We start from the raw sequence: 72,089 nt of genomic DNA, 5'->3' as shown, positions 1-72,089 counted from the left end.
ACCCATACGTTTCTGATAATGCACACTCTGACTGAGGATATCTTAAGAGAAAAGGTGCCCATCTTTGTTCAAAACTAAAAATGAGTTATCTAGCTGGTTGGGTGAGCTAATGGAGCTAGTTCTCCTCACTGTTATCCCATCCCTGTAAAAGAAAAGTTCACTGCAAATACTGGCAAAAGAGTCAAGTCAGCTCCATTCCTGAGGTCTGATGGCTTGGCACTGAAAGCAGTAGGTTCAATGCTCCCTGGCAAACTGCAAGAGGAGCTATTTGTGGTAGGAAACAGGACAAAAATTAAAGGACTTTGAGACTTGACCCATTTTAAAGGTTAATTGCAAATTTACAGAATCTGAGTCAGACTTTCATTCACTCATCTTCTGAGTTGTTTTTTTGGTTTTTTCCCCAACTGCTAGAATGTATCACTGGTGTCTTCTTCAGCCAGCATCTAACAACAAACCACCTACTATAACAGTTATTGTAGGAAAACATTTAAATATTTCCCCCTGTAACTGGAGGAAATGGGTGCTTTTACCACAACATTTCCAATAGTGAGAATTTTAAAACAGCCTCACAGCAGTACTCCAGGATGTTTTCTTTAGAGGAAACAAAATACAAAATAAAATATAGCTGTTATAAACTGTTAATTATGGTTTATAATAGTAATAATCCCAGAGAATTTGATCATTACTGTAGTTAATGACCAGCTTGTTAGGGTTTAACTGCCTTTAGTTCCATCTAGGGATGCCCAATTAGCAAACCAGTCATTAAATACTAGCAATGACTAATTATTCAAGTATTAAAAACTTAAATATAATTAAAAGTGAGATTGACACTCTTAAAATTAATGTTTTAATGTATCCCTTCCTCAGCATGAGTTACAGACTACATTCTGTCCTTATGACTAACACACATTATATAGGGGATTCATTTCCCTCAAAATGAGTTTATTTTTTTATATTGTCTCCAGATGTTTAATTCACATACATATTGGTCATTGTTTCAAAAGCCCAGATCTTTCTGTTCAATAGAGTGCCTTCAATAGAGTGCCTGGAATGAGTTACTCAGAGTAGTAGTAAGTTTCTTACAATAACAAATAAAAATTAATCAAGACTAGATTTTTGTTTGTTTGTTTTTTCCCTTTTTAATAAAGAAGTATTTTAGTACAGGCAGGAATTAGTGCAAGGAAATCCCATGGTCTGTGCTACACAGGCAGTCAGATTACATTAACACACTGGTCCCTTCTGACTCAACAGTCCATTAACTTAAGTATGAAGTTTGAGGAGAAGGGCTGTGGAAGTAATTGATTTTTTCAGGTCAGAAATGAAATCAAATCAGAACAGTAAACATCACTTAGGATAAGCATTTTTATTTATTTATTTATAATGATCAGCAAATCGAAATAATTTGGTTCAGGCTGAGTATTTACATTAACTTGAGATAAACTGATTAAATTACTTGTAGAACATGTTTCATATAAGCACAGGTGGAATTCATAAAACCTAGGGAGAGATGTGAAAGGTGTCCTGGGAAAGGGGTAGTTTACGGGCTTTCTAGTCCCTTTGAGGAAATTTCTATCAGGTTGATCTTCTGATGTCTTCCCTATCTATACATGTTCATATGGATTACTTTTTATTTTCCAGATATATAAAAATAAAAGCATAACACTTTGTTTCATTCTTCCCAGAACATTTGAGTATTAGATTTGGGAAGGCAAGCTCAAAGAACATAATGATCTTTGTTTCAAGATTTACTTTATACTATTAATGACAATATGGAGCAGCTAAACAAAAATCAGAATAGGAAATATTTTAATTGTGCATAAAAACATTATGAGAATTTTCATAATGTGACATTTTGTTCTATTTGGAATGACAAGAAAAAAATCAGATGTCTGAATTTCTCTGCGATACTGAGATTCTGAGCTACAAGTATTAGTTATGTCTATGTTTTATCTAGGTACTCAGTCTGACAATTCTCTGATATCTCTCTCTTTTGGGGCTTTTAGAGTAACTGTCATTTTCAAGGGGTTTGAATCTTTTCTTGTCCTCAGAATTCAGTCTATTTCCCCCAATGCCAGGTGTATTTGAAATGAAGATGCCATACTAAAAATGATTAAATAAGTAAGTAAGGATTAAATACAAAGAGCACGTTGGGATCTTCCTTTTCCCCGTGGCTAATTTTTTCCCCACAGGTCATAAAAGCTGCTGGAGCAATTATCATCCTGTTAAATTCTGGAAGAGCAATTTTAAATACTTTAAGAAGTGATCTGGTTTTTAACATAATTACTATCATTATATTTTTACGTGGGAGTGAACTAAGAGAAAAGTACCCTCTAATTCAATAAATATCTTGGCCTGAAGCCCTGGAACTTTATTTATCTGTGAAATGTTTATCTTACTGAATCCTCCCTAGAAAAACAAAATAATTATTGCTTAATGATAGTAGATGTGAGTTTTCTCTTTCAATTACAAAGTAGGATGCTTAAAGTTTTTCCAGTGTTAGAGAAACATCTCTTGAATCTGGTTGGAAAAGGAGGAGCATAAAGTGAAACCCAGGACATAAACCCACAGGCACTTCTTTTTTCCTATTGCCCACAACACAAGTAGCAACACAGGAGTTAGGCTCCCTCCCTGTGAACCTTGCAGGAATTGCTCCATTGCTGTTAGTCAATCAAGCTCCTGGGGAAGGAAAGATCCCATATACTAATAAGATTTCAAGGGTCACCAAGGGAAGACTTTTCATTATAATGGTCTTGTTTTCTGAGGAATGGTAAAAGACTTTCCAAGGTGAAATACTGAGAGATATAATCTCTTTCTAATCTCTAGGAACTGCCTTTTTCTGTTATTAATATTGCTTCCCCACCATAGGCAGAAAATATGTAACTCCAGAACTCCAAATATGTAACTCCAGAAAATATGTAACACATGTCTAACATTAGACACATTTTCAAATCCCATTGACACTCAAGCATGTGTTTAAAGTAAAATTATAGTTCCTTCTCCCCCTTGGGAAAAGAAATTGTCCCAATTTAAAAAACATCATGCCTACATATTGGTAAAAAAATTATTTTAAGTTCAAGACCCACAAAAAGCTATAGTAAATAATCACCTCATTCCCTGTGCATCTTTCAAATCTTCATTTTCAGGGCTGTTGCTATTAACACCTACTAATCATGGATTCATAGAATAACTAAAGTCAGAATAGACCTCTGGATGTTATCTAATCTAGCCTGATGTTAAATGCAGGCTTAATTAAATCAGGTTGCACAGGACCTTGTCCAGTTGGGTTCTGAATATCTCCAAGGATAAAAGTTCTATTATTACTTTTATTTTTGCTATTGTTGTTCCTATTAAAATTATATATTGCAAAAAATTAAGCAAATGTTGAGACTCTAAAAACTGCCAGTTCTGTCATCACTGCCCCTGTATGAACTTATGAACTTTTAATCCATCCTTAAGTAGGATGTTCTCCCCAAAGATGCAGTGAAAATTTATTATTTAAGTCAATATAACTGAAGCAAAAAAAGCATTGTGCCATCTAGAACTCTTCAGAGTGTGATAGACAGTAAACTGTTTGTTCATCAAATTCCATTGAAGATACTGGGAGCTCGTGACATGTTATTCCATAAACTATGTTGGCCTAAGCTTAATCTTAACTATTACACTGTGTAACGACTAACTGACTGTAAGTGCTTATCTAAGTTGAAATGCTGAAGCAAGGACTCCTACTAGGCAAAAGACTGAAAAGAGGGAGAAAGGGAAGAAGGACAAAGGGGAGAAAGACAAAGGGGAGAAGAAAAAAAAAAAAAAAAAAAAAAAAAAAAAAGGGGGTAGTGTCTATATTCTGTAAAATATAAACAAAGACTTTGTGAGCCACTCTCAGGAAAGTAGGAAATACGAGAAGCTGGTAACGTGAGGAAGACCCGGATGGAGCGACCCCCTAGCTGCAAAGTGCGCAGACGCAGGATACACCTCTCAGAGAGACCCGATACCGGAAGGCGGAGGATATAAAAAAGACGGACCCTCGGGAAGTGGGCGCGCGCCGTTGGTGGAGCAGGGACTCCCCGGCCGCCCAGCGCTGTTTTGCTTATTGCCGCTTGCTAAAATAAATAATTGAAATTTAATTTGTCCTAACTTGCATCATTTTGGCAAGATAGTCTATAACAAAATTGGTGCCGTGACTCGGATAGAGGCAATCTGGTGGGAAGCCCCATACGGGGAGGCGCGCCCCGCTGAGTTCAGCGGCCCCGGCTGAGTGCTATCACATCACGCCCTCTACCGACGAACTCCAAAACTCGGCAACAAGCAAAAAAAATACCGGTAACCCCGTAATCTTTGTGCACGAAGCCCCGGACGAAGACGCAGGGTTGCGTGAGTATAGGCCGGTTACCGTTCGGTTGGGGTTGGGTTTCCCGGAGCGTGGTGTGTGAGACGCCCAGCAGGGCGAAGCGAGTGCGGACCCCTCGGTAGTGCAGTTCCCATATCCCGCGAGGGACTGGGTCACGAAAAGGGGGAAGCGAATTGTGTGAGTGTGTGAAGACGCTCCGGAAGATGGGACAGAAGAAAAGCAAGCCTTCTGATCCCATGGGTGATTTGGGACCCGAGGTGAGGTACCCCCAAATACCACCAGATAGCCCTTTAGGCTTGATGTTAAACCATTGGGAAGATTACCCCTCTAGGCGGGGTAAGGACAAAGCAAAAATGATTTATTATTGTATGGAAGTTTGGGGAGGGAAACAAATCAGAGGCGATCATCTCTATTGGCCTGTTTTTGGGTCCTTTGAAGAATGGGTCTGCCAAGCCCTAAACATTTATGTCAACTCAAGGGAACCCTTTAATTTAGAGGAGAGTGAATATGCACAGGTATGGATAGCATCAGATACCCGAATAAATCTATATCCTCTAAAAGAAAAAGTTAAGAAAAAGAAGGTACGTGATGAGGACGAACCTCCCACCTCTCCTCCTCCTTACATACCTCCACCCCCACCTCCGGCGCCTTCACCTCCTCCGACTGCGCCGGAAGACCCAGAGAATTCAGACTCCCCACCTGAATCCCCGAAAGAACCGAGACGAATAACCCGTAGTCAAACTAGAATGGGGTGGGGTGATAGTGGCTTGTACCCCCTAAGGGAGGTTGCGATGGGGGGACCCCAGCCTGGCATGGGATATGTGACTGTCCCTCTTAATTCAGGGGACGTCAGAGAATTTAAAAAAGAGATGGGGAATCTATTGGAGGATCCCTTAGGTGTGGCGGAGCGGGTGGATCAGTTTTTAGGACCAAACATCTATACCTGGAATGAAATACAAGCCATAATGGCTATACTATTCACTGTTGAAGAAAGGGATATGATCAGGAGAGCAGGAATGAGAATTTGGGATCAACAGCATCAGCAAGGTCCGGCAGCAGATATAAAATGACCTCTAAATCGACCTAATTGGAATAATCAAAATGAAATCGATAGAGGTCATATGCAAGACCTGAGGACGATTGTAATCCAGGGTATAAGGGAATCAGTCCCTAGAGGACAAAATATAAACAAAGCCTTTAGTGAACATCAGAAAAAGGATGAAACTCCTACTGAGTGGTTAGAGAGACTGAGGAAAAATCTTCAGCTTTACTCAGGACTAGACCCTAATACCCCAGTGGGACAGACATTGTTAAAGACACAATTTGTGGCAAAAGCATGGATAGATATTAGAAAGAAGCTAGAAAAAATAGAAGATTGGCAGGATCGGGGGTTGGATGAATTACTGAGAGAAGCACAGAAAGTCTATGTCCGAAGGGAGGACGAGACTCAAAAGAAACATACCAGAATGATGGTAGCTGCGATAAGGGAAGGACAGAGAGTGAACAGTGCTGGGAGAAAACAAGAAGGTCAAAGAACAGGCTATAGATCAAAGGAACCGGAGAGAGAGAGAGAAAAAGGGAGTATTGTCTGCTTTTATTGCAGAAGAAAAGGTCACACAAAGAAGAGCTGCAGAAGGAGAATGATGGATGAGAGAATGTTTAAAGAAGATTAGGGGTGTCAGGGACTCTATTTGCTGGGGACCCAAGAACGAACTGAGCCCTTGATAAAGTTAAAAGTAGGTCCTCAGCAACAGGAGGTAGAATTTTTAGTAGATTCAGGAGCGGAGAGATCTACTGTTCAATCATTACCCCAAGGATGTAAGATTTCATCAGAAAAAGTACAAGTAGTTGGGGCGAAAGGAGAACCATTCGGAGTACCGGTAATTAAAGATGTACTCCTTGAAACAGATTCTAAAGTGGGGATGGGATCCTTATTGTTAGTACCTGAGGCAGATTATAACCTACTGGGGAGAGATCTAATGATTGAATTAGGAATTAGTTTGGAAGTAACAGAACACAAACTTGAAATCAAACTATGCCCCCTACGGGTTAAAGATGAGACTAAAATCAACCCTGAAGTGTGGTACACTCCGGATACGGTGGGAAAACTGAATGTTGAACCTTTTATGGTAACCATCCGGAATCCTGAAGTACCGGTGAGGATTAAGCAATATCCCATACCTCTGGAGGGAAGGCAAGGATTAAAACCAGAAATTCAGAGATTAATAAAGCAGGGATTATTGGAACCCTGCATGTCCCCTTTTAATACTCCCATTTTACCTGTCAAGAAGGCGGATGGGGGGTACAGATTAGTCCATGATCTAAGGGAAATTAACAAAAGGACTGTAACTAGATTCCCTGTAGTAGCTAACCCACACACTCTCTTAAGTCAATTAGGCCCGAACGACCGGTGGTACAGTGTAATAAACTTGAAGGACGCTTTCTGGGCATGTCCCTTAAAAGAGGAGTGTAGAAACTATTTTACTTTTAAGTGGGAGGACCCAGACACCCACAAGAAAACTCAACTCCGGTGGACAGTCCTACCCCAAGGTTTCACTGAATCCCCAAACCTGTTTGGGCAAGCTTTAGAACAAATTTTACAGAATTACCAGATAGGAGATACCCTTACCCTAGTCCAGTATGTAGATGATCTTTTAATAACAGGGGAGGATGAGGAAAAGGTTCGGGAAGAAAGCATCAAGTTGTTAAATTTCCTGAGCTTAAAAGGACTGAAAGTGTCAAAATCCAAATTACAATTTGTTGAAAAGGAAGTTAAATACCTAGGGCATCGATTAAGTCAAGGAACTAAGAAATTGGATCCAGAAAGAGTGAAAGGGATACTTTCCCTACCAAGTCCAAAAACTAAAAAACAAGTCCGGCAGCTATTAGGGCTATTTGGATATTGTAAACAGTGAATCGAAGGGTATAGTGGAAAAGTAAAGTTTTTATACACCAAAATAACTAAAAATGGATTATTAAAATGGACTCAGGAAGATGATCAACGGTTAAAAGAACTAAAAACTAAATTAGTAAATGCTCCTGTTCTGAGCTTGCCCGACCTGAAAAGACCATTTTTCTTATTTGTCAACACAGAGGAAGGAACTGCATTTGGAGTATTAGCCCAGGAATGGACAGGAAAAAAGAAACCAGTAGCATATATCTCAAAATTACTGGACCCCGTAAGTCGGGGATGGCCTACGTACCTACAAGTTGTGGTGGCAGCTGCTTTGTTAGTTGAAGAAGCGCATAAAATAACTTTTGGTAGTGAATTAAGGGTACTATCACCCCATAATATTAGAGGTGTATTACAACAAAAAGCAGAAAAATGGATAACCGATGCTAGACTAGTAAAATATGAGGCAATCCTCATTACGTCCCCCCACCTGACCCTTGAAACAACATCGTTACAAAATCCAGCCCAATTTTTGTATGGAGAACCTAGTCAAGATCTTTTTCATGATTGCCTCCGTAACATCGAGGAACAGACTAAGATAAGACCAGATTTGAAAGAGGAGGAATTAAGGAAAGGAGAAAAATTATTTGTAGATAGATCCTCTCGAGTGGTAAAAGGGAAAAGAAAATCAGGGTATGCCATAATTAATGGAAAAACTTTTAAGGTGATAGAATCAGGACCCTTGAGTCCCAGCTGGTCAACACAGGCATGTGAATTATATGCAGTATTAAAGGCTTTACAATTACTAAATGGAAAAGTGGAAACTATATACACTGATTCTAGATATGCCTTCGGAATAATACATACCTTTAGAAAAATATGGGAAGAAAGAGGTTTAATCAATTCTCGGGGAAAGAACCTAATACATCAGGAGTTAATATCACAAATTTTACAAGCTATACGAAGGCCCAGCGAAATTACGGTAGTACACGTAAAAGGACACCAGAGGGGACTAAATCCTTTAATACGGGGGAATAACCTTGCTGATCAAGAGACAAAGAGAGCAACGCTATCAGCACTGAACTTGGATGATCCGATAGAGGACAGAAAGCAGTATGTTAATTGTGGAGATAATTACCTCCCCTGTTATGGTTACTGGAAAGAATACGAAGTAGACGGTATAAAATGTGTATATGAAAAACCAGAGTTTAAGTGGTGCTTTTTCCATGGAAAATCCTATGAACTTTTAAGTTTTACTGTTCAAGAACAAGCAAAATTAAATCAAATGGGGATTAAACAGAAAGCTAATGGAAAATGGGAACTCCCGGATGGCCGAGAAGTTCTCCCAAAACCCATAACTACCAAGATAATGCAGCAATTCCATAAAAACACTCATTGGGGAACTCAGGCATTAGTGGATCAATTTGCAACTAAATACATGTACATTGGGATATATGATATAGCCAAACGAGTGATAGGAGAATGTCTCGTTTGTCAAAAAGTAAATAAACATCAAATAAGAAAACGAGTATATGGGGGACGAGAATTGGCTCATAAACCTTTTACAAGAATACAAATAGACTTTACTGAATTACCAAAGGTGGGGAGGTATAAATACCTATTAGTAATTATAGATCATTTAACTCAATTCGTAGAAGCCTTTCCCACAACCCGAGCCACAGCTCACACAGTAACAAGGATATTACTTGAAGAAATCATACCTCGGTATGGAGCAATAAAAACAATAGACTCAGATAGAAGTCCACACTTTGTATCCAGAGTAGCCAAAGAGACTTTGGCTGCCCTGGGTACACAGTGGCAATACCATACTCCGTGGCACCCACAGAGCTCAGGGAAAGTTGAACGTATGAACGAAGAAATAAAAAAACAACTTACCAAACTAATGTTAGAAACTAAAATGTCATGGGTAAAGTGTCTCCCTTTAACCTTGTTAAATATCAGAACTCAACCCCGAACTGATGTAGGCATTTCTCCCTTTGAAATGCTATATAGGATACCCTATGATTTAGAAATACCACCGGATCACCCCCAACTTGAAGAATTAAAGATAAAGTCCTACCTGATACAGCTAATGACAAGGAGAAAACAACTACAGACTCGGGAGATGGTAGTACAAAGACCTCCATTGGATGTGGCCATGCATCAAATCCAACCAAGAGATAAAGTACTAATCAAATCATGGAAAGAATCTTCTTTGACCCCCCGTTGGGAAAGACCCTATGTTACTCTTATCGCTACAGAAACTGCTGTTCGAACTACTGAAAAAGGGTGGACACACACAAGCCGAGTAAAGGGACCTATACAGGATCCGACCTGGAAAGTGACCAACCCTCCTGGGGATCTACGAGTCACCCTTCGGAAAACCTGAAAGAACTCTCTACACATTGTGAGATAAGAACCTACGAAGGACTCGATGAGTGAGACCCTGATATTTTTGTCCAATTGAAACTTATATTTGTTTTCCTTTTATATGCATAAAGTGTAAAGTGTAATGTATGTAAAGAAGGCTGGGGGATTCATAATACACATGGAATAAATCTTCAGTCTAGTTGTAATCAGTGTTATTAACGAGAATAGCGATTAACTAATCAGGCCCTAAAACTGGAAATTCTAAAACTTGGTAGAAAATATTTACTAAAGAGAGTGCACTCACTCTAATTGACCTACTCAATAACACTCTCAGATCCTAAGAGTGATCTGTAGAAAACACATCCTCTGAGTCCCCTGTCGTGAACCCGAGGTCAAAGATAAAAACTGGGAGACCTATGTGTCCCGGAGTAGAGGCAAACGTACCCCTGAAGAATACGGCTGCTGCCGAGAAGATGAAACACTATGCTGCTCTAAGCAACAGAGTAGACAGAAGAGGCAGAGACGTATCAAAGTGGGGAAAACTTTACTGCCCTACTCTGAAGAAAAAAGGACCTCTGAGGGAGAAGGGCCAGACGAGAGTGTCAGACACCCCGATACAAAAGAAACTAAGAAAAAATATGCAAATCTATAGAATCCCGTCAACCTTCTATTAGAGCTATTGGATAGTCTGGCTAGGTGTATTAACTACAATGAATACACTACCAAGATGGACTAGAACGACTAACCAATCCCACCAACCTTTTAAACATACCCTAACTAACAAATTATATGACCTTGGACAGATACTTATTATGGACATACAGGAAATATGGATGCAGATTTGTATGGGACAGAGTTAGCAACTGCCATACTAAACAATAACCTAACACTCCAAACATATAAATAGGAAAATTCATCCCATACCTGGACAGCTAAAAAAGGAGATGAGATACAAATAGGCTACAAAGTATTCAATGTAAATGTGATAATAAGTCGGCACCCTTTAATTCAAACCGTCCGTCAACCCCCTTTTACTCAAATCGTTATCAAAAACAAAACGGAATCTAAAATAACTCAAACCCGTTGTGAGTCGGAAACCTGTTGGTATGCATTTACTGCAACCCAACCGGTGTCCATAGTTTATTTGGGAGAAACCAGGTCAGGAGATCAAACTATATCTTTCCGATTTCCATTGAATATACAGGAGGAAACTACAACAATCACAACCCACGCTCCCAAAAAGACTACTCAGACTACTCATACTGTTCCAACACAACCAACAGTCGTGCTTAGCCCAAGAATTTTTAAAATTGGACCATATGCAATTAGAAATACAGGTAAACAACAAATGCTGTTTAACCCGGCGTGGTCTCTCAAGCAAGTTGAATTGTTAATGCAAAATAATGTTTCAAATATTCAACCAGCATGTTCACCTTTCCTAAAGACTTCTTACGAGGGATGGACAACCTAGCTGCAAAAACAAACTCCTCACACAAAAAGAACGCAGAGAGACTTAACCGGTACTTTGGAAACAGGATTGGGAGTTTTAAATAATATTGATTCGGAAGTGATAATGAACAAATTGGCTACCTCAATTAGTGATTTAACTAATATACAAAGACCTTTGCGATCTTCCTTATTGACTTTGAGGACTAACCAGTGACTGTTGTCGAATATATTACCAAAAGGAGAAAAGGTAAATATAAAAGATCATAAATTGATTACAGACGCACTCAGTGTGCTCCAAAATAACCTCTCTTTAGCTCTCAGCTGCATCCAGACTCAAATATGGATGCAGTCGATAGCTACCTCAATTATAAGAGAAGATGAAGAAGGTATTCTTCCTACTGAAATTCAAAGAATAATTTAAGACAATACTACTAATTTTGAAAAGAAACTCCAATCCTGGTGGAACCTGATAAACTTTACCTATGACCCCATCACAAACACAGCTACTACCTTTATACTCACTATTTACAATACCACCATATACCAAATTTATCCTATCATTGCATTAGGACTGAATCACAACGGAACCATACTCTATCCTTCTGAGCATAGAATATGAGCCCGAAAAGTAAACGAAAAATGACAAACTGTCAATCTAGAGTCCTGCATTGTACGGGAACAACAAGAATTCATTTATAAAGGCAATACAATTGAGACACAAGATATTTATTTAGATACCGAACAAAATATTTGTCACTTTGAGGTCCATCCCAATGAAAATCCTAAAACAGTACTTATATATATTGACAAAAGTTATGTATGTTTGAGGACGGTTTGTGAATTCTTAACTGTAGACAAGATCATAATAGAGACAAAAAATTATTCAAATCTCTGTGTTTGCAACTTCACAAAAGTAATCGAATGTGACTTTTCCTATTTAGCCCCGGTCACGTCTTACCAACTCCTGCAATCCAATTATACATTAATACATAATCTACAACCTACACCCATTGGAATGAACCTCACTTTGGTTAAACAGTTACTTCAACACAAAGACTTAGTTAGAATTTTAAAGAAAGTTAGAAAAAACGGACAGAAAACTCTAATAACTGTTCATCACAATGTGGAAGAAATACACCGAGTCTTAAAAAGAGCAAAAAAGAATGCAGAACATAACTGGTGGGACACCCTTTTTAGATGGTCACCTACTGCTACAGGCATCTTGAACAAGTTGTGTCACCCCATTATGGTTCTCTTAATATTAATCTTAATCAGTTTGACTTTGTCAATAATATTATATGTCATAACTTGGAGAATGATGCAACGGGTAACATATCTGATGTCTGTCGCCCGTCCAATACTCATTAAAACCAAAAACAATCAATTAGATGATGACTTTAAATTGAAAAAAACTCTCCTGTTAAGTCAACAAGAATTACAACGATTTGATGAACAAAATGATAAAAAGAAAAAGGGGGGATTGTGATAGACAGTAAACTGTTTGTTCATCAAATTCCATTGAAGATACTGGGAGCTCGTGACATGTTATTCCATAAACTATGTTGGCCTAAGCTTAATCTTAACTATTACACTGTGTAACGACTAACTGACTATAAGTGCTTATCTAAGTTGAAATGCTGAAGCAAGGACTCCTACTAGGCAAAAGACTGAAAAGAGGGAGAAAGGGAAGAAGGACAAAGGGGAGAAAGACAAAGGGGAGAAGAAAAAAAAAAAAAAAAAAAAAAAAAAAAGGGGGTAGTGTCTATATTCTGTAAAATATAAACAAAGACTTTGTGAGCCACTCTCAGGAAAGTAGGAAATACGAGAAGCTGGTAACGTGAGGAAGACCCGGATGGAGCGACCCCCTAGCTGCAAAGTGCGCAGACGCAGGATACACCTCTCAGAGAGACCCGATAACGGAAGGCGGAGGATATAAAAAAGACGGACCCTCGGGAAGTGGGCGCGCGCCGTTGGTGGAGCAGGGACTCCCCGGCCGCCCAGCGCTGTTTTGCTTATTGCCGCTTGCTAAAATAAATAATTGAAATTTAATTTGTCCTAACTTGCATCATTTTGGCAAGATAGTCTATAACACAGAGGATGCCAATTCTAACATAATTGTGCATTTATATGTCTTTGCCCTCCTTGCTCCCTTCCAGGTAACTGGGAGTTTATAATATTCTCAAACTCATGGCAAACCTTCCCACTACAAGGGACAGAGGTGAGGTGGGTGATGGTTGTATGGGGAAAGAAAGAGCAGGCTGCAAGGGATCTTAGGAAGAATATAAACAAGGGGAGGGAACTCACACAAACGCTTGCCTGGAATGGCAAGGCATTAAAACTAAAACACATCTGTGAGTTAAAACCTTGAAGACAGATATTTGTGGCAGTTTTGCTATTGTATCAATTTTCTGAGGGGTGAGAGGTGGAGAAAGGGGGTGAACCATCACCAGAAAGAGGCTGGTACACGTGAGACTCCAGTACAAGGGGAAGAAGGGAGCAAAGGAGTGAGAGGGCAAGACCTGTAAAATCTGTAAGGATTATTATAGACACTATTAAATTGGAAGTGCCATTTTTCTCTCTCTTAAAATAAACCATGTGAGAAGTGAACTAAAAATCACCCATTGATCCAGAAGCTACATCATCAAGCAGAGTTTTCATGCTCTCCTGGGCTTATAACTATTTCCATTTCCTTAACTCCTACTGCTATATCATTTTATAATCACATTGTGTTGTTCTGCTTTTCTCTCTTCCTTTTGCTCTGTAAATAGCAAACGGGATATATTTACAGAACTCATTGTTCCTAAACTAGCACAGGGTGTAAATTATACCTGAGCATCTGGTATCAGATTCTGATGGATGTCCTTAGCTGCTTGATACAATCTCTGCAAAGTCAATATTGAATATGCTTTCTCACCCTGTACTGGCCCAGCACTAGCACCAATCTTCTCTCTTATATTTTTATCTCCTTTCAGCTGTTTTCCCCTCACTGACTCCCAAATCTACCCAGATCCCTTTCTTTTTTTTTTTTTTTTCCCCCAGTTCCAAACCCAATATTCCCACACTCTAGTTCTCAAAACACGTTATCTTCCAGAAAACTTCTTACCTTTCTTCCCTCCATCCTAAAACAAAGCCTCATTACTCAGTCCTCATAACAGCCAGTTTCTTTGCATACATCTTGGACCAGTTAGACTAAAAGAACAGAATAAATTAATTAGCAGTTACAATTCCAGATTTGGATCAAATGCCTGACTTCATTAAAATCCATGAGATGCAGGGAAGGTACCTTGTGCAATGATGCACAACACTGACAAGGGGTCCTCTTGCTTCAAAAATTGAACTGACTCTTTAATATGGAAAAAAGAAGAAAAAGCTAAATCCATCCCTACTGTAACTCCAGTTTGCAATTTTAGCTGTATTCACAACACTAAGTACACAGTAAAAGACAGGACTACTTCCTCCCACAACACATGCTCTGACATTCAAAGTCCAGAGTGATTGCACCAAGTCAGACCAGCTTTGTGTCTTGTGGCCTGACTGGAGCATGTTTCGTACAAGTTGGCTCTTCGCTGGATTTATATAGAAAGTTACTGTGCAGTGCTGTTAGCTTTGCTTATGACTGGCTGTATGCATTTATTGTTTCAGATTTGAATTTCTGCTTCTTCTGTGATATCCATAGATTCAAAGGGCCACCTAATATCAGAGTGCTAAGCAGTATGTCAAACACTCACCACTTGAGCTCATAACAACATAATACCATCTCCAGAGGTGATATGGCTTCTGAAGTTTCAGTTTATATTTTGTGCAAAATGAGAAATAAAACCACCACTTATATGTCATGTGGATGATGTTAGTTTCACTTTGAAGGCCATTTCAGAATAATGCCTTCCTAAAATTTAATGTTTCCTGATATTGGGATGCAGTATTTTAATTTTTGTGATCTTAGATACTACAGCTCTGCATATGCTGGTTAACTAAACAGAAACAGTAAGACTAAGTGTATACTAGTAAATTCAGCTCTACACTGGAAGTCAACCATCCGTTTTGTTAAAACTGTTGGAATCGTCCTGGGCATGGTTTTGGTCACTGCCATTTAGGGCTCTCCTAAACAGCCCTTGAATAGTTAGTAATAGGCATACACCCTTTCTTGGAGAATCGGGGAGTCCAATAGCATGGATGCAAGCCATTCCACACCAGCAGGTCTGAGTGCAAAAGAACAGTCCCTAGTCACATTTAAATCACTTGAATAAAGCCACTGAAATCAAACTACACATTCATCCAATATTTTAAGGAATTCACAAATCTGTGGATGAAGATGTCATCACACGCCACCCTGTGACTATAGTCAATTCACTTTATCAACTCATAGAGTGGTAGTATGGTTACCTCTTGACTCTATGTCATAAATATGTGGTGTATTGCAGATCAGTGGTAAGAGTCCAATTATTTGATAAGATATTTATTTTAAGTTCTAAAATTAATGTTATTTATCTACTATGTTGGCACACTTGCAGATCCATTGTAAGCAAATAGCTTTTAGTATAAAATATTACTATTAATTACATTATTGGGTGATTCCTCATGATGAACAGGGAGTATTTGCTTCATTATGTACCAAACTTTTACATATAAAATTATTATAAGTAATAAGCATAATATTGTTAGAGCTAATAAAATCACAATTGGATGAAGCATTAGATTCAAAGTTCTTGTTGCTGTTGGTGACCATCTGAATAAGGTATCCCACTAATTATGTTCTCCATCCTTTTTCACTCTTCCCAGGACATGGTGTATCTTCTCTGCATCATGATGGACGATAATCAGGGGGTTTTGTCCATTGTTTTGGATTCGTTTTAGCAATTGACTCAGGTCATCATGTTGCAACAGTTCTCTCACCAATGTAAGATTCATTCCAGTGGGGGTAGGTAGTAAATCTTGATCCGATGTTTAGTTCGATTATAACAATTGGTGGGTTGTGAAAGGAGCTGAATAGCTAAAGTCACATCCCATAATTTTGGTAAAATTGCAAATACAGATATTTAAGTAATTATTTGTCTCTACAGTGGTGTTGTCTATAAATACAGAATCACAAGGGATTCTCATACAAACGCATCCATTTCCAACATATACAAGTACAGTTTCAAAGGTTTCATCAGGATGTATTTCAAAATGACAAACATTTTGTTCAGTGTCAAGACAAATGTCTTGGGACTTAATGGTATTACTTTAACAAATAAATCCTTGTTGATCCTGTACAACACATTCACCAACATCAATAGTTTGCCATTTGTTCCCATTTTGTTGGGTCCATACTCTGTGTTCTAACAGATAGAGTACAGTTCCATGGTGGTTTAATCCCAGCACAATGATTGGGTACATGGTCTATACCGAAGCATTGTGTATTGTCAAAACAAAAGCTGTGGCTTTCCTGTTGGTGGGTTCATAAGCGAAATTAAATAGATGCCACCAAGACTGGAATTCTCTTCAAATTTAGTTGCATTATCCCAGATTACTTTTCAAGGGGTAAGGTGCCCTCATTGCCTTCCCTTATAATTGCTGTCATAGTAGATTGCACCCACCACTGAAAACAAATATGGTGCAGAATGTACTATAGTTACTACATTGATTAACATAAATAAAAGAAGTGAGGATCTCCACCCTGCTTGTTGATGTGTGAACCGAACTTGGTTCGTGCTGGCAATGATTACTCCTGTGAAAAGGATAAGCAATCCTTCGATGGTTAACCAGATCTCCAGGGAAGGTCTGCTGGTATCATTCCCGGTATTGTTCTTGGAAAGGGAAAACAGCAGGGTTTTTCCAGACAGGTTACCCCTTAGGGGCTGAACTTGTTTAACTGCTGGGACTAAAGACAAAAGTCCCTTTTCCCACTCAGAATATCTCTGTTCTGTCTCTTTAAATGCAGTCAAGCTAAAGATTAAAGGTGTCTTTGGTCTGTCAGGGACAGTTTGGAACAGGTTACAGTAAGTACCATGTTAAAAAAAACCCACATTCTGCTATAATGGGGTCATGGGGGTGTACTGGTGCCAATGACTGATATGTTTTTAATTCCTGTATTAGAGTTTTGGCTGCCTCTTCATGCTTTTCCCCATTTCCACAGTTTTCCTTTTCATAAAAGTGAGTACAGTGGGCAAGCAATGATAGAAAATCCAGGTACATGTTATTTCCAATATCCTAAAGTTCCCATTAACTGTTGTAACTCTTTCCTAGAGTGGGGCATTTGCAGCTGTTCAGTTTTCAAATACAGTATTAATTCAGCTGCCTTTCTGCTTTTTATTTCTTCCTTTAGGTCCTGTTGCCTTTTATTGTTATTCTTCCTATCTTGATAAGCCACTTCTAAACAGATACCTAGCATTTTGCAAATAATTCCTTTTCCTTTTCCATCCATTATATGGCCCCTGGCCACCTTTAGCTGTTCTTCCACAACTTCCCAATCATGTCAATTATCACAAGCCCATTCTTCTGAGAATTCCATGTTTCCATAAGTAATCAATGACACTACTTGCCATCCTGCTGACTACGCTAATTTGTTGCGAATCCTGATTTAGGATCCTGATGACTAGGCCAATTTGTTGCAGAGGAGTGTTTTAGATTGCTTAAAGAATCACAGTCAAAGGTATTAGCAAAAGTGAGAGATCTGTCCGGTTGCTGGTTTCTTGTTCGTTCCCCTCTTTTTCGGACCGTGAGATTTTTTTCTCGGTCCAAGGCATTAACAGAGCTGTGTGAAGTTGCTGAGTGGCATTACTCTCGGCTAATTGGCTTTTCAAAACTTCACTTTGCTCTTGCCAGAGTTTAGCTTTTTGTTCAGTAACTTTACGTTCCTCAACCAATTGATCCTGGAGAGCTTTTACTAGATCTTGTAAGGATTTGATCATTTCCCCTTCTAGTTCTTTCTTAACATGTTTATCTTTTTGGGTTGCAGTCAGTGCTGCCCCTAATACAGCGCACACTACAGCTTTTCCTTTGCCTGGTCGGGACCCTTGCACCCCCGCAAGTGCACTGATATAGCTTGCCACTGCTTCTGGATTATGTCAATTATCATGGGCCCAAACCTTTACTAAAGGAGGAGGACAAGCGTTATACTCCTTCAGTTTCTCAAAAATAGGGGAGCAGTCAAGCACCGACATTTCCTGGCCAGTCATGGCTTGCTACTGCTCAAACCTCTCCTGGCTTATAACTGAGGGGCCAATTCCCAGTTCTCCCTGTCCGAGTTTGTCGGATAGAGAACCAGTATCTCATAAGACTTTCCGACACCGAAGGGGATCCTGCCAACTACGCCAATATTAATGTCACGTCCCGCTCAGACGAGGGAGACAAGTGACTCAGATTTGCAAATCCCCAATGGAGCGGACAACAAGTCTCCAAGTCTAAACATTTATTAACTACCCACAATGTACTAATTGAACACACGATAATTGGCTAAGTATATAGCAAGTTGCGGCAAGCAATACAATATGCCTTGCATTTCTTAATGGGAAAGGGAAAAGAGGGAGATAGAGGGAATGGGGAAATACAGATCACCGGCCTGGGTTTCTGCGCTGATCCCGCCGGCGAGGGTTCCAGGAGGCACAGGAGGCATCTGTCCTTTTTGCTTGAATCTGTCTTCTTCGCTTCACTGCACTCTCCAGGCCCTCCCCTTTCCAACCCCACACCCCCACCCCCCACCCCCCTGCTTGATTTATACCCACTTTCCTTGGGACCGTCCCCTAGGTCGACCCACATACCTACATATCCCATGTATGGGGAGGGGTAAGGTGTTTCCTGGGATGATGTAATTAGCATGATCATGTTAGCCTTCGTTAGCATATTGAGGGGTGTTAACTTTAATATGCATTTCATGGATAATGAAGCAAAGGTCATTCACCGGACAGATGGCCCTTGAAATTTGGCCAGGTGCACCAGAGCAGAGCTGTCCTGTCTCCACAGGGCTCCCTCCTCCAGCTGCATCTTGTGTTATTCGGGCAGCCTTATCTTCTTCGACCTCCACACTATCCACCCCGTGACTCATAGTTTTGTCTTGCGAGTGTTTGAGGCATTTCTTTGATCAGCCTCAACTTTTGCTTTCTCAGGCTGTTTTTCTTAGTTTCTCGCAGGCCTGGTTTCTCGTCTCTCACACTACTACATTATACATTTCTTCCTACATGGCATCTAATTTTTTCTCTGCACTGATGATGCCTTCCTCCTTCATGCCATCAGCAAATTTCATAAGCAATTTACTATACTTCATGCCAAGATTACTGTTTAAAAAAATAATAATGCATGAACCCAGCCTCTGTCAGTAAGCTATTCCTAGCCTCATATCACCTCTTTCAGTACAGTTTCTTACCTCTTTAGAGCTCTTGAAGGAATCCGCATTTTCTGCTCCTTAACAGCAAATATCTTATGTGGAACTATTAAACATTTTATTAACATTTAGCTCTACTGGACTGACCATTTTTTTTAACAAAAACCATTCATTTTATTTGAGAAAGATACCTAGTTTCTCTATGCCATTTCTCCTCTAATTCCGTCATTTGAATGTTCATTTCTTGGGGGCTCCTGAAGTAGTGCATGCTATTGAGCTCAAATTGATGAAACTGAAGTCTAGTGGATAATTTGTTTTCCCTTTGTTAAGTATGGGTATCGTCTTTGTTATCTTCCATTTGTTATACATGATAAAACCTAACTTAATTCAAACATTTGCTTCTAGCTTTGCTATTTTAGGTGAGTTGATGACAATGTCCATTACACCCATTAGGAGAATGAAACTCTTGAGGCATTGACTCTATCTTGTCTATGGTCATTTCAGGACCCATATCTTTATTACCATTCCAACATTAATATCAAAATTATTAAAAACAAATCAAAAATGTATATCCACTTTACAGGCCATTCCTAGGCTGACCATGCTTTCTTTTGGCTCAAACAGTGGAAAATTAAGGATTGCGCTAGATCCTCACACCTTCCCCATCACCTTCACCTACATGCTCACAGGAGGATGTTCCAGCTGCCTAGAGCTCTATACCCTCTACTCTAGCAGAAGAATGAGGCAGATTTTTCTCATGCAGAGGTGGGATGTTTATGCACCTTAGCCCCTTCATGTCTGCTTTGGCTTAGCCATAGTTTAAACTAGAAACCACTTTGGGATCTAACTACTTTGCAGCAAGTTGCTGCCAAAATTCAGAGAGTCACTTCAGGACTCAGAATGAAAACTCAGATTGCGCTGCAATTTTATTGACTCCTGCAGTGAATAAATCTCCCCTCCCTCAAATGAGTGAGTGCAGCACACAATCCATTTCTCACCACTGTTTTTCTTTAGTTTCATCTGTTAAGAGAGAAAGCTATTTTCCTTCCTATTTGGCCCCTGCAGGTTAAAAGAACAGATGAATTTGGGTGAAATCATACAACTCTCACCTACTGGTTTCAAATGAGGGTCTGGGAAAGGATTACCCAGGACTTCAGGTGACAGATGGCTTTTTTCTCATACTGCAGACCAAAAATTAATTTCTGGGAATTAAAAAATGCTCTAGAAGAAAAAATAACAACTTTGTTGGGATATTGTAGGTAATCAAAAGTTCACTTTTTATCCTCAAAACCCTGCTATTCACACCCAATAGCAAATGAATCAATCCCAAACTATTATGGATTATTATTACTTCCATGTCATTCTGCTGATCGAGGATGCCAATTAAACTCAGACACCAGAGTGAAAAGAGTAGGCTTATTTTACTGTTAATAATTAAAGGATATAACTCAGTATTACAGAAAATAAGCAGTAAGAAAAATACAGAATAGTACACTTAATTATTACTACATACAGTTAAGCAAGGCAATGCCCCTAATCATTACTACATGATGAGGAGAATCGTGATTAAGAAAGATACATCACCACTTTCATATGTTACCAACATCCAGATCCGCAGGCACTGGAGAGCCCCAGTTGCAGTGAGGATTTGAAGTACCTTTCCCTGCAAGTGGGAAGTCCTACGCGATGCGTCCATCCATAGGTGAGGCATCCAAAGCCGTGGCAAGAGGGTCCAGCCCTATATACCTGTGGTGGTTTGACCCTGGCTAAATGCCAGGTACCCACCAAGTCGCTCTATCACTTCCCCCCCTTTCCCCTTTTCTTCTCAACAGGGCAAAGAGGGCAAAGAAATAAGATAGGAAAGAAAAAAAAACCCTTGTGCGTAAAACAACAGCAGTTTTAATATAAGCAAAGCGAAGCAAAGGTCCGCGCGCGGAAGCAAAAAAAAGAAAACAGATTTATTCTCTACTTCCCATGAACAGGTGATGTCGGGCCTTCTCAGGAAGCAGGGCTCCAATACGCGTAGTGGTTGCCTTGGAGGACCAAGGGTGACCCCACCCCCTTCCTCCTTTCTCCCAGCTTTATACTGAGCAGACGTCATATGGTCTGGAATATCCCTTTGGTCAGTTCGGGTCAGCTGTCCTGGTTGTGTCCCCTCCCAAGATCTTGCCCACCCCGTCCCACTGTGGGGGGGGAAATGTCATAAAGAGCCTTGGTGCTGTGTAAGCACTACTCAGCAGTAGCCACAACACCAGTGTGCTATCAACACCCTGCCAGCTCCCAACATAAAACACAGCACCATGAGGGCTGCTACAGGGGAAAACCAACTCCGGCTCAGCCAGACCCAGTACAGTCTCCACCCCTTATTCCATACCAATTACTTCATGCCCAGGTCCCACATAACACTCATTTATTCATTCCGTAAGCTTTCTTCACTCCTCCAGATGTTCAGTGACTTGGCTCCCATCTGTCAAGATGGATGTTCAGGACAGAGCAGTATGTTTGACTGTTGGACTCCAGCACCGGCTAGGTTTGGGTCATCATCGCACGTATCTGGTTCACTCTTCGTTGTTCCTACTTCCTCCATCACTTCCTGCAACATACAACTCAACCCACAGATTATTTCCCCCCCAAGGTTAAATCTCCTTGAGGCACACACTGAGTAGCCCCATCCTCCCGCATTACACAACAAGTACATCCAGGTCCCTGAGCAGAAACAATCCCACGAGTGGGCTTGCCTTTTCCCAAGGGAGGAGCAATCCACACTGCCTTCCCCAGCCATTTCCCTGTGTGTACTACAGGGACCTTATCTCCTCCCACAGTATGAAGGGGTTTTGTTTGGGCAGGACCAGGATGGTTAACAGATCCTCTGGTGTTAATTAGCCAAGTGGCTTCTGCTAAATTTATATCCCAGTGTTTCCATCCGCCATTGTCCAATGCTCTCAACATAAAACACAGCACCATGAGGGCTGCTACAGGGGAAAACCAATTCTGGCTCAGCCAGACACGGTACACCTGTGAGATGGCCTCCATGGTCAGGTCCACCCCTCGATCACGAGCCCATCTGTACGTTGCATCTCTCCCAAGATGCCCGGATATTTCATGGGCCCATCGAGCTACAAATAGCTCACCCTTGCGCTCCCAGTCCAGGTTCAGCCGAGCTACTTCAATTTTAGCAGCCTTGTCTACTTGCTCATTGTTTTGATGTTCTTCGGTGGCACGGCTTTTGGGCACGTGGGCATCTACATGACGTACCTTTAGAGCCACGTTTTCCACTCGGGCAGCGATGTCCTGCCACAGTGCAGCAGCCCAGATGGGTTTACCTCTGCGCTGCCAATTGGTCTTCTTCCACTCCTGTAGCCACCCCCACAGGGCATTAGCCACCATCCAGGAGTCAGTGTAGAGATACAGTACTGGCCACTTTTCTCATTCAGCAATCTTTAGGGCTAGTTGGATCGCTTTTACTTCTGCAAACTGACTTGACTTGCCCTCTCCTTCAGTGGCCTCAACGACTTGTCTTGTGAGACTCCACACAGCAGCTTTCCACTTCCGATGGTTTCCTACCACACGACAGGATCCATCAGTAAACAGAGCATACCGCCTTTCATCTTCTGGTAACTCGTTATATGGCGGTGCTTCTTGGGCACGAGCCACCTCCTCAGGCAGTGCTCCAAAATCTCTACCTTCTGGCCAGTCCATGATCTCTTCCAGGATCCCTGGACGGTTGGGTTTTCCCAGTCGAGCTCGTTGCGTGATTAACGCTACCCATTTACTCCAGGTAGCACTGGTTGCATGGTGTGTAGAAGGGATGTTTCCTTTGAACATCCAATGTAGTACAGGCAATCGCGGTGCCAAGAGGAGCTGTGCTTCTGTACCAACAACTTCGGAAGCGGCTCAAATCCCCTCATATGCTGCCAATATCTCCTTTTCAGTCGGAGTGTAGTGGGCTTCTGATCCTCGATATCCCCGGCTCCAAAATCCTAATGGTCGACCCCGAGTTTCACCTGGTATCTTCTGCCAGAGGCTCCATGTGAGGCCATGCTCCCCAGTTGATGTGTAAAGTACATTTTGCACAGCTGGTCCTGTCCGAACAGTCCCAAGAGCTACCGCTTGAGCTATCTCCTGTTTGATGTGCTCAAAGGCTTGTTGTTGCTCAAGACCCCACTCAAAATTGTTCTTCTTTCGGGTTACTTGATAGAGAGGGCTCACCAGCTGACTGTAACCTGGAATGTGCATCCTCCAAAATCCCACAAGTCCTAAGAAAGCTTGTGTTTCCTTCTTGTTGGTCGGTGGAGACATAGCTGCTATCTTGTTGACAACCTCCATAGGCACATGGCGGCGTCCATCTTGCCATTTTATTCCCAAGAACTGAATCTCCTGTGCTGGTCCCTTGACCTTGCTTTTCTTTATGGCAAACCCAGCTCTCAGAAGAATCTCAATTACTTTTTGTCCTTTCTTGAACACTTCTTCTGCCTTGTTGCCCCACACAATGATGTCATCGATGTACTGTAGATGTTCAGGGGCATCACCCTTTTCCAGTGCAGTTTGAATTAGTCCATGACAAATAGTGGGGCTGTGCTTCCACCCCTGGGGCAGTCGATTCCAGGTATATTGGACACCCCTCCACGTGAAAGCAAACTGTGGCCTGCACTCTTCTGCCAAAGGAATTGAAAAGAATGCATTGGCGATGTCGATTGTGGCGTACCACTTGGCTGCCTTTGACTCTAGTTCATATTGGAGCTCTAACATATCTGGTACAGCAGCACTCAGTGGTGGCGTCACTTCGTTAAGGCCACGATAGTCTACTGTCAACCTCCACCCTCCGTCAGACTTTCGCACTGGCCATATTGGGCTATTAAAAGGCGAATGTGTCTTACTGATGACACCTTGGGTCTCCAGTTGACGGATCAGTTCTTGGATGGGAGCCAGAGAGTCTCGGTTCGTGCGATACTGCCGTCGGTGCACGGGCGTCGTAGCAATTGGCACCTGTTGCTCTTCAACTCGCAACAGTCCTACAACAAAAGGAACTTCTGAGAGGCCAGGCAGATTAGACAACTGTTTGACCTTCTCTGTGTTCACACTGGCCACACCAAAAGCCCATCGGTATCCTTTTGGGTCTTTGAAATACCCCCTCTTGAGGTAGTCAATGCCCAAGATACAAGGGGCTTCTGGGCCAGTTACAATGGGATGTTTTTCCCACTTATCCCCAGTCAAGCTAACCTCGGCCTCCAGTACTGACAGTTCTTGACATCTCCCTGTCACTCCTGAGATCCAGATAGGTTCTGCCCCTCTATAACTTGATGGCATTAATGTACACTGTGCCCCGGTGTCGATTAAAGCCTGGTACTTCTGTGGATTTGATGTGCCAGGCCATCGAATCCACACTGTCCAATACACCCGATCATCCCTTTCCTCCTCCTGGCTGGAGGCAGGGGCCCTCTATTCCTGTTCTTGGTCAGAGTATTCACTGTCTGACCCTCGCCGTGCCAGGCCGGAAACTCCTTCATCAGGGCCAAGGGAGGTGATCTCAGTCTTCCTGTATCTGGGAGATCGCTGATTACTTTCTTGTGGTTTCACACCAGCTACATTAACAACCTTCTTGGATGTCTTCTTCTTGGCAGGGGCCTTTCCTCGCAATTCCTGTACACAAGCTTCCAACTTGAAGGTGGGTTGTCCATCCCACTTCCTCATGTCCTCCCCCTGGTCACGCAGGAAGAACCAAAGTTCGCCACGTGTCACACACCTGCGGTGCCCTTTCCCTCTGACTGGGGCGGAAGAGAACTGATTTCTTGGGGTGCTCCTGATCTCCAGGGCGCTCGCCTGTAGAGATGAGGAGGTACCAAGACTCTCTTCAAAGTTCTGAAGCCAGGAAGAGACTGCCTCCACAGTTGGTGTACGTCCTAGTCCTTCTCCCACATCCATTTCTGGGTAGTACATCGCAGCCAAGCCGGCAGAATAAGAGGATGGTGCACCTTTAATCACCTTCCTCCACATGGCCCGTGTGCACAGGACATCCTCTGGATTTTTAGGGGCTTCATCATTATCTGGATCACCATAGATGACTTCCAGCACTGCTAATTCTCTCAGGTACTGGACACCTTCATCTGCAGTAGTCCACTTCCCTGGGGAGTTGTCCGTAAGATCTTCCTTGAAAGGATATCTTGCTCTAACACTTGAAAGGAGCCGTCTCCACAGACTGCAAATTGCTGTCTCTTTTCCAATCCCCCTTTCAATTCCTCGATCTCTAGCAAGGGAACCCAGCTGTTGGGCTTCCTTACCTTCCAGCTGCTGAGCATCAGCCCCATTATCCCAGCATCAAAGCAGCCAGGCAGCAATCCGCTCACCCGGCTGGCGGCTATAGTCTTTCCGCAGATCTCTCAGTTCTGATGATGTCAGGGACCGGGTAGTTTCTGCCTCCTGTTTGAGTTCTGTTATTCCCTCTTCCAATCACTTTGCTGAAGGACCCGCTTCTTCCTCCTCTTTCTCGTCCCTTATTAATCGAGGGTATGGGCCTGTTGTTCTCCTTGTCCACTGTTTCTTTTTTACTAATGGGGCAATCTCTGCTGTTATTGTTTTTGTTTGAGTTCCCATTTCCACCACAGTCCTTTGAGAGCACTGAACTGCAGCTCGATAAGCACAGGCCAGGCCCCAGTACAGCGCTAGGAGTTGCTGATTTTCACTGGGATAGACAAGGCACCCTTCTATCAGGTGTTGTGTCAATTTTGCGGGGTTGCTTGCCTGTTCAGGGGTAAGATCCCAGGCTACAGGAGGTGATAAACGTCCTAGGAATCTGCCCAAATCCTTCCACTCCCCCTGCCACTCAGGGACACACCGCCTCAGGGAACATTTTGGTATTCTCTCACCCAAAATTTGCCTTCTCTTACACCAAAAACCTAACGAGCTCCACACAGCTCACAATAGGCGAATAGCATTAATGAACAGTATCAAAGAGCTAACATAAGGGTGAATAAGTACCTCGGGAGCCTGCAGAATAAAACCACCCATGATGTTCCCAATTTCTTCCAGCATGTTCCCGAGCTTAGCAAAATAAAGATAAGCAGAGCAATCAACAAACCCGTGACCAGCACAAGAGCTTGTCGCTTACTAACTGCTATAGCTATAGCACAATTAATATAAAACTGCCGTTGTCCCGCCCCACGTTGGGCGCCAAAAAAGACTGTGGTGGTTTGACCTTGGCTAAATGCCAGGTACCCACCAAGTCGGTCTGTCACTTCCCCCCCCTTCCCCCTTTTTTTCTCAACAGGGCAAAGAGGGCAAAGAAAATAGGATAGGAAAAAAAAAACAACCCTTGTGGGTAAGACAGCAGCAGTTTTAATATAAGCAAAGCGAAGCAAAGGTGAGCACGCGGAAGCAAAAAAAAAGAAAACAGAGTTATTCTCTACTTCCCATGAACAGGCGATGTCGGGCCTTCTCAGGAAGCAGGGCTCCAATACGCGTAGTGGTTGCCTCGGAGGACCAAGGGTGACCCCACCCCCTTCCTCCTTTCTCCCAGCTTTATACTGAGCAGACGTCATATGGTCTGGAATATCCCTTTGGTCAGTTCGGGTCAGCTCTCCTGGTTGTGTCCCCTCCCAAGATCTTGCCCACTCTGTCCCACTGTGGGGGGGAAATGTCATAAAGAGCCTTGGTGCTGTGTAAGCACTACTCAGCAGTAGCCACAACACCAGTGTGCTATCAACACCCTGCCAGCTCCCAACATAAAACACAGCACCATGAGGGCTGCTACAGGGGAAAAACAATTCTGGCTCAGCCAGACCCAGTACAATACCAAAAAATAGCAAGTCAGAATGACTTGCACTTTTCTTTGAGTGGAAACATCTGTTTTCATCCTCCTGTTGGATTCCACCCAAAGCCTGGCCAGGGCTCGGGGGGGAGGACCAAGGGAGTTTCTAACAAGGCCAAACACTTGGGTTCTCAGCCTTGAACACTGCTAAACAAGGGAAGTTGGATACAGATTCTCACAACATTTAATCCTCACTACTGCTTACATTTTGCCTATGCTACATCTTTCACTAGTGAGCATACATATTTCATTAATGATCAGATACTAATTAATAAGTGCTAATGGTAATACAGATTTTACTAATTAGCAGATACTAATAATGGATAATGTTTGGTTGTGAGGTTCATCTAGAGGTCAACTTTGTTTTGGGGCCCGTTATTCAGTCCCTATCACTACACCGTCTATATAACAATAAAACCTTATAGGCATGAGTGTTGTAATTTCCCATCTGTGTCTTTTGTCTGTACCAGTGACCATGGCCATTCTCTATTTGTACTGCAATTTCCCCACTTGTGCAATGAAAATGATGACAACTTTCTTCCCAAGGGCATAGGAAGATATGATAATGAATAATGTTCCATGGGTCTAATTCAAAGTCCACTGAAGTAGCTGAGAATCTTTCAGTTGAATTCAACGTGCATTCATCAGGTGCTATAAAGGCCAAATCATTCTATTACAGAACAAATCTCAGGATTAATTTAGCCCCATTTGTGAGGCAGCAAATACTTTAGTAATCAACCCTAATTCCTGTAAACAGATTTGTTTATTCATTTATTCATCACTCATTTTTCATTCCATAATTTTCAGCCTTTGGCAGTTTCCCAATAAAATTATTCAGTGCTTATTTCCCAGAATGCTGTTCTGTGATTGTCCATCTGAATCATATGGCAAGACTTTAATCTGTCTGGTGGAATGACTGAAAGAGAAAAATAATGAATTGGGATATGTTTTCAGGTTTTATTTATTTTTATTTTTTCCAACTGATGAAATCCCTAAAAGTTTTCAGACTAGTGTGCAGATCCCTGGATAACTTCATTTACATAGATTACTATGTGAAATGTCCAAACATGACCTTTTTCTGTCGCCTGTCTTGGAACTTTTGGAATTGGGCAACAGACTATAGGCTATGTCTGTTCTGGTAAATTAGATGTTCCTGGTACTGTTCTGTGACAGTGAGGCCAACAGGCAAGGATCAGCCCACGTTCACACAAGTAAAATTTCTTACTGTCCAAAACTGAGTGGCTGTATGTAAATTGGCAACTGAGATTGGTTTCTTGCCCATTAAAACTTCCAAGCTATTATGGGACTTGTTTGTAGGAGTGCAAGTCAGCTCAGGCCAAAGCGACACAAGGAAAAACTTCTACAAATAAACAGTTTAAAAGATCAAACTCCAGAATCTGGGAATATTCTTTGATAATCAAAAACTCTGAGTTCAGCAGACTGAAAACTGTGCCTTCAGATGAATAAACAGTTTTACTGAAGATCAGAAAGGGGTAGTGAGTCCATGCAACTTCAGGCATATAATTTGGTCATCTAACGTCGTCTTCAGTCTCTGTTTATAGCTAATGGAGAAAAACATGTGCCCTCAGAGACTTATTTGGAGAAATTGCACAATCTTAAGAGGTTTGGTGCCTTTAAATAGTTGTAAGCCATGAATAGTTTGATCACATGAGACTTGGAAAATTTTACACTTCCTTTAGTACATTGAAATCTCTCTCATCCAGGTTAACTTCTATTTTTTTCCCCAAACCTATCCATCTATTTCCAGTTCCTGACTTTATAAAATAAATTGTATTTGAAAAGAGTAAAAATGACACCTGAAATTATTTGAGCATATATATAATGAAGACGTAAGACCAAATCTCCTGGCAAACATAGGGAAATACTGGTGCAGTTTGCCTGGGGAAGCTGTGAAATCTCCATCATGAGAGGATTTTAAGAATGGACTATAGAAACATTTACCTGAAAGGCACTGTCTGAGCTGATATTTTTCTGGGGCAAAGGAATGGACCAGAAGACCTATTGAGACCCTGATTATCTTATTATTTAGGAGCCTAGGGTTTTATAGATTTATGGTTGATAAAATCTTATGACCAGAATTTCATGTCACCCTCCTGAACAATAGGCAATCAGATAAAAGTAATGATAATCAAATTAGAGGTTCCAGTTTTGATAAATGTATACTTAACCCTATTTTGTCAAAATACAAAATGTCAGTGATTATTTTAATGGACATTTTGCATAATGTAATCCTTTCAAACAAAATTGTTTAATAATTATATGCCCTTCTTCAGTGATTTTTATGTTAAGATCTAAAAGTGAATGAAAGAAACATTTTATCTACAGGTGTTAACATCATACTATTTTATAGATAGGGAAACAGAGGTAAATACAAAAAAAAAAAAAAAAGACTAGTTTTGAAATCCCCGTGAATACCATAAATCCACAATTTTGTCCATGTTTTCAAGCACGAATCGCCTGTTTGTACTTGAGTTTGGTGTCAATAATCCGAGTCAGTAAATTACTTTGAATACAAATTTTGAAGCCAGTTTCGACAACATACGGAGTCCTATGTTCCATGGTTACATATAAAACAAAATATTTGGACATCTAAACATCATCATGGGAGAATGAGGCCTGTGGACTTGAGGAATATATACAGTTTGTATTTGTTGACATAAATTAAATCCCTTTCAAAGAGAGCTTAAAAATCTGTTCCTGGCCTTTGTGATTCAGCAGCAGACTCAGAACATTGACCCTGATTACCTCACATTTTAACCAGAAGAGACACTACCTCTCACATTTTATTAATTCAGTAACATGTCACCTCAGTCATGGCTCCCATCTTCCAAATTTAAACTCTTTGCAGTGTAATCTACTAAAACCATTATTTTCTACAGGAGTAAAATCCTTTATTATTCATTTTTGGGGCTCTGTAGAGTTAAAAAAAAAGGAGGACTTCATGTGACCTTCAAGGTGGAAAGTCTCATTGGATTTACCACTTGCTCCATTGATGGCCAACAGAACAACTTTTAAGGTGTTCAGAATATATTTTGGTACTATCGTTTCAGCAGAAATGTAATCAACTGGCCCCTGTTAAATATTTATCCAATTATGCAAGTGACAAGCGAAAAATGAATGAATCCCTTTTAATGTAATATAAAATAGCACATAGCAGAAGAGAATTTTATCATTAAAGATATAATGAGATCATGAACACCTCCAACGGGGTGAGTTAATCAAATAAGGCCATAATATGACAAGCAGCCTGTCAGAAGAAATTCTATTTGCTGCAGTATGTGAGTTGCATTTGAGTTAATTATTGAGTTGCAAAACCATTCCACCAACCTTGTTAGAGGATGTCACACTCAGCTTCATTGATGAAGGAGGACAAAAATAGACGGTATGAAAGGGGAATTCCAAGAGCTGATATTGACAGGGGGTATAACTACAGGAATTGCTGAGTTACAGATACAGACCTTTCCCCCCAGGCACATAATGTTCATTGCACTCCCTTCTCCAAAGTAATAATAACACCCACACATTAAGTATAGATATATGTACACTTGAAGAACTAGGTATAGAGAGAGAACAGTCTAAAGCAATGGCAGAGGAGACTCAAGATATTTATTTTCCTTTTGAAAAGGAAGAGTTTAAGGCCATATCCTTAGCTGGTCCAAAACCTTACAGCTCCATTGACTTCAGCTGAGCTCTGGTGATTTACACAGGCTAATGCTCTGTCTCACAGTATGTAATCTTTTCCTATTAATGTTTACCTGCTGTGCTATAATGACTAAAAAATGCCCAACAATAGCTAGACAGTGGGTGTGATATGGCTGCTGCTTACTACACAAATCATAATCATGCTACTGGTACCTTGCACTTCTTCCATTTGTTTGTCATATCCATCTGGTGTCCCTCCTACATAGGCTAAGGGTAGACACTGTCTACAAGTGCAGTTCTCATCCTACACTGGGAATGAAAATAGTATTGCAATAGCAATAAGCAAAAATTAACATCTGATTTCTAATAGCAACAACACAGTAACATAGAAGCTCTCTTCTCTCCAGGAGCTCAAGGTGCTTGGACTACTTTGTAAGTTGTGTTTTGTAGAAGATGAAATATAAGGTACTAAAAGATCAAAGGATTAGCTTGTGATTAAACTATTGGCAGATCTTCTTCCAGCTGTAAAAGAAAAAAAAATTATAAGGAAATGCATATAATTATTAAGCATAACTTCACTTCAGGTACTAAATGCTACCAAGTCTAAAGCTGTACAGAAGCTGTCATAATAAATCCTGAATCCTGGCAATATTAATTAAAATTTCTATTATGTGGACTCTGTGAAAAAGAACCAAATAACTGCTGACACAGCTTGCTACCTTTGGATAAGTCTGTCTTTTGAATTCAAAACACAGCTCATGCAGAAGGAACTCTCGTGGATTTAAGTTTAAAATCACGTTCACTTGTCTACAATGACCTATCTTACTGACCATCTTATTGACTATCTTAGTGATTGTCCTGGTTTTGGCCAGGATAGAGTTAACTTTCCTTGGGCCGAGAGGGAGCACAGCTGAAGGGCTGGGTCCTGATCGATCACTGGAGCATTCCTAATCATGTGATGTCAAATGCACCCCAACCCCCTCAGTGCATGCACAGAACCACATTTTGGGTCTTTGAAGTACCCTCTATTGAGGTAGTCAATGCCCAAGATACAAGGGGCTTCTGGGCCAGTTACAATGGGATGTTTTTCCCACTTGTCCCCAGTCAAGCTAACCTCGGCCTCCAGTAAAGAAAATTCATGACATCCCCCCGTCACTCCTGAGATCCAGATAGGTTCTGCCCCTCTATAACTTGATGGCATTAATGTACACTGTGCCCCGGTGTCGATTAAAGCCTGGTACTTCTGTGGATTTGATGTGCCAGGCCATCGAATCCACACTGTCCAATACACCCGATCATCCCTTTCCTCCTCCTGGCTGGAGGCAGGGGCCCTCTATTCCTGTTCTTGGTCAGAGTATTCACTGTCTGACCCTCGCCGTGCCAGGCCGGAAACTCCTTCATCAGGGCCAAGGGAGGTGATCTCAGTCTTCCTGTATCTGGGAGATCGCTGATTACTTTCTTGTGGTTTCACACCAGCTACATTAACAACCTTCTTGGATGTCTTCTTCTTGGCAGGGGCCTTTCCTCGCAATTCCTGTACACAAGCTTCCAACTTGAAGGTGGGTTGTCCATCCCACTTCCTCATGTCCTCCCCCTGGTCACGCAGGAAGAACCAAAGTTCGCCACGTGTCACACACCTGCGGTGCCCTTTCCCTCTGACTGGGGCGGAAGAGAACTGATTTCTTGGGGTGCTCCTGATCTCCAGGGCGCTCGCCTGTAGAGATGAGGAGGTACCAAGACTCTCTTCAAAGTTCTGAAGCCAGGAAGAGACTGCCTCCACAGTTGGTGTACGTCCTAGTCCTTCTCCCACATCCATTTCTGGGTAGTACATCGCAGCCAAGCCGGCAGAATAAGAGGATGGTGCACCTTTAATCACCTTCCTCCACATGGCCCGTGTGCACAGGACATCCTCTGGATTTTTAGGGGCTTCATCATTATCTGGATCACCATAGATGACTTCCAGCACTGCTAATTCTCTCAGGTACTGGACACCTTCATCTGCAGTAGTCCACTTCCCTGGGGAGTTGTCCGTAAGATCTTCCTTGAAAGGATATCTTGCTCTAACACTTGAAAGGAGCCGTCTCCACAGACTGCAAATTGCTGTCTCTTTTCCAATCCCCCTTTCAATTCCTCGATCTCTAGCAAGGGAACCCAGCTGTTGGGCTTCCTTACCTTCCAGCTGCTGAGCATCAGCCCCATTATCCCAGCATCAAAGCAGCCAGGCAGCAATCCGCTCACCCGGCTGGCGGCTATAGTCTTTCCGCAGATCTCTCAGTTCTGATGATGTCAGGGACCGGGTAGTTTCTGCCTCCTGTTTGAGTTCTGTTATTCCCTCTTCCAATCACTTTGCTGAAGGACCCGCTTCTTCCTCCTCTTTCTCGTCCCTTATTAATCGAGGGTATGGGCCTGTTGTTCTCCTTGTCCACTGTTTCTTTTTTACTAATGGGGCAATCTCTGCTGTTATTGTTTTTGTTTGAGTTCCCATTTCCACCACAGTCCTTTGAGAGCACTGAACTGCAGCTCGATAAGCACAGGCCAGGCCCCAGTACAGCGCTAGGAGTTGCTGATTTTCATTGGTATAGACAAGGCACCCTTCTATCAGGTGTTGTGTCAATTTTGCAGGGTTGCTTGCCTGTTCAGGGGTAAGATCCCAGGCTACAGGAGGTGATAAACGTCCTAGGAATCTGCCCAAATCCTTCCACTCCCCCTGCCACCCAGGGACAGGCCGCCTCAGGGCACATTTTGGTATTGTCTCACCCAAAATTTGCCTTCTCTTACACCAAAAACCTACCGAGCTCCACACAGCCCACAATAGGCGAAGAGCATTAATGAACAGTATCAAAGAGCTAACATAAGGGTGAATAAGTACCTCGGGAGCCTGCAGAATAAAACCACCCATGATGTTCCCAATTTCTTCCAGCATGTTCCCAAGCTTAGCAATATAAAGATAAGCAGGGCAATCAACAAACCCGTGACCAGCACAAGAGCTTGTCGCTTACTAACTGCTATAGCTATAGCACAATTAATATAAAACTGCCATTGTTGTGCCCCACGTTTGGGCCCCAAAAAAGACTGTGGTGGTTTGACCTTGGCTAAATGCCAGGTACCCACCAAGTCGCTCTATCAATTCCCCCCTCCCCCCCTTTTTTCTCAACAGGGCAAAAAGGGGGAATGAAAATATTATAGGGAAAAAACCAAGCCTTGTGGGTAAAATAAAATGCAAGCAAAGCAATGCCAGGTCCGAGCTCAGAAGCAAAAAGAAAACAGAGTTATTCTCTACTTCCCATTAACATGCGATGTCGGGCCTTCTCAGGAAGCAGGGCTCCGATGCGCATAGCTGTTTCCTCCGAGCACCAAGGGTAAACCCCCACACACTTCCTCATTTTTCCCAGCTTTATACTTGAGCAGACGTCATATGGTCTGGAATATCCCTTTGGTCAGTTCGGGTCAGCTGTCCTGGTTGTGTCCCCTCCCAAGATCTTGCCCACCCCGTCCCACTGTGGGGGGGAAATGTCAGAAAGAGCCTTGGTGCTGTGTAAGCACTACTCAGCAGTAGCCACAACACCAGTGTGCTATCAACACTCTTCCAGCCCCCAACATAAACCACAGAACCATGAGGGCTACTGTGGGAGAGAGGCAAGTTGACATTGGCCTGTCAGTTCTGTGCAGCCCCTGAGAAGCAAGGCTTTGATGAGAAACAGGCCTTGGGAGAAAGATAACAAACTGCCGAGTTGTGCCAAGGTGGCAGGGAAAAACAACAGACAGCTGCAACACTGAACTGTGGAAAAGTACTGAACTGTGAGAAGTTACCGCTGCATGAACAGCGCATGAACAAGAAGTTGATTGGTCTGCACAGCGCATGTTAGAGTGCTCTTATGCTGATAGGATAAAAGGTTGATAGCTGTCTAATTGCTGATTTGCTAATTATGAAGTAAGAGCTTTAACCATAGCATAAATATGTACTGTTGTAAGAAGAAAAATAAAGAATAAAGAAAGAAGATGGCTCCTGCCCTGTAGAAAGAAAGAAGAACACTCTGACTCGTTATTTTGGCCACTACAGGCTGCTATAAGGGAAAATCAATTCTGGCTCAGGCAGACCCAGTACACCATTGTTTGGTTGTTTACGGTGGGTTGACATAATTGTTGATACATTTTCTGGGATGATACATGCCACTGCAGCCTCTGGAGAAAAGACCATACACATACAGAGTCATTGGTTGAGCTGTTTTGCCAACATGGGTGTACCGAAAAAAATTAAAACCGATAATGGGCGTGGCTACACAGCTTGCAAAATGCAACTATTTTTGCAGCAATGGGGGATTCGGCATAAGACAGGTATTCTTCATAACCCCACAGGACAGGCAATAGTCAGACGTGCACATGTTACACTAAAAGCATTGATTTTAAAACAAAGAAGGGGGAATTCTCTGGACACACCACATAATCAGCTGGCACTGGCTTTATATGCTCTTAATTTTTTAAACAGAAATCATTTTGCCTCGACAGTGGCAGAACGTCGTTTTAGCACCACAACAGACTCTATAATTAAACCACGGGTCTTTATAAGGATCCGGTATGAGACGCAACCTGAAGAGGGCCAGGCAATCTGCTGGTGGGGGGGGGGGATATGCTTTTGTTTTATCATCCACAGGTCCTTAGCGGATACAGCAAGAAAAGTCAAGCCATATCGCGAGCTAGAAGGATCAACACTTGAACCCGATACCACAGATCTCTCAACTGACAATGCAGGAATGGACGTGAAGGCTACATTCCCCTAGGAACTCAGCGACTGCGCCTATCACTTGGGGAATTCTAAAACAACTGCAACAGAAAGTAGAAGACATGATGGCATGGTGCGGGAGATATGGACATGCAGAAAATCAACGTGATTAAGCAATGCCGATTTTATTGTAGTGAAGCAAGCCTTTTATAATGTTGGTGAGAATCACATGATATGATCACATGACATAATTCTTTCTGATTGGACGGTTAGCTTTTCACATGCACCTTAAGCTCTCTCTTCTGATTGGATGAAAACTGCCACATCAACATTGTACAAACTTCCTTCTCTGCCCAAACCCACACCATGAAGTTGTTTAACTTCCTGTGTTCTTCTTCATTCTTTCTGGGTTATGTCCTTGCCGACGCTGAGGCTTTACCAGTCTTGCTCATATGCAGGATTGCTCACATGCCCATTTTCTCACAGGGACTCCTTCCGAATCCCCACAGTACGGTGTTTTGCTGATTAAGGATACCAATTAAACTCAGACACCAGAGTGAAAAGAGTAGGTGTATTTTACTGGTGATAACCAAGTAATGTAACAGCGTAATACAGAGAACATGCAGTAAGAAAAAGCAGGATAGTGCACTTAAAGCAACAAACAGGAAAATACAGGGTAATGCATCAAATCATTACTACACGACAGAGAGAGAATAGTGATTAAGAGAAATACATCATCACTTGCATATATTATCATCATCATCCAGATCCGCAGACGCTGGGGAGCCCCGGTTACAGCGAGGATTTGGAGAGCCTGTCCCGGCAAGTGGGAAATCCTACGCGGTACGTCCACCCATAGGTGAGGCTTCCAAAGTCGCTGTGAGTGGGTCCAGCTTTATATACTAGAGGTCTGCAAGCCAGAAGAGCTGGCACCTTTGTTTTGAGCAGAAAATTTCTGGTTTCATTCTCCTGTTGAATTCCACCCAAAGCCTGGCCAGGGCTCGGCGGGGGAGACCAAGGGAGTTTCTAACAAGGCCAAACACTTGGGTTCTCAGCCTTGAACACTGCTAAACAAGGGAAGTTGGATACATTCTCTCAGCATTTCGTCCTCACTACTGATTATATTCTAAGCCGCATCTTTCACTAGTGAGCTTACATACTTTGTTAACGATTACATACTAAGTTACCAGCTTCGGCTTGGGGCCTGTTGTTCAGGCTTCAATATTTCAATGCTTTAGCACTTTTTACATCAGCATAAGTGGGTTGTTATAACTTAGTACAATACCTACTAGCACAATGATTATCCGTTATAAAATATACAGGATTCATCTATAGGTCAACTCTGGCTTGGGCCTGTTGTCCAAGCCTTAGCACTTCACACGGATAGGATTGATGCCAATGCCGGAAAATACCTTTCTTGCCTATTTGGCCCTTATTTCAACCAACTCGTCGGTAAGTATAGGTCTGTTATTTTTGCTGGGAGCAGCTGGTTATGTGTCTTGGACAGACATCATCGACCCACCATTTTTTTTGCCCCGGTAAACTGGTGGGATTCCGATGTACCAGTAGCCAATGATGACACATTGAAGTGCTAAGGCTTGGACAACAGGCCCAAGCCAGAGTTGACCTATAGATGAATCCTGTATATTTTATAAATGATAACCATTGCGCTAGTAGGTATTGTACTAGGTTATAAAACCACCTATACTGATGTAAAAAGTGCTAAAGTATTGAAGTGTTGAAGCCTGAACAAAAGGCCCCGAGCCAAAGCTGCTAACTTAGTATGTAACCATTAACAAAATATTGCTGAAAACAAAGGTGCCAGTTATTCTGGCTTGCTGATTTTTGGTATATAAGGCTGGACCCACTTGCAGTGACTTTGGATGCCTCACCTACGGGTGGATGCACCGCGTAGGATTTCCCACTTGCCGGGACTGGCTCTCCAAATCCTCGCTGTAACCGGGGCTCCCCAGCGACTGTGGATCTGGATGATGGTAACGTATGCAAGTGGTGATGGATCTTTCTTAATCACTGTTCTCTCTCTCATGTAGTAATGATTTGATGCATTACCCTGTATTTTCCTATTTGTTTAAGTGCACTATTCTGTCTTTTCTTACTGTATGTTTTCTGTATTATTCTGTTACATTATTTAATTATTTTGAGTAAAATACGCCTGCTCTTTTCACTCTGGTGTCCGAGTTTAATTGGTATCCCTATTCAGCAAAACACACACAGTGGACTGGAGGCACTTGGCTTCCTCCTCGAGACACAGAGAATCAGTCATATCGTTTGAATGTTGCCAGTATAACATTGTATGCAGATGTCCCCCTGTGCATATGTCCACAGGAGGAGGGGGTACATGTGTGCAGCCCCAACAGCACCTGTATTTTAGACCATCTGTGCAATTCATCATTATATTTTGTTGGTTGGAAAAGAGGCACGAATAAGCAATATTACTGGCCGATATCTGATCATCATTACAGATCCTCAATATTTTAGTTGTCTATCTATGGCCAATGTATCCAGCCATAAGCTTACAGTAATTTTTCCTTTGAGATGTAAATGTGAATTTGTAGTGCTAAGGCCTGAATAATAGGCCTGAAACAAGTTGACCTCTAGATGAGCTTTATAACTAAACATTATCCATTATTAGTGTTTGTTACTTAGTAAAATCTGTATTACCTTTAGCATTAATTATTAGTATTTGATCATTAACAAAATATATAGGCTTACTAGTCACTAGTGAAAGATGTAGCTTAGACAAAATGTTATTAGTAATAAGGAAGACATGCTGTGAGAATGTGTATCCAACTTTCTATATTTAGCAGTGTTAAAGATTAAGAACCCAAGTGTTTGACCTTGTTAGAGACTGCCTTGGTTTTCAACCCCGAGCCCTGGCCAGGCTCTGGGTGGAATCCAACAGGAGGATGAAACCAGATGTTTCTGCTCAAAAAAATTGCAAGTTATTTTGGCTTGCTGATTTTTGGTATATAAGGCTGGACCTGCTTGCTGCGACTTTGGATGCCTCACCTACAGATGGACGCATTGCATAGGACTTCCCACTTGAAGGGAAAGGTACTCCAAATCCTCGCTGCAACCGGGGCTCCCCAGCGATTGCAGATCTGGATGTTAGCACCCCATTGTGTAGTAATGATTAGGTGCATTTACCTTGTTTAACTGTATGCAGTAATAAGTAAGTGTACTATTCTGTATTTTTCTTACTGTTTATTTTCTGTAGTACTTAGTTATATCCTTTAATTCTTGGTAGTGAAATCAGCCTACTCTTTTCACTCTGATGTCTGAGTTTAATTGGCATCCTTGATCAGCAGAACGGAATTACAGCTACCAGTCAATTTTACATGCCCTTAAGAGGGTGACTCTGAATTGTCTGAAGTAAACAAGCAATCTGCAACATAATTCATTACAGCATGAATTAAATGAGTTTCAGAAATTAACGCATGATAACATCATGAGAGATTTAGGCAAAAGTTTATCATGACTCAACTCAACATTAATTTGCAGGTCTGAACCTATGGATGTGGGCTGTAGCAGGCCTGGCATGTTGGATATGTTTTACAGGATTTGCCATTGTACTGGGTCTGGCTGAGTCGGAATTGGTTTTCCCCTGTAGCAGCCCTCATGGTGCTGTGTTTTATGTTGGGAGCTGGCAGGGTGTTGATAGCACACTGGTGTTGTGGCTACTGCTGAGTAGTGCTTACACAGCACCAAGGCTCTGTCCGACATTTTCCCCCCCACAGTGGGACGGAGTGGGCAAGATCTTGGGAGGGGACACAACTAGGACAGGTGACCCGAACTGACCAAAGGGATATTCCAGACCATATGACGTCTGCTCAAGTATAAAGCTGGGAAAAAGGAGGAAGTCTGTGGGGGTTTACCCTTGGTCCTCGGAGGCAACCGCTACGCGTATTGGAGCCCTGCTTCCTGAGAAGGCCTGACATCGCATGTTAATGGGAAGTAGAGAATAACTGTTTTCTTTTTGCTTCCGAGCATGGACCTGGCACTGCTTTGCTTTGCTTGCATTAAAACTGCTGTTGTTTTACCCACAAGGGTTGTTTTGTTTTCCTATCTTATTTTCTTTCCCCTTTTTGCCCTGTTGAGAAAAAAGGGGGAAGTTGGCGGAAGTGATAGAGCGACTTGATGAGTACCTGGCATTTAGCCAAGATCAAACCACCACAGTCTTTTTTGGGGCCCAAACGTGGGGCACGACAACGGCAGTTTTATATTAATTGTGCTATAGCTATAGCAGTTATTAACCAACAAGCTCTTGTGCTGGTCACGGGTTTGTTGATTGCCCTGCTTATCTTTACTTTGCTAAGCTCGGGAACATGCTGGAAGAAATTGGGAACATCATGGGTGGTTTTATTCTGCAGGCTCCCGAGGTACTTATTCACCCTTATGTTAACTCTTTGATACTGTTCATTGATACTGTTGGCCTATTGTGTGTTTTTGTGGATCTCGGTATCTTTTTGGTGTAAGAGAAGGCAAATTTTTGGTAAGCCAATACCAAAATGTTCCCTGAGGCGGTGTGTCCCTGGGTGGCAGGGGGAGTGGAAGGATTTGGGCAGATTCCTAGGACGGTTATCACCTGTAGCCTGGGATCTTACCCCTGAACAGGCAAGCAACCCCACAAAATTAACACAACACCTGATAGAAGTGAAAATCAGCAACTTCTAGCGCTGTACTGGGGCCTGGCCTGTGCTTATCGAGCTACAGTTCAGTGCTCTCAAAGGACTGTGGTTGAGATGGGAACTCAAACAATAATAACAACAGCAGAGATTGCCCCATTAGTAAAAAAGAAACAGTGGACAAGGAGAACAACAGGCCCATACCCTCCATTAATAAAGGAGGAGTTAATGGAGCAAGTGGCCTTGGATGTGGCAGGAGGATGCTGTGAGGCACCAATTGCAATAACAGGATTATTTGACAGTTCGATTCATTGGCTATTTTCACCCAAAATCAAATCCCCTTGAGGTACACATCAGACTTCTCCATCCTTCTGCATTACCCAAAAAGTGCACCCAGGTCCTTGGGCAAAAGTAATCCCACGCATCGGTTTACCTTTACTCAATGCAGGAATAACCCAAGCGGTCTTCCCCAGCAATGCGCACTACAGGGGCTTTATCCCCATCTACATTATGTAGGAGGTTTAATTGAGCAGGGCCAGCTTGCTTGGCAGATCCTCTGGTATTGACTAACCAGGTGGCTTTTGCTAAATGCATGTCCCATTGTTTGAAATTTCCACCACCTATTGCTCTCGGTGTAGTTTTTAGCAACCCATTGTATCGCTCAATTTTCCCAGAGGCTGGTTCATGGTAAGGAATGTGATATATCTACTCAATATTGTGTTCTTTGGCCCAAGTGTCTATGAGGTTGTTTCGGAAATGTGTCCCATTATCTGACTCAGTTGTTACTGGCGTGCCATGCCACCATAAGACTTTCTTCTCAAGGCCTAAAATGGTGTTCTGGGCAGTGGTATGGGGCATGGCATAAGTTTCCAACCAACTGGTGGCTGCTTCCACCATTGTAAGCACATAGCATTTGCCATGCCGAATTTGTGGGAGCGTGATATAATCAATCTGCCAGGCCTCCCCATATTTATATTTTAATCATCATCGTCCATACCAAATGGGCTTTAACCATTTGGCTTGCTTGATCGTAGCACATGTCTCACATTCATGGATTACCTGTGCAATAGCATCCATGGTTAAGTCCACCCCTCGGTCACGAGCCCATCTATATGTTGCATCTGTTCCCTGATGGCCTGAGGAGTCATGGGCCCAGCGAGCCATAAATTGTTCACCCTTATGTTGCCAGTCCAGATCTGATTGAGCCACCTTAATCTTAGCAGCTTGATCCGCCTGACTGACAGTCGGGCTGCCAGGAGGACCTGTATTTCAGTTCTAATCACTTCTGAAGCAGCTCAGACCCTTTCATATGTTGCCAATATCTCTTTTTTGGAGTATAGCGGGCCTTGGATCTTCTCTATCCTTGACTCCAAAATCACCGGTGTCAAGCCCAAGCCTCCCCTGGTGCTCTCTGCGAGAGACTCCAGGTAGGGCCATTCTTCCCAGCTTCAGTGTAGATCACATTTTTAACATCTTGTCCTGTCTGAACTGGCCCAAGGGCTACTGCATGAACTATTTCCTGTTTAATTTGTTCAAAAGCTTGTTGTTGCTCCGGGCCCCATACAAAATAATTCTTTTTCCTGGTCACTTGGTAGAGAGGGCTGACAATCTGACTGTAGTTTGGAATGTGCAGTCTCCAGACACCCATAACACCTACGAAAGCTTGCGTTTCCTTTTCGTTAGTCGGTGGGGACATAGCTGCTATTTTATTAATCACCTCCATCAGAATGTGACGATGTCCATATTTGACATTTTACTCCTAAAAACTGAATCTCTTGTGCAGGTCCCTTGACCTTATCCTACTTTATGGCAAAGCTGACTCTCAGAAGGATTTGGACTATTTTGTCCCCTTTCTCAAAATCTTCTGCTGCTGTTTTACCCCATACGATGATGTCATCAATGTACTGTAAGTGTTCTGGGGCTTCACCCTGTTCCAGTGCAGTCTGGATCAATCCATGGCAAATGGTGGGGCTGTGTTTCCACCCCTAGGGCAGTCGATTTCAAATGTATTGGACACCCCTCCAGGTAACAGCAAACTGTGGCCTGCATTCTGCTGCCAGAGGGATGGAGAAAAATGAGTTGGCAATATCAGTCGTGGCGTACCACTTGGCTGCCTTCGACTCTAGTTCGTAATGAAGTTCTAGCATGTCTGGCATGGCAGTACTCAGCGGTGGCATGACTTCATTCAGGCCACGATAGTCTACTGTCAATCTCCACTCTCCATTAGACTTTCGCACTGGCCATGTGGGGCTGCTAAAGGGGGAGTGGGTCGTGCAGATGACTCCTTGGCTCTCTAGTTGACGAATCAGTTTATGGATAGGGATTACAGAGTCTCAGTTGGTGCGATATTGCCGTTGGTGCACTGTTGTAGTGGAAATTGGCACCCGTTGTTCTTCAGCCCTCAGCAGTCCCACAACAGAAGGATCCTCTCATAGACCAGGTAACACAGACAGCTGTTTAATTCTTTCTGTTTCCAAGGCAGGTATACCAAAAGCCCACCGATACCCTTTTGGGTCCTTAAAATACCCTCTCCTTAGATAATCTATACCAAGAATACATGGAGCGTCTGGGCCAGTCACAATGGGGTGTTTTTCCCACTCTGTTCCAGTTAGGCTCACCCTGGTCTCCAATATAGTCAACTGTTGCCAGCCCCCTGTCACTCCTGAAATACAGAATCACAGAATCACAGAAACATCTAGGTTGGAAAGGACCTTGAAGATCATCTAGTCCAACCGTTAACCTAGCACTGACAGTTCCCAACTACACTGTATCTCTAAGTGCTATGTCAACACGACTCTGTCCTGGTTTAGCCAGGATAGGGTTAAGTATCCCCAGCAGTGGGGGGGGAGCTCTAGCCGGGTTATTCAGATACCATGCGGATGTCACATCCTGGCGCCGAAGCGAGACGGTCGGTTAACACATGTGTTATGCCATCACTCGGTTCTCACTTCTGTATTGGTAGATATTTTGCTCTGTTCATTGTTATCACTGTTATTGTTGTTGTTTGTTGTGTTGCTGTCGCACTGTTGTATTAAACCTCTCCTTATCTCAGCCCCGGGGCTTTGTATTTCACTCCCTTTGTGGGGGAGGGGCAGTGGCCGCGTGGTCTCAGACCCCGGCAGGGACTAAACCACCACAGACTCTTAAACACCTCCAGGGATGGGGACTCCACCACCTCCCTGGGCAGCCCATTCCAACGCCTAACAACCTGTTCTGTAAAGAAATACTTCTTAATATCTACTCTAAACCTTCCCTGCTGCAACCTGAGGCCATTACCTCTTGTCCTATTGCTTATTACTTGGTTAAAGACGTTCATCTCCATCTCTCTGCAACCTCGTTTCAGGTAGTTGTAGAGGGCGATGAGGTCTCCCCTCAGCCTCCTCTTATCCAGACTAAACAACTCCAGTTCCCTCAGCCGCTCCTCGTACAACATGCGCTCCAGACTCTTCACCAGCTTCGTTGCCCTTCTCTGGACAGAAATGGGTTCTACCCCTTCAAAATATGATGGCATTACGGTGCATTGAGCACCAGTGTCCACTAAAGCCTTATAGTCCTCAAGTCAGATGTGCCAGGCCATCAAATCCACACGGGCCAATAAACTCGATTGTTCCTGTCCTCCGCCTGGCTGGAGGCAGGACCCCTCTAATGTTGGTCATAATATCCGCTATCAACGAATGGGTTAGGTGGTGTGCACGAGTTTCAGTCTCACCTTGGTCATTCACTGCTTGTGAACACAAATAAGAAGATTTTTTCATAGGATAGTGAGCAAAGTTGACCTCTCTGCTCTGTTTGGGCACTTTATTACTGGAAAATGGAGCAGCATTGCTCCTAAAAGAACCCCATTTTGTAGTTGTTCTTCCTTCCATCTCACGTATCTGCTCTTCTAGGAGGTAGGTAGTTCTTCCATCCCATTTCTTCATGTCTTCTCCAAGGTTCACGCAGGCGATATCACAGGTGCCCCCAGTGTATACTGGTTCTCTCAAGTAAGGAAACACTTGCTCCTAATAGCTGAGATCCTAGTCCATGCAGGTGGGGAGTAGGACATATCCTCTTTAAATTGCTGGAATTCTTGACATAATTTCTCCATGGCCGCGACAAGGGAGGAAGAGAGACTTTCTTCATATTGTCATAGTAGGTGAGCCAGTTCATCTACTGTTGGTCCCTCTTCGTCTCTCCAGTCTATTACTGCTAATGCATTGGTATACGATGATAGTGTGTGTAAAAGGAACAAGCTTTAGAAAACTCTTTTCTCTTAGGATATTATTAATAGCAGGAATAATTAATAAATAGATACTGTTTTATAGGTTTAATAAATAGAGCACAGGTGCTCTAGGAATAATACTGACAGTTTAAGCAACTTAGAAAAGCTAGGTAATGAAAAGCTAGACATAGATTAAGTATATGTTAAATAGAACATTTTGAGTCTTTTCTGAAAAGTCTAAAAGTGAATTATGATGAAGATTGTTCAGAAGATAAGTAACCATGATGACCGAAGACTGCATCAGTGAACAATAGCGTCTGAAGAGGAATTAGAATGGCACGATAAGAACTAGCCGAAACTGTGGAATACAATGGACTTTTGAAATGGATGATGAATTAAGAGTTTAAAGTTCCTGGACAATCACCAAAGACTCTTTGTATTGTATGTTGTATCATATATAGAGAGGGCGCTTTTTGTTACCTGTTGCCACTCACAGAGGTGATGGCCCAACTCTGAGTTGTTAATAAAGCAAGCCTAGAGATACCCACAGTCTGGTGAAATCCTTTAACAGTGTGCTCCGTACAAACTTCCGCCACATGGGCTGGGTGCATTGGACTTCATCTGGATCTGTGGGTAGCCGTGCATTATCTGGGTCATAGTAAACCATCTCCTGCACAGCGAGCTCCTTCACGTATTGGATACCTCTTCCATAGTGGTCCACTTACTTGGATGACATATAACATCTTCCTTGAAGGGATACCTCTCCTTCACGCTTGATAGGAGTAACTTACAGAGACTGAGGTTTTGTGTCCTTTTTCCAATTGCCTTGTCGATGCCCCTTCCCCTAGTCAGGGATCCTAGCTGCCTGGCCTCCCTACCCTCTAATTCCACACTACTGGCCCCACTATCCCAGCACGGGAGCAGCCAGGTAACGAGTTCCTCACTTGGATGGCGGTTGAAATCCTTCCACATGTCTCGCAACTCACACAGGGATAAGTGTCAGGTGACTATCACTGGCTCTGCCTCCTCCTGTTCTTGTGATGGCCCTGGTTCATCATCATCTTGTACACTGTGAGAGGATTTTCCTGTGTATTTCTTCTTATGTATGGGAGCAACTGACACTGTCATGGGTTGGTCTTCTTGTTGAGCTGCAGTGCCTGTCATTGAGGTTGTAGTGGCTGCAGTTTCTGTTGTGGACTTTGGAGAGGTTGCAATGTCTTTTACTTTGTTACCAGACCCAGAGCCCTTCTCTTCCTTTCGAGGGTACTGAATAGTCTTTAATAGCACTCAGTAGACGTGTGCTAGGCCCCAGCATGTTGCAGTGAGCTGTGCCTCTCTGCAATTACCCAGGTGACAACATACTTTTTCCAAATATTTTAGTAGTTCTTTGGGATTCTGCACCTGTTCGGGAGTGAAGTTCCAATACACGAGAGGTGACCACTGTTCTAGGTACTTGCCCATGCTATCCCACACCCCCAGCCACACATAATGCTCCAACCTGGGGGTAGATTTTCAGGTGATACTCTTAAATAGTTCCTTAACCCTGAACAAAGCCTGAACCACATGCAGGAACACACTGGCTCCTAGCAGTAAGACGACCATGTTAATGTCAACATTTCAAGCATATTCAAAATTCACAAAATTCTCAAACACAATTGTAAATAGCCCTAGGACCAATGACTGCATTGTGTCATAGATCAGCATTATATAGTACAGCAAAAACAAAATCTTAACCCAACTCTCATGGGTGGTGAGCAGCAGCATGGGGAGTACATACAGCAAATGAGATGTTAAAATCTTAAGGAACCACGCAATAGACATTATGACCCGATCTGTCATTATCTCAACCCTCGGGCCCCACGTTAGGCACCAAAATGACTGTTGTGGTTTGAACTCGGCTGGTAGCCAATCAACACATGGTCAGGCGCTTACTTCCCCCCCCCCCCCCCCGGTGAAATAGGGGAGGGACAAAAAAAGGAGAATTTGTAGGTTGAATAAAAATCCAAACAAACCACTTTTGTAATAGTAATAAAACAACAGTAATTACAGGAAGTCCAAATGGGTAATACACAATGTGGTTGCTCACCACCCGGAAACCAGTACGCAGCCCACCCCCAGCAGTGATCCCAAAGATCCTGTGGCACCAACCAGAAGCGGATATGAGAGCGCACACCCCTCCTTTATATACTGAGCACGACGTCACATGATAAAGAATACTCCAATGACCAATCTGGGCCCGGCCCTCCAGCTGTGCTCCCTCCCAGCTCAAGGAAATTTATCTCTATCCTGGCCGAAACCAGTACATAGGGCTATTGTAATAGAATTACAGTTCTGTAGGTATAATTCTGGGGATGAAATCCCATGCAGGCCACAGGAGACAAGACCACAGACAATCAATATGATTGGAAGTCAAGCTCAAAGCTTTATTAGCAAGCAAGCCCTTATATACTCTTGTGCCTTCTAAAAATAGCAGCAAGCCCTTATATACTCTTGTGCCTTCTAAGAATAGCAGCAAGCCTTTATATATTGTTGTGCATTCTAAAAGTAGCTCCCCTTGGCACTTTCCACAAACATTGCTACCCACACATAGCCAGTAGATAAGTTCCTGCTTTTGCAATTCCAAAAGGTCCCTTCTTTATCAGTTTCTTCCTTAACGAGCACATTCTTCTCTTCTGGCCTTCTTGTAACTATTTCTTGTTTTCAGACGTCGTTAATCTTCTGACCCGAGTGCTGGTTGTACTTTTCCATTGTCAGTGTGGGCAGAAAGTTCAGTAAGCCAGCATGCACACCAGCATATAATATCGCCTGAACCACAAGCCTTTGTAAGTATCTATTATCTCACTCAATAACTGAATGCAGAGACAGATCTTGCATAAATTCTTAATACCTATAAAACAGATATTTGGGGGTTCGTAAGTTTTTTTGTAAAACAGCTGGTTGAGTTCTAGGAAAGGAAAATTCTGGATTTATTTCTGATACTTTCAAATTCTTTCTTGAAAAGAGAAAATACATTGCTTATCTTTAAAATATTCAGGGAATTGTAACAGATGTACAGATTTAGCTGAATCACATTCCCAGAAAAATGCTGGAATAAATAGCTCAGAAGTGTGTAAGCACCCAGAGGACAAGAGAAGAGCAAAAGCCAATTTACATTCATCAAAACAAATCATGTCAAACTAATTCCTACTATGACAAGGCTTTGTGCATAAGGGAGAAACAGGAAATGTCATATACTTTGACTTTAGCAAAGCTTTAACACTCTTACGTGAAGGACTTTTACAAAAAAATTTGAGAAACATTATCTAGGTGAACCTCTAGAGTGTGGGATTACATAGCTACTGTCAAAACATCAAAGTTAGATAGCTACCCCCACTCAATACAGTTGGCTATTTAGGATTCTGTCTGATGTCTGATACCGTTCATAATTTCATAAATGGTTTGGATGAAAGAATAGAAAGCATATTTATTACAGTCACAGAGAGTACCAAGATGAGCATCTGAAGCACGGTGGGGAAAGAGGACTAGAATTCAAAGTAATTGGAGACAAGTGAAGAAAAAGTATAGTGCTGTTCAGGAAGGACAAATGTAAAGTTAAACTCTTGGAAATACAGAACTGCACACATACTAAAGTGGATTTCTGGCCTGGCTGAGGCAGAATGGGATTTGAGTAATATTAGATTACAGCTGAACAAGAGTCACAGCTGAACTTGAGTCAAAAACCTTGCGCTTGTGCATAGAAGGCACAATATTTTGGAAGGATGGGGACCATTTGTAAAGGGTCCTCAAAAGAGAATGAGACTAATTTGGTCAGGTGTAGAAAATATGATCTAGGAGAAAGGTTTAAAGAAATTAAGATCATTTAATCTAGAGAAAAGAAAAATTGAGAGAAAATGTAAAAATGGTCTTCAACAGTAAAAGGTAGCTAGAGGAAGGAAACAAACTCTTTTCTGTGTCTACTGTTGTTAGGCCAAGGAATAATAAAACAAAGATCAAAATCCAACATCAGGAAATGTTTACATCACTGAAGATTTTTAAGAAAAATTGGACTAGCATTTGTCACAAGTGACATAGCTGACCCTGTCTTTATGAAAGGAGATAGACTACATGACCTCTTAGTGTCCCTTCTAACCACATTTTATTTGATTTCTCCAAGAAAGAAACATATTTCTTTCTCTGAAAGATACACCTATCCTTAACTGAAGCACAAATACACTGAAAGTAATAACTGTATCTCTTTAAGGTTCACAAAATACACAAGAGAAACTGCTGTAAAGTAAAAGGCTTGATGAGATAGGAGTCATCTCACACATAGCTGAGAATTGTGAATGGAAACAGAATCTCAAATTAAACATTTTTAATGTGGGAATTGGTACTTCTGATAAAAAAAAAAAAAAAGTGTTAGAGAAGTACAGCATGCAAACCCTACCAATCTGATCTCATTAATCACATTGAGTGACTGATATATCACATTTACTGACCTCTTTCTGTAAGACCATGACATCTGAGAATGAGGCAAGGGAGAATTAGTGTTCTTCTCTCTATAATCCTGAGAGATGCACTAGTGGCTCAGGAGGGAAAGGTTTGTATGACACACGGAGCTAATTTGCTTTCATTGTTATTGCTCTGTCTGCTGGAAATCCTGTTTAGGAGAATGTAATATACAACCACAGGTCTGGCTTTATAACTTTCCAAAACATGTTGGCTTCTCATCAGCTAGAATGCATTGTTCCAACACTACTGTCCTTGGCAGCTGTGACACCCTCCACTCCCAGGGGCAAAGAACACATCAGAGCAAGCATGTCTTCACTGAAAATTCAGATAGATTCAAAAATGGAAGGAAGACACTGGAAAATTGCTCATGTCTTTTCCTCCAACTCAGTATTAGTCAAATTCCCAAGAACAGCCCCCTTCCCCCAACCCTCTCCCCCTCCACCCCCAAAAAAAACAAAACCAGAACAAGCTATATACTTACAAAAGCAGTGGTTGTAGGAGAGTATCACACAGGCAGTCCGTTCCCATTTTCATAGAATCATAGAATGGTTTGGGTTGGAAGTGACCTTAAAGATCTTTTAGTTCCAGCCCCTCTGCAATGGGCAGGGATACCTTCCACTAGATCAGGTTGCTCAAAGCCCCGTCCAACCTGGCCTTTTGTACCATACTTGAGTGATAGTGTAGACTGAGATGTACAACTTCCAAATGACCCTGTCTTCTGCTCAAATGGCAAGTATTTACAAGTTACATATCTCTGTCCAACTTCACATTAGGCTTCTCATACAGTTAATGGAAAAAAGAGGCATCTCTGGAGGTTGAGTCATCTAGCCTGCCTTAGACATCCATCTTAAAGTGGGATGAATCACTCTCTGGAAATATTAATTTAGTTTTCTGTACTATAGATGGAGCATCTAGTGACGCTCAGACTCAGATGCTCAAGGTATGACCAATGTATTCCTCTCAGAGCTTGAGGCACTCAAGGCAAGAAGTTGAATCTGCATTGATTAATGTGTACAGCTCATTTTAGAGCCTAAAGCAGAGTGTAAGTATAAGTACCAGTTATCACTGGCCTGATATAGAATTGCATTCCCAAAATTAAAAATATTGCAATTTAATGATGAATAACGATTCAAAGTAATTTGAAGGAATCATCTCACAGGATTTTAGAGACTTAGTACACTTCCATTTTAAATATCCAAGGTGCTTTAAATATGACAGAAGCTGGAATAATCAAATAATATCAGAAACAAAATTCCAATAAAAATTATGTTTAAGAATTCCCATATCAACTGCATTAAATATTTAAATGCACTGGTAGTTTTTCAGAATCCAAAGAGTCCTTCAAAGAATAGGAATTTTATTGCTCTACTTTTTAACTGGTGTCTCCGATCAATAGAGAAGATTCCCCAAGATGTCCATTGGTCCACTGCAGCTTTGTCTTGGGGATTCATTAAAATTTGATGAGGTATTCTTATGGCAATCAGGCTTTCAAAAATGAATTTTAAGGATGCACTATAACCATAATAGTAAGGGGCTAAACAGGTTTGTGAAGTCTTTGCAAAATGTAAGGATTACAAGTATGATATATCCATATGGTCAGATTCACTTGGTTATGCCCAAGTAAATTTTTTTACTTCATTGCAATGATTAAATACAATATTCCTTGGTGTAAATTGGAATAATATTCTGCCCTTCCTCAGATCTCTTTTCCTTTCACTTTAATAACACAGTCAGGATATAAGTAACAGCAGAATTTATCCCATAGATGTTGATTGTTCTAGGGAAAGGTATTAGCAAAGTTGGTGAGGGCTTTGGGATACTGCAAGATGTGAGCCCAAGGTTTATTAAACATGAGAGATTTCCACCTTTTCATTTTTCACTTGTTGTTTCATCAAAAATGAAATGTTTCATAGAAGAGCAGTTATGATGGGAGTGGTGTCAGGATTTGAGGTGACAATTCTGCTGGAGGCCAACCTCAGTGCTTTAATTTATCACTAAATTTTACAATGAACAATTGTTTGGAGAAAAAAGTGGTTTTAAAGTGTTGTTGCTTTCATCTCCCGAGTTTAGCCACACGAACAGCTTAGCAAAACTAGCAAGGCAGAGATTTCCATAAATGTGAAGAAGGGAAAGGAGAGGTGAAAAAGAGTAATATGCGGCACAAGTAACCTCCTAGAGGAGATGAGACAGCAGTGGTTACAGCAATCCATACAACAGAGCTGCCATGAAGTATTTTGTGTCTTGGTCTCCTATTCTCCTGTTGCTTTACTGACAACAAATGTGGTTTAACTGTCAGATAACTGCCCTTGGAAAAGAAAGAGTGGTGAGGATAGGAAAGATTCTGGACTCCCTTCAAATAGTGATTAAACGATAACTTGATTATCACTGTAAATCTAAGTATGTAAGAAGGGCCGAATTGGCTCAGGCCAAATGCTTGCCCAGCATGCTACCTGGTCTCTGACAGCATCCAGAAGTAGATGGAAAGGAAAACTAAAATCGAATAGAAGACTCTTTTCCTCAGAATGGTTTCCCAGCTTCTTGTTCACTGCTTCTCTGCAGCTCCTTGAGCTGAAGATACTGTCCTGGACTGATTTGCTTTCCATTAATGACTATCTGTTTTGCTGATCAGGGATATCAATTAAACTCAGACACCAGAGTGAAAAGAGCAGGCGTATTTTACTAGAAATAACTAAATAATATAACAGAATGATACAGAAAACATACAGTAAGAAAAGACAGAATAGTGCACTTAAACAAATAGGAAAATACAGGGTAATGCATCAAATCATTACTACCTGAGAGAGAGAATAGTGATTAAGAAAGATCCATCACCACTTGCATACGTTACCATCATCCAGATCCGCAGTCGCTGGGGAGCCCCGGTTACAGCGAGGATTTGGAGAGCCTGTCCCGGCAAGTGGGAAATCCTACGCGGTGCGTCCACCCATAGGTGAGGCTTCCAAAGTCGCTGTGAGCGGGCCCAGCCATATATACCTAAAAATCAGTAAGCCAGAATAGCTGGCACCTTTGTTTTAAGCGGAAATGTCTGGTTTCCATCTCACGTTAGGTTCCCCCCAGAGCCTGGCCAGGGCTTAAGGGAGAAGCTAAGGGAGTTTCCCTGCTTCTCTAGTTAATTTTTGAGCAAGGTCACAAGGCCAGACAACTGTTTCTGTGGCCTTGTTATCTTGCTCACACATAAAGAAATATAAGGATACATTCAAGATAGACATGTTTTATGATGTTTAAGCTACATCTTCTATGCATATTTCACTAATGACTACATACAGAGTTAGCAGTTTCAGTTCAGGGCCTGTTGCTCAGGCTTCAGTATTCCCACCTTTTACATCAGAATAGTTGGTTTGCTATAACTTAATATAATACCTATTAGCACAATGGTTATCAGTTATAAAATGTACAGGATTCATCTATAGGTCAACTCTGGCTTGGGCTTATTGTCCAAGCCTTAGCACTTCAACTACCTACCTGAAGAAGAGACTATAGTAGCCCGGGATGGGCAGTCCTATGTTTAAATGATACACGTTGTATTTAACAATGCCAACATAGTGTTTTCTTAAGTAGAAAGAATAATTCCCTGTACTGGGTCAGGCTGAGCCGGAATTGGTTTTCCCCTGTAGCAGCCCTCATGGTGCTGTGTTTTATGCTGGGAGCTGGCAGGGTGTTGATAGCACCCTGGTGTTGTGGCTACTGCTGAGTAGTGCTTACACAGCACCAAGGCTCTGTCCGACATTTTCCCCCCCACACAGTGGGACGGGGTGGGCAAGATCTTGGGAGGGGACACAACCAGGACAGCTGACCCCAACTGACCAAAGGGATATTCCAGACCATATGACGTCTGCTCAGTATAAAGCTGGGAGAAAGGAGGAAGGGGGTGGGGTCACCCTTGGTCCTCCAAGGCAACCACTACGCGTATTGGAGCCCTGCTTCCTGAGAAGGCCCGACATCGCCTGTTCATGGGAAGTAGAGAATAAATCTGTTTTCTTTTTTTTGCTTCCGCGTGCGGACCTTGCTTTGGTTTTGCTTTGCTTACATTAAAATTGCTTTTGTTTTACCCACAAGGGTTGGGATTTTTTCCTATCTTATTTTCTTTTCCCTCTTTGCCCTGTTGAGAAAAAAAGGGGAAGGGGGGGAAGTGATAGAGCGACTTGGTGGGTACCTGGCATTTAGCCAAGGTCAAACCACCACAATAGTCCTTTCTGAAGTATGCTCCATCCTGGACTTCCCAACAAGATGCAATTTTACAAAGATTAGTAATGAGTACTGTTCTTTAATGGCACAATTGTAGCCTCACTGTTTGTAAAATGCTTTGAGAATTTTACACACAAAATATGAATGCCAACTATTATTATTAATAAAAGCAATTGCATTGCTGTTTTCCACTCAAAATTATCCCAGTATTCAGTAATGCAATAATTTAATTCAAAACCTATCTTGCTTTTTTTGGCATCAACAACACAGACCATTTAATATAATATAGAATTCCTTCTTGCTGCTGTAAAGTGAAATCTAAGCATTTATTTGAGCCTTTCTTTCTTCTTCCTTTTTATTTCTGAGGAAAATGCTCACAGGGAATAACATAGCTTGCTTAACTGCATAGTACTTTATACTGTAGGTTCTTTAATTTTCTGACACTGAAACCTGAAAAAATCAGATGTGCAAAACAAAGTCTTTTTCTAAGTATTCAGTATCAGAAGAAATTATCAAAGCTTAGGGAAACTGGGAAATAAATGCACTAAGCACAAACAAGGAAATATTAAAGATGAATCCCTAATATCGTCCCAGTCCTGTATAAAACAGCCTTCCACCTCCTCTGTATTCAGTCCCAAGTCCTGTATGACCTTTGTCTCTAAAGATGGGAGTCATATATTTCACTACAGTATTTTTTATTTACTATAGAAGCTGAGATGCAAAACACTTCATCTACGTTGTAAAATGGAAAGTGGCTGAGTTTGCAGTGACCTTGACCATTCCTACTCCAAAAGCTGATCATTTCAAACAAGTGCAGCCCTTCGGCTGTGCTAAATTGGACTCAAGTTCATGGCATGTGTTATTTTTCAAAATCTGACCTTTTTTTTGGTGGGGAATCAGAGAATACAAATCTAGAAGATGTTTTGCATGTATTTATTTATGAGTGCATAGATTGTCTTTGGTTAAACAGCAGTGAAGAGGAAGTAGCAGTGGGAGGTTTTCAGGGGAGTTATCCACTCAGTCCCTGCTGACCTTCTGCAGAAATTGGATACCGAGCTACTTTTGTCAATAGCAAAGCACAGAAAACTGAAGCCAGAAGCATCAACGCCTTCACCAGCTAAACATGTTGGTGAAGGTGTTGATTACAATCAGTGATAAAGCTCCTTTTACTCCTTTCCTTCTTGAATTTAGGGTGGAAGCAAGATATCAGCCATTTCCTTGGGTGAAACTGTGAATTTCTGCATAGACTGTTCCTTCAGATAGAGCCACAAATCCACAGCTGCTTTTTGTATCCCCTGTTTCACAGCATGCTGTCCCTTGATTGCCTTATATAGCTGTGGATTTATTTTTTTTTATAAATATGAGCCAAACAAAAACCTCATGTTACATCGCTTGAATTATGTTTTTACTAGAATAAACACGGACTCCTGGCCAAAGAAGCCAAAAATCAGAATATTGCATTTTTGGCAGGTGTTCCCTTTCCTCCTCAGTACCTCTTAGATGCTATAATATCTATATGCCTGCTCACTATCTCTCTTTTCCTCTGTTTTGGGATTTTTTTTTTTTTGTGACATTGGCATGATTTCCCCTATAGTGGTGGAAAGTGTCCTAGCTCAGGCTACCACCTAGTTTGGCAACTAGAAAGCTGTTGCACTCACCAAAAGCAGAATAAGCCTAGTAGACCTCAGAGAGACATGGGTGGTTAATTTTTAAAAGTCATTGCCAAACCTATTGATGCTTAACAGCCAGTCAGTGGCAGAGCAGCGTTTGCAGGCTTTTGAAGATTTGCTCTGCTGTGCCATTCAGTCCAGGTTATTTGTTCAAAACATTGCATAACATTAACATTTAAAAATTGTCCAGGTGTGAGAGACCAATGGAATATCTTTCCCATGCTACCAAACCAGGGGACAATGAAAGTGGTAGAGGGACATCAGGATACTTAAGGCAGTGATTAGAGACTACTGAATCCAATGTGATAAATTGAAATAGATTCATAAAGTTAATATCAATTCCAGAGACTATAGACCATTTTATGTGATGTGCTGTATAACTTTTGGTCCTTCCCCCAAATTTATGATTTTTACCAGAGATTTGAAGCAAAACACAGTTACAATTGGAATCTAAAGGTCAATAAAGGAAGAAGAAAAAAAAAAAAAGAAAAAAGAAGTGAAAAAAAAAAGCCAGAGGAGGGCATTTCACTCATTCTGGTTCTGGTACTGGTTTTTTGCATATGAAACTTCTATAAAGATAATAAAAAGAAAGCATCTCTAGAAAATTAGGGTTTGTCTTCATAAAGAGAGATATTGTGAATTATAAAAGCCTTTAAAATTATATTCCCTAATAAATAAATAAATTAAGCAACAAGTTGTATAAAACCCACTGCACATCTCATTAACCTTTGAGCTATTTTAGGGTTTTTTTAGGTGAAATAAATCCTTGCTGCAGAAATGTTTATGTGCAAAATTTGTAAGCCATGCTGAGGAAACAGAATTTGCCTTAAGGCTGGAATTCTGTCTCCTCATGCCAAAATGATTAGAAGCATGGAGAAAAACAAAATAAAACAAACAAACAAACAAAAACCCTCATAAAGAAGAGTGATTAGAAAGACTGAGTTTGCTTATTTAAAAGAAAGAAGAACAAAAAGAAGTGAGGTGTAAAAATGCAAGCTAGGGAGAACTCCAAGAAGAAAGCATAATCGTCTTTTATTTCTGTGTTTATGTAGTCATTTTGTAACATATTGTGGTCAAACATTTTGCACTCCTGTAGTCAGAGAGCTATCAATCACAGATGTTCTTTTCAATATTATGATCCGGGGGATATAGGAGGTGCGTGTCTGAGAGCTTGTCCATTTTTTCATTTATAACTGCTAGTCTAATAAAACATATTATCTTTTTTAAAAAAGCTTCTCTTCTTTTTAGGAGAAGAAGCCAAAAACACTCTGTGCTCTATATGAGGACAGAGGCTCTGAGAACAAAAAGTTATAGGAAGTGTTAAAACGGATGTTGGTGTGTATTGGAGGTGAGTGTTTGTTAAACAGAGGGATGCTCTGTTTGGTAAATTAAACAAAGTGTTTTCCTCCGGACATTTCTAAAGGTGTTATCTCTGAAAGGGGGTCAGAGAAAGGGCCAAAATATTACCAAGGATTGAAAGAGGTTTTATTACAAAGAATGTTTTAGAGGATTTAAAAAAAGAAGTCTCTGCTGAGACTTCCTAGAACTTGCCACTTCATGTGGTAGAGAGAGAGCCCTTATGCCAAAGGAGCTGAGAAAACACATTATAAACAGGACTACCCAATACGATGTGAAAGTGTAAAATGGGCCTCTGCATGAAAACTTCCCAGCACTCAAATAGCTGCTGGAGAATTTATCAGGACAGAAAAGCATTGCGCTGCCCCAGCGTAGCCACCACAGACCAGCACGGGTTGAAAGGCTGCAATGGCATTGAGTGACAAGGAGAGGGAAAAGTAACTCTCTCATTCCATATTTAAACAATGAGTTGGTAGAGATGTTCCAAATATTAGAAATGCTGCTTGTAACAGACACAGACCAAGTGGGAATTGGGACCAAACATACTTTGGAAAAAAGTGATAGTGCAGTGGTGGGAACTGCCCCGGTGAAACCCTGTTTTCATCCTTATCTTTAGCTATGGAGCTGGCAAGCAAGTAAAAGATTACATTCTTAAGCGGGGAGAACAGAAATATTTTGAAATGCATTATGTTATCCACTGGCATATGATCCTTCAGGGTATGTCAGGAAGGGAACAAGGGGAGGAACTGAAGCTGTATAGGGCTGGAGATAGTCACTGCTGGGAGAGTCCCTGCTAGAGCTGAGAAGCCTTCCTGAGGCAATCTGGGTTGGGGAGTTATACGTACCTCCCCCCTCCACACAGGTACCCACAGTGTCACATCACAATTATTTCAACAAATTTGCTCTAGTTCATGAAAAACACAGCAAAAAAATTCTGACCAGTTCTTGCCCATGAGACCTTTAGGAGTGAAATTCATCACAGCATGGAAGACATTCACAAGTCCTCTGTGAAATTAAATCCCACTTCAGACCTCAGTGCAAAGGTTAAGTACTCCTTACATTTCTAGCATTATCCACACAGATAATGTAAACTCAGAAAGAATACCCTGAATGTGAACACTATTTATATCTTTCCCAGAAAGAAATTAGCAGGCGTAACAGCCTCCCCAAAGGTGGGATGTACACATCATGAGAGATCTCAGCCGGAACAAGAAATGGAGTATCTGCCATCTCGTAATTGGAATTTAAATTTAATTAAGATGGAGAGAAAAATACTCATCACCCTTTCAGTGAAATGCAGGAGCCCTTGCTGCAGTTATCTAAGCATAATAAAGCAGCCTTTTTAAAGCTTTAGTTAAACAAGTTTCTGTGTAAAAAATGGCCTGTAAACTTAATTCTCAAGTTTATAGTTAGATGACAAAACCCCCCTGTGTCTAACTGTTGCTCTGGGCTTCTTTTACGCTTCTGTGTCCTGAACCACAATATATGATTGAAATCTAGCATCTTAGCACCAAGAGCCTGATTTTACAAAAATAAGTTTGGGTACTACAGTGTGTGGATGTGGTGGGACCTGATCAGATTGGAGACAGGCAGGTAGGTAACCCCTAGTGCTTGGTGAGCCCCTGGCTCCCACTTTTGAGTAAACCAGAAGAAGGAGGAGGAAGGGTTGCTCTGTCTTCATAAGCTATTATGTTATGATATACTACCTTGTGGGGACGAAATCCCATGCAGGCCACAGGAGACAAGACCACAGACAATCAATATGATTGGAAGTCAAGCTCAAAGCTTTATTAGCAAGCAAGCCCTTATATACTCTTGTGCCTTCTAAAAATAGCAGCAAGCCCTTATATACTCTTGTGCAGTCTAAAAATAGCTCCCCTCGGTACTTTCCACAAACATTGCTACCCACACACAGCCAGTAGATAAGTTCCTGCTTTTGCAATTCCAAAAGGTCCCTTCTTTATCAGTTTCTTCCTTAACAAGCACATTCTTCTCTTCTGGCCTTCTTGTAACTATTTCTTGTTTTCAGACGTCGTTAATCTTCTGCCCGAGTGCTGGTTGTACTTTTCCATTGTCAGTGTGGGCAGAAAGTTCAGTAAGCCAGCATGCACACCCACACTACCTTGTGTCCCAGATGTCCCTTAGGTATGGGAAGGGACCAAATTTCAGAATGGATGAACTTTCTGGCAGCTGGCTTCCTGCCACAATCTCTCCCAAGGGACCTGTAATCCTTCTCCATTAAACTGACAAACTCCTGTTTGGATATGTGAGCTGTGCCTGGTTATATGATTTCCAAACATGCCTGCTCCAGTCTCATATCTGAAACCGCATCTGCCACTGAAGCTAAGCAGGGTATCTGACTGCAGTCTTGGTGCTATCAAAGCACAATTATATTACAAATTCATAAAGCTAATACAGACCATTGTGAGGACAGCATCCAACTTCCCACATAGCGCACACAAAGCAATGTCACCTAGTTATTACTTTCTGAAGTATATAACATCTCGTTAAGCTGCTAGATATCTATTTATAAAAGCATTTAGTCTTGATGTAAGACTTCAAGCAAAGGTGAATCCATAATGCTCTAAGATAAAATGTCCCAGTGGTTTATAACTTCCACTGTTAAAAAAGTGAAGCAATTTGTAGTTTGAATTTATCTTCTACCATGAACCTTTGAAACTCATTACGTTTTCCCTTTCCTAGATTAAAGAGCTGACTGTCGGTGTTCTTCTCTTTTGTAGATTCTTTCAAACTGATCAAATCAAACCTTAACCTTTTCTTGGGTAAGACTGAGAAGGGGAATTTCCTTGGTTTCACCAAAATGCTTTTTTTTACCCCAACTTCAGGTCAAGCTTGCAGTTCTTCCTGGATTTCCCCCATCTGTTAAACTGTTTTGTACATGTTACGTAGAGGACTGGACACAGTATCCGAGCTATGGCACTAGTGATGTTTGGTAGGGTTATATGGGATGGCATTTCCTCTGTGTCCTAACTTCAATGAGACCATAAGTTCCCCATGATTTACATCCCAGGATGACCTGTAGTCTCTTGACTACAGAGTCATGCTCAGAGCTGATGTTCCAGAGTTTTATATCTCTTCAAACTTATTGAAGAGTTACTGTTTTCTGAGACACCATACTTAGGCATGTAAGTGTGACCTAAATGCTTTGCTTCTACATGCTTGGCTGGAATTTAATGGAAGTATTTGTTCAAGTTAATACACCAGCTCATTAAAGATGAATAAAAATCATTATTTGGATGCAAAGCATTGTGGTTAAAGACCTGAATCTGTCTTCAGGAAATCTGGGTTCTATTTTAGGCTTTTACTGTAAACTTCCTATGTAATTCTTAACAATCAGGGGGACTTAATTTTCTCCTGCTCTAGCTCTACTATATAAAATGGAGTAACAATTTTTCCACACCATTTTTATTGTCTAGGCAAACAGTAAGCTAAAAAAAATTGCAAGCCTGAATAACAGGAACAAAATAAAAGACTAGATAGGAAGCGTCAAAACCACCACCAGAAAGAACATGGCAACCCAGATGGAACTGACACGCAAACATGCAGCGGTCCAGGTCCCAGGCTGCAGGGAGTCCTGAGCCTGTCAATCCTGTCAGAGGGCAGAAGTGACAACACCTGTGTGCGCTGTGATCAGCTAGATGACCTGCTCAGGCTGCTGGCTGAGCTCAAAGAAGAGGTTGAAAGATTAAGAAGTATTAGGGAGTGCAAAAGGGAAATTGATTGGTGGAGTAACACCTTAGACCCCTGAAGCAAAAGGAGCAAATGGAGGCTCCAAAAGATGCAGGCAATCCCTCATCCTCTTGCTACCATGCAGAAGGAGGGGACCTAAGAGATGGGGGAGGCTGGAAACAGGTCCCTGCTCGGGGAGGCAGGAAAATCCTCTCCCGACCTCCCTCAACTTCCATGGTGTCCCTTCACAATAGATACGGGGCCCTGGAACCTTTGAATGAAGAAGAGAAGGAGGAAGAGAATGAGACAATCAAGGAGGAAGACCAAGGTCCACCAAGGCCGGGTCGCTCTAGAGCAGGTATTAAAACCAGTTCTAAAAAGAACACCAGAAGGGTCATTGTAGTGGGTGACTCCATTCTGAGGGGTGTCGAAGGCCCCATATGCAGACCAGACCTGCTTCATAGGGAAGTCTGCTGCCTCCCTGGGGCCTGGGTGAAGGACCTCACGGCTAAACTCCCCACTCTAGTGAGACCCAAGGACTACTACCCTCTCCTGCTTTTTCAGGTAGGTAGCGACAATATTACCAGGAGAAGTCCTAAAGCAATGAAGAGAGATTTCAGGGCCTTGGGCAAACTGGTTAAGGGGTCGGGGGCACAAATTGTGTTCTCCTCCATCCCTTCAGTTGGGGAGATGGATGAAAAAGAATACAGGAGAACTCAACAGATGAACTTGTGGCTCCAAGACTGGTGTTACCGTCAGGGCTTCGGATTTTTCAGTCATGGGTTGGTATACAGGGCACCAGACCTTTTGGCATTAGATGGAATGCACCTGTCCCAGAGGGGAAAGAGGATCTTGGGGCAGGAGTTAGCTGTGCTCATTGACAGAGCTTTAAACTAGATCTGAAGGGGGAAGGGGGCAAAACATCAGCCCATCTGAAGTGCATGTATACCAATGCACGCAGCATGGGTAACAAACAGGAGGAGCTTGACGCCATGATGAAACAGGAAAATTATGATGTCGTGGCTATGACAGAAATATGGTGGGATGTCTCCCATGACTGGTGTTCACCAATTCATGGCTACAAGCTCTTTAGGAGGGATAGACAAGGAAGGACAGGCAGTGGGGTGGCGCTGTATCTTAGGGACTGTTATGATTGCTTTGAGGACAAGTGTAGTGAAGACAGGGTAGAGTGTCTTTGTGTTAGAATCAGGGGGAAGGCCAACAGGGCAGATGCTGTAGTAGGAGTCTATTATAGGCCACCCACCCAGGACAGAGAGGTGGATGAAATATTCTATAGGCATTTAGGAGAAATCTCACGATCTCTTGCCCTTGTTCTTGTGGGAGACTTCAACGTCCCAGACATCTGCTGGAAATACAACACAGCAGAGTGGGACAAGTCCTGGAGATTCCTGGAATGTGTGTGAGATAACTTCTTGACACATCTGGTGTGTGAACCGACCAGAGAAGGTGCCCTACTGGATCTCCTCTTTGTGAACAGAGAAGGACTGGTAGATGATGTGGCGGTTGGAGGCCGACTAGGGCACAGCGATCATGAAATAAAAGAGTTCTCTATTCTTAGAGAGGCCAGGAGAGGACTAAGCAGAACTGACATCCTGGACTTCAAAAGGGCTGACTTTGTCTTGTTTAGGCACCTGCTTGAAAGGATACATTGGGAGACGATCGTGAAGGGTATAGGGGTCCAGGAAGGCTGGGCACTCTTTAAGAAGGAAGTGTTAATGGCTCAGGAGCAGGCAGTCCCCAGGTGCTGTAAGAGAAGCCAGCGGCAGAGAAGACCACCTATTTTGCTGATTAAGGATAACAATTAAACTCGGACACCAGAGTGAAAAGAATAGGCATATTTTACTGGTGATAACCAAGTAATGTAACAGCGTAATACAGAAAACATGCAGTAAGAAAAGGCAGAATAGTGCACTTAAAGCAACAAACAGGAAAATACAGGGTAATGCATCAAATCATTACTACCTGAGAGAGAGAATAGTGATTAAGAGAAATACATCACCACTTGCATATATCATCATCATCCAGATCTGCAGACGCTGGGGAGCCCCGGTTACAGCAAGGATTTGGAGAGCCTGTCCCGGCAAGTGGGAAATCCTACGCGGTGCGTCCACCCATAGGTGAGGCTTCCAAAGTTGCTGCAAACGGGCCCAGTCTTATATACCAGAGATCGACAAGCCAGAATAGCTGGCACCTTTGTTTTAAGCAGAAACTTTCTGGTTCCATTCTCCTGTTGGATTCCACCCAAAGCTTGGCCAGGGCTCGGGGGGGGAACTAAGGGAGTTTCTAACAAGGCCAAATACTTGGGTTCTCAGCCTTGAACAAAGCTGCGAAAGGAAAGTTGAATACATTCTCTCCTCACTACTGATTATATTTTGTCTTTCACTAGCGAGTTTACATATTTATTAATGACTACAGGCTAACTTAGCAGCTTCAGCTTGGAGCCTGTTGTTCAGGCTGCAGTATTTCAATGCTTTAGCACTTTTTACACCAGCATAAATGGGTTGTTGCAACTTAGTACAATACCTACTAGCACAATGATTATTAGTTATAAAATATACAGGATTCATCTATAGGTCAACTCTGGCTAGGGCCTGTTGTCCAAGCCTTAACATTTCACCACCCTGGCTAAACAGGGAGCTTTGGCTGCGGCTCCGGGAAAAAAGGAGAGTTTACGGCCTTTGGAAGAAGGGGCTAGCCACTCACAGTGATTGCAAAGAGGCTGTGAGGCTATGCAGGGCACAAATCAGAAGGTCTAAAGCCCAGCTAGAAATTAATCTATAAGTACGTCAACAGCAAAAGAAAGACCAGGAGAGCCTCCATCCCCTGCTAGACATATGAGGAAATATGGTAACAAGTGATGAGGAGAAGGCTGAGGTGCTTAATGCCTTCTTTGCCTCAGTCTTTAATAACAAGACTAGTTGTAATGAGGGAATCCAGCCTCCTCAGCCAGAAGACAGAGACTGGGAGAATGACCCCCCCGCAATCCAGGAGGAGACAGTCAGTGACCTACTGCATCACATAGACATACACAAGTCTATGGGACTGCATGGGATACACCCGAGGGTGCTGAAGGAGCTGGCTGGGGTGCTCGCCAAGCCACTTTCCAGCATTTACCAGCAGACCTGGCTGACCAGGGAGATCGCAACAGATTGGAAATTGGCCAATGTGACGCCCATATATAAGAAGGGTCGGAAGGATGATCCAGGAAATTACAGGCCTGTCAGCTTGACATCGGTGCCTGGGAAGCTGATGGAGCAGCTCATCCTGAGTACCATCATACAACACATGCGGGACAACCAGATGATCAGGCCCAGTCAGCATGGGTTTATGAAAGGCAGGTCCTGCTTGACAAACCTGATCTCCTTGTACGAGAGGGCGACCTGCTTATTGGATGAGGGAAAGTCTGTGGATGTAGTTTACCTTGACTTTAGGAAGGCCTTTGACACCGTTTCCCACAGCATTCTCCTGGCAAAACTGGCTGCTCAAGGCTTGGATGGGCACACGCTTCGCAGGGTAAAAAACTGGCTGGATGGCCGGGTCAAAGAGTTGTGGTGAATGGAGTTAAATCCTGTTGGCGGCCGGTCACGAGTGGTGTCCCCCAGGGCTCGGTTTTGGGGCCACTCCTGTTTAACATCTTTATTGATGATCTAGACGAGGGGATCGAGTGCACCCTCAGTAAGTTTGCAGACGACACCAAGTTGGATGGGAGTGTTGATCTTCTCGAGGGTAGGGAGGCTCTGCAGAGAGACCTGGACAGGCTGGAGCGATGGGCTAAGGCCAACTGTAGGAGTTTCAATAAGGCCAAATGCCGGGTGCTGCACTTGGGCCACAACAACCCCCAGGAGTGCTACAGGCTTGGGGAGGAGTGGCTGGAGAGCTGCCAGTCAGAGAGGGACCTGGGGGTGTTGATTGACAGCCAGCTGAACATGAGCCAGCAGTGTGCCCAGGTGGCCAAGAAGGCCAATGGCATCCTGGCTTGTATCAGAAATAGCGTGGCCAGCAGGGACAGGGAAGTGATCTTGCCCCTGTACTCGGCACTGGTGAGGCCGCACCTCGATGACTGTGTTCAGTTTTGGGCCCCTCACTACAAAAAGGACATTGAATTACTCGAGCGTGTCCAGAAAAGGGCAACGAAGCTGGTGAAGGGTCTGGAGGACAGGTCTTATGAGGAGCGGCTGAGGGAACTGGGGTTGTTTAGTCTAGAGAAGAGGAGGCTGAGGGGAGACCTCATCGCCCCTCTACAGCTACCTGAAAGGAGGTTGCAGAGAGCTGGGGATGAGCCTCTTTAACCAAGTAACAAGTGATAGGACAAGAGGTAATGGCCTCAAGTTGCGCCAGGGAAGGTTTAGACTGGATATTAGGAAGCATTTCTTTACAGAACGGGTGGTTAGGCATTGGAATGGGCTGCCCAGGGAGGTGGTGGAGTCCCCATCCCTGGAGGTGTTTAAGAGGCGGGTTGACTTAGTGCTTAGGGATATGCTGTAGTTGGGAACTGTCAGTGTTAGGTCAATGGTTGGACTAGATGATCTTCAAGGTCTTTTCCAACCTTGATGATTCTGTGATTCTGTGATTCTGTGATTCTGTGAAGCATGGAAGAAGAAAGCACATAAATAGAGCAAGAAGCTTGTTAGGATCATTGTTCTGGGAAAAGAGCCTTCTGGGCCATGTAATTCAGATTCTTCTATTACATGTATTATAATCTAAATTTTCACTTATCAAGCTCCATTTTACAGTTCGTTAGGCTTCCCCACATTTAAAATTCCTCTTCTGACAATGTCAAATCTCTGACCTAAGTGTCCTGTTGACCTTTTTGCAACTAATGCCTTTTCGCCTGTGTCCTGGTTTGAGTGAGTGGCTGGGGATTTTGGCAGCAGGGGAGGGGGCTGCAGAGGTGGCCCCCTGTGAGAATTTTCTCTAAGCTCCCCCGACTCAAAGTCAGACCTGCCTTTGCACCAAGCCTGGTCCAATTAGCTGTGCCTCTGCGATAATGTATTTAAGAAGGGGAACCTGGGGGGAGTTGTGAGGAGAAGTTGGAAGGAGAACATCTGTACTAACACCGAACTCAGTGGAAGAAAGGAGGAGGAAGCAGGGGAGGTGCGCTGGTGCAGAGACTCCCCTGTATCCGGTGGTGAGAGGGCAGGGCCACCCCCCCTGCTAACCATGATGGTCTACAGTGGAACAGATGCCGATTTACAGCCTGGGGGGGGAGGGGGGGGTGTGCCGCACCAGGTGTGTTGCGCATGAAAATATTAACACAGTAATGATTTAGCAGCAAATCAACATTTATTAATGTCTAGCAGCACTCAGTCATTAACCAGTTTAAAGATTTACAAAATAATTCAGTAAAATATGTTATAATTAAAATATCAACTTAACTACAGTTTCGAAGATGACAAGATTCACACTTACTATACGGTACCTTAAATCAATACATATATACATGCACATTCACAAACACAAGACGTACAAACATGTGGGAGAGAGGTAAGTCGACATCAGCCTGTCAGCTCTGTGCAGCCCTTGAGAAGCAGCAAGGCTTTGATGAGAAACAGGCCTTGGGAGAAAGATAAGAAACTGCTGAGTTGTGCTAAGGTGGCAGGGAAAAACAACGGACAGCTGCAACAATGAAATGGGAAAAGTTACCGCTGCGTGAACAGCGCGTGAACAAGAAGTTGATTGGTCTGCACAGCGCGTGTTAGAGTGGTCTTATGCTGATAGGAGAAAAGGTAGATAGCTGTCTAATTGCTGATTTGCTAATTATGAAGTAAGAGCTTTAACGAGAGCATAAGTATGTACTATTGTAAGAAGATAAAGAATAAAGAAAGAAGATAGCCCCTGCCCCGCAGAAGGAAAGAAGAACACTCTGACTTGCTATTTTGGCCGCTACACAAACACACAGACAGACAAAAGTATTTGGATCCAGTGGAAGAAGTATGTACCTACACTCATGAAAATAACTGTGTATGCCCAAACACATCGGTAAGTAGAAAGAGAGTGGGTGAACAAGAAGCCAGCTCAAAGTTAAAATTTCCCTCTTCTTGAATTTAGAGTCAATACTCACAATGCTTTGGCATTCCTCAATGGGCGATAATTGAGACTCGAGTGGGTCGTGTTTTGCTGATCAGGGATATCAATTAAACTCAGACACCAGAGTGAAAAGAGCAGGTGTATTTACTAGAAATAACTAAATAATATAACAGAATAATATAGAAAACATACAGTAAGAAAAGACAAAGTAGCGCGCTTAAACAAATAGGAAAATACAGGGTAATGCATCAAATCATTACTACCTGAGAGAGAGAATAGTGATTAAGAAAGATACATCACCACTTGCATACGTTACCATCATCCAGATCCACAGTCGCTGGGGAGCCCCGGTCACAGCGAGGATTTGGAGACCCTTTCCCTGCAAGTGGGAAATCCTACGCGGTGCGTCCACCCGTAGGTGAGGCTTCCAAAGTCGCTGTGAGCGGGCCCAGCCTTATATACCTAAAAATCAGTAAGCCAGAAGAGCTGGCACCTTTGTTTTAAGCGGAAACATCTGGTTTTCATCTCACATTAGGTTCCCCCCAGAGCCTGGCCAGGGCTTAAGGGAGAAGCTAAGGGAGTTTCCCTGCTTATCTAGTTAATTTATGAGCAAGGTCACAAGGTCAGATAACTGTTTCTGTGGCTCCGTTATCTTGCTCACTCATAAAGAAAGATAAGGATATATTCAACATAGACATGTTTTATGATGTTTAAACTACATCTTCTATGCATATTTCACTAAAGACTACATACAGAGTTAGCAGTTTCAGTTCAGGGCCTGTTGCTCAGGCTTCAGTATTTCCACCTTTTACATCAAAATAGGTGGTTTGCTATAACTTAGTATAATACCTATTAGTACAATGATTATTAGTTATAAAATGTACAGGATTCATCTATAGGTCAACTCTGGCTTGGGCTTATTGTCCAAGCCTTAGCACTTCATTCGGTCCTTTGACCTATAGGTGAATCATGGTCCTCAAACCATTTCTATGCTTAGTGACATTAGTTCTCGTTCATCAGTTGATGATGTCTTGTCAGGTACAACTACAAATTGCATTTCTGTTACTGCGCGCTTAATCAACTGTATACCACAAGGGATTAAGCAAGGAATAAACACTAGGCTAGCAACAGCACAAAGGAAAAAGAAAAGGGCACGTTTGATCCAGGGACCTCCTGGCAGCCATGAGAACGGATCCAGGTCCAAGCCTTTCCATGTTTGGATCGGTACATGAGCTATTTTTCTCATCTCTTGAGTTATTTGTTTTACTACTTTCCCATTGTCATCAATTTGTAAACAGCAATTGGATTCATTTAATTTCCCACAAACCCCACCTTCTTCTGCTAACAGATAATCTAAGACCATGCGATGCTGAAAAATCGCATTCCTCATTTGAGTGGATTGGTCAGCCAGAAGGTCAAGAGCCATAGCTGTTTGATTAGTTATTATTTCTAAAACGGCTTGTAACCGAATTATTCGATTTAAGTTATAAATGGGTTCCCTGGCACCTGAAATTATTTCATTAGGATTCCAAGAAGCTGGACCGTAATGTTCTATGATTCTTTCAGGTGGCCATTCATCCTGTCCCCATTTTTGAGCACTTCCCTTTGTTATGGAAGTGTCAATGGACCGTTTTTCTCTAACCAAATCATCATATACTTTGACTCCAAGCCCCTTTCCCTGATCTTGTGACAGTAGAAAGAATAGGGGTTGGATGTATCCTATATAGCATATTCCTGACCAATTTGGGGGTAGCCTCCGATAAGCATGTTGGCCACAAATCCAATAATGTCCCTTTAAAGCCCAAGTTCCATTGGCAAAGGGACCTTCCCAGGTTTCGTCATCAATTGGTGGGTCAAAATATAATGTGTTTCCTGGGCCTAGTGGTCTTCCGACCACAGTGGATGCACCATAAGAATCACAATAGGTGCATCTCCAGGCTCCCACAGGGGATTTCCATTTACAATTACATCCCCGAGATGTTTTGTTAGATTTGGACCAGAACGTACTAAAATGTGTTTGGGTGCCATTTTGGTGTTGCCACTTCCATTGATAATCTCGGACAACATGAGTTTTACTTGTAGAGTTATCTCTGGGACAGCTCAGAAATAAATGGTCAAAGAAACCGTCCTGTCCTACGGCTTTACAGCCTTCAAAATCTTGCTTATACTTGTGGTAAGAACATCTTACCCAGCTACCATTAGTGAGTTTAACATGTGTTTGATTCCATCTGTTCCGATATTTAAAACAATTATAAGGAGGACAATTAGGAGTCCAACAATCAAACCCAAGAGACAAGGTCCATTCACACTTTTCCCCATTTGAACTCCATGTTCTCGTGTCCGATTGAGACAGAAAAGACCTTTTCCGGGAAAATGCAGTCGCCAAGGGTCTCTGTCATCAGTCCAAAATCCTGTTGTTTCGTGTACGTCGCTTCGCGTGCTGATCCACCATCTAGGTGACACCGGTTGGGCTGTCCAAGGCCAGTCCTCAAATCCGCCTGGGCTCCCGCAGACCCAACAGTTGCGCAGGTCGAATATTTTTGCTATTGTTTCTCCGAGGGACAAGAACCTGTTTTCCCAATTTGCAATTTGATTACAATAACAGCATTTAATTAGTAATACCAACAACAATTTCATTGTCCTTATGTCTTCTGTTCTTCGAAGATCAGTTTCTTAGATCAGGTGACGTGGATAATATCCTCTCCCGAAGGGGCCGTTGCGGTAGACAGGTAGATTCAATCGTGTAGAATCTATAAAACAAAATTCTATACCATCTAGTTATTCTCGCAAATAACATTTTGTTGCAGGGATATATTCCCATTTTTCTTGCCCAGGTTTCCTAGTCAAAATGGTATTGTCCTTCCCCGTGGCTATTACTTCAGCCGCTTCAGGGGGGCCGCTTGGCCTTTGGACCCATACTTTGGCTCCATTGTTAATATCTGTTGATCCAAACCCCTTTCTTTCTTGGACTGTGGTGACTGGGGGTGGATCCCCTTTCTTTACCCCTGCTTGCAAAACCGGTAGTATCAACAATTGTGCTACTCGGTCACGGGGTTGAATAGTCAAATCTTGATCACTGTTGTTCAACAAGATTACTTTAATTTCACCTTGATAATCTGCATCAATCACCCCTCCCATGATTTGAACACCTTTCAGGGCTAGGCTCGAGCGAGCTGTTACTAGTCCAAAATGTCCAGTAGGAATCTGAATTCCTACACCAGTATCTATGACCCTTATCTGTTTCGGGGTCAGTTTTGTCAATTTTAATGCATAAAGATCTAACCCTGCAGATTCTGGAGTGGCCCGATAAGGGGCCAGGGCACCTGGGACAATTTCCCAGTAAGTTAAAGTCTCATTTACTGTCAAAGGTTTTATTTGCAGATTGGGGGTAGTCATATGCATTAAGGGGGTTTCCATTTCCCCAATAGGCCTGTTGTTGAGAATATGCAATGCATCTGTGAGATGGGTCCTCCATCGGGATAGGTTCCCATCCCCCAATTTTCTCAATTGCTCTTTTAACAACCCATTCATTTGTTCAATCAATCCAGCAGCCTGTGGGTAATACGGTATATGAAAAACCCATTGAATATTTTGTTGTTCAGCATATTGCTGTACAAACTTGTTTCGAAAATGAGAGCCATTGTCAGTTTGAATTTGTAGTGGAATTCCATAGTATAAAACTATTAAGTCTATAGTACAAATAGTACTATGATGGGTGGCTCTCTTACAGGGATGAGCAATCAAATATCCAGAGTAAGTATCTACAGCTGTGCAAATGTATTTGCACCCTCGATCTTGGGGTAGGGGTCCAACATAATCCATTTGCCAAATTTGTCCTGGCAACTTCCCTCTCCCCAGTTGTCCCTTTACCACATGTGGTACCGGGCATTTATGAGTGTGCTGGCACACAGGGCACTGAGCAATTATGGTTTTAATCATATCAAGTGACATTACTATGCCACGATCTTGAGCCCACCTATAAGTGGCTTTTTCTCTGAGGTGCCCACACTTTTGGTGTGCCCATTTCACCAAGCCTTCATGATCCTCCTTCCGAGGGAATTCCAATCCAGCTTGGGAAATCTTTGCCCGGTTGTCTGTAACACAGTTATAAAGTCTTTCTAGAGTGTCAGTGTTACTATGAGCATCAGCGTGAAACACAGTGACGTTAGTTCTTTGTATTATTTCCCAAATATCTTTCCACAGTTCTTTTCCCCAAACTTCTTTGGAATATATTTTCCAGTCCTTTGCTACCCATGTCGGCAGCCAAGTTGTTAATCCATTAGCTACTGACCAAGAGTCAGTATATAGATGACATTCACCTAGGTCTTCTTGTCTCAAAGCCATATACACTGCATACAATTCAGCATACTGACTGCTTTTTCCTTCTCCTGTAGTTTCTAAAAATTTTTCTGAATGAGGATGATAGGCTACTGCTTTCCAAAACCTTTTCCCTCCTATGTACTTTGCTGATCCATCAGTAAACCAGGCATGTTCCTTTGCAGAGGGTTCTAATTGGTCCAAAGCCTTTCCCCACTGTACTGGGGATTCCTGTTCAGCTGTAAAATCAGGGTTTATTTCCTGATCCTTTGTGGGAATAGTAGCCACTCGCTCATGGAGGGTGGCTATTCCACCCACTCCTATCTTTACTCTATCTTGAATATACCATTTCCACTTCATAATGCTTGATTCCTGAGCATGCCCAATTCGATGAGTTTTTGGAGAACTTTTAACCCATTGCATGATAGGAATCTCAGGACGGAGAGCCACTTCATGGCCTATTGTGAGCTGTTCCGTTTCAACTAATGCCCAATAACATGCTAATAATTGTTTCTCAAAAGGAGTATAATTGTTTCCTGCCTCTGGCAGCTTCCTGCCCCAAAATCCTAAAGGAACTTTTTTCTTTCCCTGTTTCTGCCACAGACTCCAGTTAGCATGGGATTTGTTTACTGACACATTCAATTCTACCTCCCCTTCCTGCAGGGGCCATAAATCTAAAGCCTTTTGAATGGCTTCTTTAGCTAACTCAAAAGCAGCTTGCTGTTCATCACCCCATTCAAATTCATATTTTTTCCTTGTCACCTTATACAAGGGGGTTAAAATTTGTCCTAAATGGGGAATATGTTGCCTCCAGAAACCGAATAATCCAATAAATCTCTGAGCTTCTTTTTTGTTTTGTGGTACAGCAAAATCCAAAATCTTTTGTCGGGCTTTAGGCAGTATTTCTCGATGCCCGCAATGCCACTGAATTCCCAGAAACTTCACTGTCTGAGACGGTCCTTGGATTTTTTCAGGGTTAATTTCCCACCCCTTTTGTTTCATATGATCTACTATTAATTCAAGAACTTGTTGTACTTCCTCCTCATTATTTCCTTGAATCAGAATATCATCTATGTAGTGACTTAACTGTGTGTGAGGAGGCAGCTGTATTTCGTCTAAGTGTTCAGCTATAATTCTATGGCAGATAGTGGGGCTGTGCAACCACCCTTGTGGTAATCTGGTAAAAGTGTATTGCCGGCCCTGCCACATGAAAGCAAACTGGTCCCAGTGCTCTTCTGCAATTGGGATAGTAAAAAATGCATTAGCTAAATCTATTACAGCGTACCAAGTTCCTGGATGCTTCTGCACCCTTTCTATTAAAGTGACAGTGTCTGGCACAGCTGCTGTGAGCGGTGGAGTGTGTTTATTTAACTCTCTAAAATCCACCGTCATTCTCCAGGATCCATCACTTTTCTTGACAGGCCATATCGGATTGTTCCAAGCAGTGGTGGTTGGTTTTAAAACTCCTACATCTAATAAATCTTTAATTGTCTGTGATATCTCTTCATGTCCTCCTGGAATTCTATACTGCTTCATTGTAACCAACTTAGTTACAGCAGGGATCTGCACAGGAGGTATTTTTACTTTGCCAACTGTAACAGGTCTGGCACTAATGTAGGATCTGACTCCAAATTGATACTGACCATCAGAGAGATTTAAAGTCAGACCTTTTAAAATGTCTATACCAATTATATATTCAGGAATAGGAACAATCATTACCGGGTATAATCGCTTTGGGAGGTTCCCTATTTTCATTTCTATTTGTGTTTGCACTGCTTCAATTTGTTTTCCTCCCAACCCAGTAATAACTACAGGTTGTCCCCTATACTTCTTTGGGTTTCCAAAAATTAAAGAGGCCTCCGCTCCAGTGTCAATTAAAGCATTTACAGTTTGTGGGGATCGGTTGTTCCAGAAAATTTTA

The sequence above is a fragment of the Strix aluco genome, chromosome W (assembly GCF_031877795.1).
Source record: "Strix aluco isolate bStrAlu1 chromosome W, bStrAlu1.hap1, whole genome shotgun sequence".
In the NCBI taxonomy this organism is placed as follows: Eukaryota; Metazoa; Chordata; class Aves; order Strigiformes; family Strigidae; genus Strix; species Strix aluco.
This window is presented reverse-complemented; position numbering follows the sequence as displayed.